The sequence below is a fragment of the Triticum urartu genome, chromosome 3 (genome assembly GCF_003073215.2).
Source record: "Triticum urartu cultivar G1812 chromosome 3, Tu2.1, whole genome shotgun sequence".
Lineage (NCBI taxonomy): Eukaryota > Viridiplantae > Streptophyta > Magnoliopsida > Poales > Poaceae > Triticum > Triticum urartu.
In genome coordinates, this window is record NC_053024.1 from 744,649,645 (window position 1) to 744,721,733 (window position 72,089).

General features: G+C 45.1%; 1 pseudogene; it reads right to left on the reverse strand.

The window, feature by feature from the left end:
• Positions 1-39,950: 39,950 nt before the first annotated feature.
• Positions 39,951-48,793, reverse strand: LOC125549601 (annotated as a pseudogene).
• Between the last annotated feature and the right edge of the window lie 23,296 nt (positions 48,794-72,089).

Below are 72,089 nucleotides of genomic sequence, written 5' to 3' on the forward strand. Positions count from 1 at the left end.
ATGGGCATAGTATTTCTTCATCCTCGCTGAATTTTGCGTGAATTAAGTTCATAAACTCTTTGACACCATTGACGTACTCTCAAGAGAACAGTGTGCCACGAATCCAAGATCTATCCATCTGCATTATAGAAAAAAGACCAACTTAATCAAAGGTAAATAATCAATGAGGAAACATGTTTACTAGCAGTTCCCAGGAAACATGCTCTGCAAAACATCGATTCACAGTAAGATACATGACCTACAAAAACAACTTGCACAGAGGAGGACAAGCAAGTTCACTTACTGTTACATAATGTACAAAATCACAACACAAACGTATAGCAAAATTTACATGTTTATGAGTCTAGTACCAGGTGCATCACTTGCATAAAGTTATATAAAAGCGCATACTCCAGTAGGCAGCAGCTCGGAAGAACATGGACTGATGCAAAAATGTCAAGCCATTATGGAGGGAGATGCAATTGGAGCAAAATAAGAATTCAGCTTCTGGATGAGCAGGGGGAGCTAGTTAGCAAAATTCTAGCGCTACCTGACGAAAAGAAAATTAAGTGCATCACGATGCTTTGGGTGTGGTGTGACACGAGAAATAAAAGGAACGCAGGCTAGCCGCTGAGAAATACCACAACTATAATCAAGCGAGTCAAGAGTGTAGTATAGGATATTATGTTGGTTTAGGAAAAGAAGGATACTACTACGCTGCTACAGGACAGATGGATTCCTCCAGGATATGATGTACTGAAGGTTAATATTGATTTGGCAATAAATGGGATCCTCTTCAAGGAGATTAAATATTTTGCTTGTTTAAAATTTAATTTCTTTCGCATTTCATATTGCCCGAGGGTATGTAATAAAGTCGCAGATGCTCTTGCGATGTATGGTGCAGTGTCAGGTTAATGGAATGAATATGGCTAAAAAAAGAACAAACTGTAGGTGTATTTCTGAAGCATACTCCAGTAGGTGTATTTCTGAAACTTCACAATCTCTCCATCTTACATGTACATACGACTAACTGACTGGTAGTATTATTATGAGCTACGACACAGTCGCTCCATCTTATATGTAGATTAGTTCAAACCGATAAACTTTAATACGAATTGGCTAGTCTGTACTAACACACAATATTGGTGATCTGTGAGAAACTGAGAACATGGTGACTGCAAAGTACTTTTCCTATTGTACAGTCTATCAACAGCACTGGAATCAGCAAGAGGAATTTGTTTTTGAACGACACCACTCGAATTTGCAGTACCCAAAAAGACATTCGGCTCAATAAATCAACTAGTACAATGGAATAACAATACCAAGGAGAAAACCATCTTATTTCTCTCTGTACGCTCAAGCGTTCGGAAACAGATCAAATTCAGATTTTAATCCGAGACGTACCTAACATGGCCGATGTTGAGGCAGGGCAACAAGGAGTGACTGTTGCAGAAACGGCGACCGGTGGCTGACTCCTACGCAGAGACAATTGGTGGGCGGCGATTGGCGATTGGCTCGTCAGCGTTGGCGGCGACTTGGATAGGATCTGGAAGATGGCGCCCACACTCCCAACTCGCCGGATCTAAGAACCCTCGCCCGGGCAGTCGCGGCGGCGCTGGCGGCACCGACAGCCGAGGGGGCAGTCGGCGGCGCCGCTGGCGGCACCAAGGGCCGAGGGGATTGAGCGGTGGTTTTCTTTTCCTTCTTCTGGTCTCAGGCTAATCGAGGAATATACACGAACTGTTTTTTTAATCCTCTTGTATTATCCAACTGACATGTGGGCGACACAAGGTGATGCACGCAACGTCAGCGTAAGTGGTAATCCATGACGGTCTGACTTATATATATATATATATATATAATAAAAAATAAGCCCGATCAGGCCCAATTGTTCAATCCCTGACGATTTGCATGACAGTTTTGGTCGGGCCGTCATTACTGGGATGCCCAACGCAGGCCCATCCACGGCTCATTGATCGGTGACAGTTTTCGTGACGGCAAAGTGAGGACTGTCACAGACTGTGATGGATTACAGGACCGTCACCTATAAACCGTCACAGATAAGCAGGTTTCTTGTAGTGATTGGGCATCGGATACATCTCCGTATAGATCTGCAAAACAAGGAACCAATCATAGATCAGTCGGAACCTCGATCAGTCGGAAAATATGTTCAAAAATTCGATTGTGACGACCAAACCTTGTCTGGCAGGTTGCTGTCGCTGAAAGGGTCAACTCTCCTGGCACCCCTGGGGTTGTACGTCTTCGTTTCTGGTAATGCTCATCAGCCAATCGGCCACGGTTTTGGCCTCCACCTCCTCCGGATGAACTCGTGCAGTGTCTCCAGCCCCGGAGTACATCCACATAGAATGATCGCGAGCTTGGAGGGGTTGGATCCGCCGACTGATGAACACCTCGAGTAGATCCATACCGGTGACACCCTGATTGATTAGTTGGACTACTCTCTCAACTAGCATGCATGTCTCTGCCTTCTCAGCAGCAGTCACTTGCAAGGAAGATGGAGTTTGGACACGGCCGAAAGAAAAAGGGGGATGTCCGGTCGACTGGCCTGGGGTCGCGATATCCTGGCAATAGAACCAGGTCGACTGCCAGCCCCTGACCGATTCAGGAAGAGTCATCGGAGGAAAAGAGCTCATCTTCCTCTTCTGGATGCCCAGGCCCCCACAGATCTGGATAATGTGGGTTTTCTCATCTTTCGAGTTCGCTTTCTTCACAGTTTGGGATCAGATGGTAAAGATGTGTTCAAAAAGGCCCCGGTGCGGTCGGCATCCCAAGAAATTCTCACACATAGAGACAAACGCAGCAAGGTACGTGATGGTATTGGGAGTAAAGTGATGGAGTTGAGCACTGAAAAAGTTTAAGAAGCCCCGAAAGAAAGGATGTGGTGGAAGCAAGAAACCGCGGTCGACATGAGTAGCGAGCAAGACGCACTGACCCGGTTGCGGCTGCGGCTCCGATTCTCCCTTTGGAAGGCGCGCGGACTTATGGACGATCAGCCCTAACTCGGCCAAATCATCCAAGTCCTCTTGCCGGAGCGAAGATCGGATCCAGTCCCCCTGGATCCAACCTGACGGCAGCCCCGAGGGCGATGAAGACCCCCGATTCATCTTCTTGTTCTTCGCCTCCCCCGTCGCCTTCTTCGCACGCTCTAATGCCGCCGTCTTGTCCTTTCCCATGGCGGCGGAACAGCGGTGGCGAGAGGGGTTGTGCTGGGCGAGGTGGAGATGCGAGAGGAAGAAGAAGGGGAATGAGCACGTACAGTGCGAATGCCTCGGCCTCACCGCTTTTAAAAGCCTACTTCCGAGTGGCTGATGCATGGGCCCGGTCGATCCTGTCAAATCTCCCCAACAGTTGCACACGTGATACGTGGCGAAAAATGTGGCGCAGAAATCGAGACGTTCGATTTATCTACTCCACTTACCGCGGGACGCTCCGCCTGGCGTGCTTCCACCCAAATTTCGAATCCCGTGAGATCCAGGATCCTCCGCAACCGATCACGCCAAAGATTCCAATCAGAGATATCACTCGACAGATGTCACTGAACAAACCTGTCAGTAATTTCGGAATCGATCAAGGCGATTGAAACGAAGTCGAAAGTTTCAGCAGCTGACCTCCACTCAGAGAAGAAGACAAGGCAGATCAAGGGCGAGTACCAGGTCATCTACCATCCTTCTTTTTCACTCAAACCTCGATCCATTCAGGGGATAATGATGTAGACATAGACCTAGGGTAGGGTAATAGGCCTGACCTATATGCCCTACCTAGAGTCTTGTCCTAAATACTAAGAAGTTCAAAAATCATAAGCAGAGGACCAGCAAAGGTGTCAAGCGAAGTCCACTCGACCTATCAATCACTCGACGACCTGTCTTACCCAGGTCACTCGACCACCAAACCACTCGACATACCAGAAGACCTAAAGCCGCTCTTCGCAGCAATGGTCAAGCATTCATTCACACACTTAATGACCATTTATAGCACTTTAATATAGGCGTTACCTGTAACGCCCCCTCTTAATGTATATTGAACTCTATGTAACGGAGGGGAGCTGGGGTCCTGGCGTACTCTATATAAGCCACCCCCCTCCTTTGGGACAAGGGTTCGCACCTCTGTAATTCATACACACATAATCCAGTCGACCGCCTCTGGGCTCCGAGACGTAGGGCTATTACTTCTTCCGAGAAGGGCCTGAACTCGTAAACCTCGTGTGTCTACGACTACTCCATAGCTAGAATCTTGCCTCTCCATTCCTACTCCCCTACACTACTGTCAGACTTAGAACCACGATAGGGGGCGCGACCACCCCTTGAGGCCCTTCTCTCCTTTCCCGTATGGCCCATAAAGGCCCACTATTTCCCCCGGCGAATTCCCGTAACTCTCCGGTACTCCGAAAAATACCCGAATCAGTAGGAACCTTTACGATGTCCGAATATAGCCTTCCAATATATCGATCTTTACGTCTCGACCATTTCGAGACTCCTTGTCATGTCCGTGATCTCATCCGGGACTCCGAACAACCTTCAGTACATCAAATCACATAACTCATAATACAAATCATCATCGAATGTTAAGCGTGCGGACCCTACGGGTTCGAGAACTATGTAGACATGACCGAGACACATCTCTGGTCAATAACCAATAGTGGAACCTGGATGCCCATATTGGATCCTACATATTCTACGAAGATCTTTATCGGTCAAACCGCATAACAACATAAGTTGTTCCCTTTGTCATCAGTATGTTACTTGTCCGAGATTCGATATTCAGTATCATCATACCTAGTTCAATCTCGTTACCGGCAAGTCTCTTTACTCATTCCGTAATGCATCATCCCGCAGCTAACTCATTAGTCACATTACTTGCAAGGCTTATAGTGATGAGTATTATCGAGACGGCCCAGAGATACCTCTCCGATACACAGAGTGACAAATCCTAATCTTGATCTATGCCAACTCAACAAACACCATCAGAGACACCTGTAGAGCATCTTTATAATCACCCAGTTACGTTGTGACATTTGATAGCACATAAGGTGTTCCTCCAGTATTCGGGAGTTGCATAATCTCATACTCAGAGGAACATGTATAAGTCATGAGGAAAGAAATAGTAATAAAACTAAACGATCATTATGCTGAGCTAACGGATGGGTCTTGTCCATCACATCATTCTCTAATGATGTGATTCCGTTCATCAAATGACAACACATGTCTATGGTCATGAAACATAACCATCTTTGATTAACGAGCTAGTCAAGGAGATGCATACTAGGGACACTCTGATTTGTCTATATATTCACACATGTAATAAGTTTCCGGTTAATACAATTCTAGCATGAATAATAAACAATTATTATGATATAAGGAAATATATATAACAACTTTATTATTGCCTCTAGGGCATATTTCCTTCAGTCTCCCACTTGCACTAGAGTCAATAATCTAGTTCACATCGCCATGTGATTTAACACCAATAGTTCACATCACCATGTGATTAGTTCACATCGCCATGTGACCAATACCCAAAGGGTTTTAATAGAGTCAATAATCTAGTTCACATCGCTATGTGATTAGCACCCAAAGAGTACTGAGGTGTGATCATGTTTTGCTTGTGAGAGAAGCTTAGTCAATGGGTCTATCACATTCAGAGCCGTATGACTTTTGCAAATTTTCTATGTCTACAATGCTCTTGCATGGAGCTACGCTAGCTAATTGCTCCCACTTTCAACATGTATCCAGATTGAGACTCAGACTCATCGGTGTAAAAGCTTGCATCGGCGTAACTCTTTACGATGAACTCTTTATCACCTCCATAACCGTGAAATATCTCCTTAGTCTTCTAAGGATAATTTTGACCGTTGTCAAGTGATCCACTCCTGGATCAATATCGTACCCCCTTGCCAAACTCATGGCAAGGTACACAATAGGTTTGGTACACAGCATAGCATACTTTATAAAACCTATGGCTGAGGCATAGGGAATGACTTTCATTCTCTTTCTATTTTCTGCCATGGTCGTGTTTTGAGTCTTACTCAACTTTACACCTTGCAATACAGGCAAGAACTCCTTCTTTGACTGTTCCGTTTTGAACTACTTCAAAAAATCTTGTCAAGGTATGTACTCATTGAAAAATCTTATCAAGCGTCTTGATCTATCTCCATAGATCTTGATGCCCAATATGTGAGCAGCTTCACCGAGGTATTTCTTTGAAAAACTCCTTTCAAACACTCCTTTATGATTTCCAAAAAATTCGACTTCATTTCTGATCAACAATATGTCTTTCACATATACTTATCAAAAAGGCTGTAGTGCTCCCACTCACTTTCTTGTAAATACAGGCTTCACCGCAAGTCTGTATAAAACTATATGCTTTGATCAACTTATCAAAGCGTATATTCCAACTCCGAGATGCTTGCACCAGTTCATAGATGGATCGCTGGAGCTTGCACATTTTGTTAGCACCTTTAGGATTGACAAAACTTTCTGGTTGTATCATATACAACTCTTCTTTAATAGATCCATTAAGGAATGCAGTTTTGATATCCATTTGTCAGATTTCATAAAATGTGGCAATTGCTAACATGATTCCGACAGACTTTAAGCATCGATACGAGTGAGAAAATCTCATCGTAGTCAACATCTTGAATTTGTCAAAAACCCTTTTCGGCAAGTCGAGCTTTGTAGATAGTAACACTACTATCAGCGTCCGTCTTCCTCTTGAAGATCCATTTATTCTCAATGGCTTGCCGATCATCAGGCAAGTCCACCAAAGTCCACACTTTGTTCTCATACATGGATTCTATCTCAGATTTCATGCCCTCAAGCCATCTGTCGGAATCTGGGCTCATCATCGCTTCATCATAGTTTGTAGGTTCATCATGCTCTAGCAACATGACTTCCAGAACAGGATTACCGTACCACTCTAGTGCGGATCATACTCTGGTTGACCTACGAAATTCGGTAAACTTTATCTGAAGTTTCATGATCATCATCATTAACTTCCTCACTAATTGGTGTAGACATCACTGGAACTGATTTTAGTGATGAGCTACTTTCCAATTCGAGAGAAGGTACAATTACCTCATCAAGTTCTACTTTCCTCCCACTCACTTCTTTCGAGAGAAACTCCTTCTCTAGAAAGGATCCATTCTAAGCAATGAATATCTTGCTTCCAGATCTGTGATAAAAGATGTTCCCAACAGTCTCCTTTGGGTATCCTATGAAGACGCATTTCTCCGACTTGGGTTCGAGCTTATTAGGTAGAAGCTTTTTCACATAAGCATCGCAGCCCCAAACTTTAAGAAACGGCAGCTTAGGTTTCTTGCCAAACCACAGTTCCTATGGTGTCGTCTCAACGGATTTAGATGGTGCCCTATTTAACATGAATGTAGTTGTCTCTAATGTATAACCCCAAAACGACAGTGATAAATTAGTAAGAGACATCATAGATCGCACCATATCTAATAAAGTACGGCTGTGATGTTCAGACACTCCATTACACTGTGGTGTTCCAGGTGGCGTGAGTTGCGAAACTATCTCACATCGTTTCAAATGAAGACCAAACTCGTAACTCAAATATTTGCCTCCGTGATCAGATTGTAGAAAATTTATTTTCTTGTTACGATGATTTTCCACTTCACTCTGGAATTCTTTGAACTTTTCAAATGTTTCAGACTTATGTTTCCTCAAGTAAATATACCCATATCTGCTCAAATCATATGTGAAGGTTAGAAAATAACGATATCAGCCACGAGCAACACTCATCAGATTGCATACATCAGTATGTATTATTTCCAATAAGTCAGTTGCTCGCTCCATTGTTCTGAAGAACGGAGTCTTAGTCTTTTTGCCCATGAGGCATGGTTCGCAAACATCAAGTGATTCCAAAAGCCCATCAGCATGGAGTTTCTTCATGCGCTTTACACCAATATGACCTATACGGCAGTGCCACAAATATGTTGCACTATCATTATCAACTTTGCATCTTTTGAAATCAATATTATGAATATGTGTATCACTATGATCAAGATTTAATAAACCATTCACCTTGGGTGTATGACCTCAGAAGGTTTCATTCATGTAAACAGAATAACAATTATTCTTTGACTTAAATGAATAACCGTATTGCAATAAACATGATCCAATCATATTTTGCTCAACGCAAACACCAAATAACATTTATTTTAGGTTCAACACTAATCTCGAAGGTAAAGGTAGTGTGCGATGGTGATCTTATGAACCTTGTAATCACTTTCAACACACATCGTCACCTTGCCCTCAACTAGTCTTTGTTCATTTTGTAACTCCTGTTTCGAATTACTAATCATAGCAACTGAACCAGTATCAAATACCCAGGGGCTACTATGAACACTAGTAAAGTACACATCAATAACATGTATATCATATATATACTTTTGTTTACTTTGCCATCCTTCTTATCCGCCAAGTATTTGGGGCAGTTCCGCTTCCAGTGACCATTTCCTTCGCAGTAGAAGCACTCAGTTTCAGGCTTTGGGTCTAGCTTTGGGCTTCTTCATGGGAGTGGCAACTTGCTTGTCATTCTTCTTGAAGTTCCCTTTCTTTCCCTTGCCCTTTTACTTGAAACTACTGGTCTTGTCAACCATAAACATTTCATGCTTTTCTTGATTTCTACATTCATCGATTTCAGCATCACGAAGAGCTCGGGAATTGTTTTCCTCATCCCTTGTGTAACATCCCAAATTTTCAATTTGGAATGTTACACATTAGATCATCATGCATATCATATTTTATTTTGCTTTTGGTTTTGATCCTAGAAAATCCTAAGCAACTCAAGGACCCACAGAGAGAGTTGGGGATTTCGTTATTTACATATTTGAGTTTCTCAAATTTTGTAAACAGGATCATTTGATTTTTATTTATTTTATCATAAATTATTTCTATTACAAAAAATATGAGAGAGGGAATAAAATGACTTTCCCAAAATATAGAAATATTGAGGATTTAATAAAAAAATCAAATAAGATTTATTTCAGAGTTTTTCAGTATTTTTAATTGAATTTAGGAAAAATACGCGTTTTTCAAAATTGCATTTAGGGCCCAAATAAATGTTCACTTTATCGGGCTTGATTTTAGAAACCTGGCAAAATTTATTTCGTGATTTTTGGAGTCCGTTTAGTATTTCTTTTTATTTTTCTTCCGAGTGTAATTATTAAAAAAAAGGAAACCGACTTTGGGCCGTACTCGGCCAGGACTCCGCCTGGCCGGGGCCTTTATATAGCGCGCCCGAGGCCCGTGCCGAGCCCCAGCCCAGCCGCCACCGCCGCCCTAACCCTAGCCGCCGCCAGCCGCCGCCGCCAGCCGCGCGCCGCCCGAGGTACGCCGCCGCCGCCTCGATTTCCGTGCTGTTTTTTTAAAAAAAATATTTTTTTCTGTTCGTCGTTTTTCTTTTTCGTCGGATTTTCCGCGGTTATTTTCTGATCGCGATTTCTGATCCGATTTTCGTTTTAGTATAACTTTTCGCTTGTTTATCGGAATCAGGCGATTCAAGCGCCTGGAGTTTCGTCTCGAAACCCTCTTTCCGAATAATCAACTTAAACCAGTTTTTGCTACTGTGAGATTTGACTTAGATCCAGATTACTAGAACGAAGTTGATTTCTTTCGCCGTTTGATTTCTTTTGCTTCGTTCGATTTGATTCTTTTTGCAAACCAGGGTTCTTAAGTTGAACTTTCTGGTTAGATCTTCTATTTGAGTTTTACCTATGCATTAGATGAGTACCTATTGTATTCTTGTTTGTTTGTCTGCGATAGAATACCCGGAGTGCGCCGCCTGTTACTTCGAATCTCTAGGTTTCGCGGATCATCAGCAAGGCAAGTAACACTTTGATCATACCTTTTCTACAACCCAGTTTTATTGCATTAGATCAATCCTCACACATTGCATGATTAGGATCTAATTAAATTGTGGGATGGGAAGTAGATGAGGTAGTACCTATCACCTGTATTATTATGAAACCTTTGGGAGTTACTTCTACGTTTGCTTATTATGCCATGCTATGCTAGCAGACGTGGATTGGGTGAGTGATATCCATGACAGATGTGAGTTTGTTAATTTTAATGTTTTACTTAAGGTGGCAAATTAAATACACATCTGGGTGGATTGAGGCACCTGGTTTCTATCAGGACTTGCCTGTTTTTCTTTTGGACCGCCACCCGGGCTCAAAGGGATCATAAGATTATTCATACTAGAAACTTCCATGTGCAGCCACAAGCCATTATGGGCTCTGGCATAGTTGATTAAGTCATGCGAACTCTTACAGGGTAGACTAGCAGATGTAGGGGAAAGTAGGTGTACCGGTCTATCCAACGTAAGGTGCTAGCGCTTCTGAAAGGCTATGTCTCGGTCATCCGTTTCTCAAACACCATGTAGTGCGAGAAAGCCAACGGAGGCGATCGAGTCTTGTGGGAAAATGTGCGCAAACCTCTGCAGAGTGTAATAAACTAATCATGGTTAGCCGTGTCCCCGGTTATGGACATCTTGAGTATCTAGTACCTGGATTATCATGTGAATCTCAACATGTTACTCTAAAGTTAATTTTGTTGGGTTTGTTTAATGATGATGCTTAATTGGGATTGAGAATGCTGTCAACCATTCTCAATGTTTAACAACCACCATGATAGTAATTAAATTCATTCCTTTGAAGTAGGGAAAAATTGGCTTTACGCAAAACTGTAACCATAGAGCTTTCCACCACCCAAATATGCATATAGTATAGCTGTTGCATTTCATTACTCTCTATGTGTTACCTTGCCAGCATATTCCATGTTCTGACCCGTTCTCGGGCTGCAATGTTAATGTTGCATACTTTTTAGACGACGATTAAGGAGTTTTAGGTCGTGGTTCTATACTTAGTGATGCCGTTGGAGTTGATGGACTCACTTATCTTCCAAGCCTTCCGCTGTTATCGTTATTAGATGGCCTTAAGCCATATTTGTTGTAATAAGTTCTCTTTTGAGACACTCGATGTAATAAGTGTGTGATTGCTACTCTGCTATAAATCCTCCGAGTACTGTGGTGTCAACATTACTGATCCAGGGATGACACCGGAGCACAGAGATCAGACTGTTTGAGGTCTGGTTGCTACAGAGATGGTATCAGAGCACACGCTGACTGTAGGACACGACCACTAAGCTAAAAGACCTAGAATCACTACTCACTCTCTTCTCTTCTGACCTCTCATCTTTTCTACTCTTTAGGATGGCGGATGCAAGGAACAAGTTCACACAACCAGATGAAGATACACCCTTTGGACGCCACTTGAAGGAAGTCACTAGATACCTGAACATAGGAGTACCAAGCTTCACGGGAACCTACAACGCCACTTTACCTGAAGAAGAGCGCTGGATGATTCAAGTTCAAGTTCTAGGAAGGACGTTCATGCCAGTCACTGAGCCCATAGAGTTTTCTTTTGATGCACCCACTTGGAGTCTAGGAAAGAGTATGGCAGCTCACATTGCCATGGGACGCATTGGAGAAGTCTACCGCAAGGATCTCAAGGATACTATCTACTAGATTTGCGGATGCCGAGATGAACACTGGGAGATGATCAGCACCAGGAAAGATAGATCAATTGCAGCTTTTATCCAGGAGTTAAACCAGCACATTCGACGACAGGAGAATCAGATGTGTGCCGACATGATAGATCTGAAGAAGGCTAAGACTAGAATCAAGGAACTCGAGGAAGAACTCAAGGCTACACGTGAAGGTTATGAGGAAGAAATAGAAGTATTGGTGGATAAGAATGACGACCTGATTAAGAAGATTGGAATATTTATGGGAGACCCGACACCAGTAGATGAAGATGAAGAACCCAAGGAGATTAGCCCGGAAGACTACATCATCATCGACGGCACCGGCTCGGAAGCAGATAGTAGCGATGATGACTATGTTGATGAAGCTGGAGCCGATATCATGGAGTCTACAACCGTAGAATATTTCTAGTAGACCACCTCATCAGTAGTAGTAGTCCACCATGTAAATTTAGTAGTCCGAGCACTTTTGCGATAGCTAGATCGATTGTATGCCTTTGTTTGATTGAATGAAGTGAATTGTTTGCTTTTGCCTCATGTGCATATGGGTAGTGTTTTCTCTTTAGACCCCCTCTATTCTTATATCTCATCTTTTCTAAACCCTCAGATGCCTCCGAGACGTGACCCCGGATTTGCCTTTCCGCCGGAGCTCACCCAGTTGATCCAGCAACAGAACACCTTGATGCAACTCCTAGTTCAGAATCAGAATCAGGGGAACAACAACAACAACCCACCACCACCACCACCACCACCTGTTGACCACTTAGCCCGTTTCCTTAGGCTGAATCCGCCGGTGTTTTCCAGTAGCACCGAGCCGATAGTAGCAGATGATTGGCTCCGCAAGATAGCTAGGGAGTTGACCACAGCAGGATGCACAGATGCGGAGAAGGTGAAGTTTGTCGCACATCAGTTAGAAGGACCCGCAGCATCATGGTGGGAGAATTTCACAGCCACCTTCCCAGTCGATACTGTCACATGGGACCAGTTTCAGCAGGATTTTCGTACTGCCCATGTTTCAGCAGGAGCAATGGCCATGAAGAAGCGTGAGTTTCGTAACTTGCGCCAAGGAGGACGGACAGTTGTCCAGTATGTGGAGGAGTTTAGTAAGCTAGCACGTTATGCCCCAGATGACGTTGCTATGGACGCAGCTAAGCAGGAGAAGTTCCGGGAAGGACTGAATGATGAATTGAGTATGCAGTTGATGGTAGCCACCTTCAACAACTACCAGGAGTTGGTAGACCGTGCTCTTATGATCGAAGGGAAGCAGCAGCAAATTGAGAACCGCAAGAGGAAGTATGGACAAGGAAAGTACAATTCAGGAGCTCAGTACAAGCCACGTTTTACCCCTAGACCGGGAGGACATTTTCAGCATACCCATGGAGTATGTAGCTCGCACAATCACAATGGCACCAAGAATGGTAATGGGAATGGAGGAACTAATGGAAAGAACCGCAACACCCCATCAACCCCAGCCAAGAGAGATCTGAGTCAAGTCACCTGTTTCAAGTGTTCCAAGACTGGACATTATGCCAATGAATGTCCTGAAGGCCAAAACGGCAATGGAAGCTCTGGAAAGAAGCCGAACCCTTTCAACAGGGGACAGGTGAACCATGTTAATGTGGAGGAGGTTTAAGCTCAGCCCGATGCAGTAATAGGTAAGTTTTTGGTTAAGTCATTTACTCCACTCGTTCTTTTTGATACTGGTGCATCGCATTCATACATATCAAGGGGATTTGTGGAAAAGTATAGCCTGCCCACTAGGGTTCTTAAAACACCTATGCTAGTAAGATCACCAGGAGCAGAGTACATGGACAGTCAAGGATGCTTTCAAGTGCCATTAAGTATAGGAAGGCATGTTTTCCCAACGGATTTAATTATTCTGGAATCCCAAGGTTTGGATGTAATTCTCGGTATGGATTGGCTGTCGATGTATGGAGGAAACATCGATTGCGCCAGTAAGACAATTTTGCTCACAACGCCAGAAGGAAGAAGGATCAAGTATGTATCCCGATATGCGCCAAACAGGACACAAGTAAATTCCTTATCAGGAGTTGTGCAAGAGGAAGTACCAGTGATAAAGGATTTTCCTAATGTATTTCCCGAAGAGTTGCCAGGCATGCCACCGGATAGAGACATTGAGTTTTGATTGAGCTTTTGCCAGGCACTGGGCCAATATCGAAGAGACCATATAGGATGCCCGCAAAGGATTTGGTGGAAATTAAGAAGCAGATTAAGGAGTTACTGGAAAAAGGCTACATTCGCCCAAGTTCTTCGCCTTGGGGATCACCAGTACTTCTAGTGGAGAAGAAGGATGGATCGTTAAGAATGGTTGTTGACTATCGAGGATTGAACGAAGTAACAATCAAAAACAAGTACCCTCTACCAATGATCAATGATCTGTTTGATCGATTGCAAGGGGCTAAAGTGTTTTCCAAGATCGATTTGCGATTAGGGTACCATCAGTTGAAGATTCGAGAACAGGATATTCCTAAGATAGCATTCACCACAAGATATGGATTGTATGAGTATACCGTTATGTCATTTGGACTGACTAACGCGCCTGCCTATTTTATGAACATGATGAACAAAGTGTTTATGGAGTTTTTGGATAAGTTCGTCGTAGTGTTCATCGATGATATCCTGGTTTATTCAAAGAATGAAGAGGAACATAAGGAGCATTTGCGTTTGGCACTTGGAAAGCTCAAAGAACATCAATTATATGCCAAGTTCAGCAAATGTGAGTTTTGGTTGAAGGAAGTAGGATTCCTCGGACACGTTATATCTGGAGAAGGTATAGCTGTTGATCCCACTAAAGTTGATACCGTGACCAAGTGGGAAGCACCAACAACAGTTGGAGAGATCCGGAGTTTTCTTGGACTCGCAGGATACTACCGGAGGTTTATTGAGAACTTTTCAAAGATTGCGAAGCCTATGACGGAGTTGTTGAAGAAGGATACTAAGTTCAAATGGACTGAGGAGTGTGAGGCTAGTTTCCAGGAGTTGAAGAAACTGTTGGGGAACGTTGCAGAAAACAACAATTTTCCTACGGTTTCACCAAGATCCATCTATGAGTTCAGCTAGCAACAAGTGATCGGATGCATCTACATACCTTTGTAGATCGCGAGCGGAAGCGTTCAAAGAACGGGGTTGATGTAGTTGAACACGACGTGATCCAAATCACCGATGACCAAGCGCCGAACGGACGGCACCTCCGCGTTCAACACACGCACGAAACGGATGACGTCTCCTCCTTTCTTGATCCAGCAAGGGGGAAGGAGAGGTTGATGAAGATCCAGCAGCACGACGGCGTGGTGGTGGATGCAGGGCGTCACTGTAGCAGGGCTTCGCCTATACTGCGAGAGAGAGACGTAACGGGGAGAGAGGGAGGCGCCAGGGGCTGGTGTATCAAGTCCCTCCTCTCCCCCACTATATATAGGAGGGCCAAGGGGGGTGGTGCGCCAGCCTAGGAGATCCAATCTCCTAGGTGCGGCAGCCAAGGGGAGGTTTCCCTCCCCCCCAAGGCACCTAGAGGTGCCTTCCACCATTGGGACTCTTCCCTTTTGTGGAAACCTAGGCGCATGGGCTTTTGGGGCTGGTGCCCTTGGCCCATGCAGGCCAAGGCGCACCCCCTACAGCCCATGTGGCCCCCCGGGACAGGTGGCCCCACCCGGTGGGCCCCCGGGACCCTTCCGGTGGTCCCGGTACAATACCGATAACCCCGAAACTTGTCCCGATGGCCGAAACAGCACTTCCTATATATAATTCTTTACCTCCAGACCATTCCGGAACTCCTCGTGACGTCCGGGATCTCATCCGGGACTCCGAACAACATTCGGGTTACTGCATACACATATCTTCACAACCCTAGCGTCACCGAACCTTAAGTGTGTAGACCCTACGGGTTCGGGAGACATGCAGACATGACCGGGACGACTCTCCGGTCAATAACCAACAGCGGGATCTGGATACCCATGTTGGCTCCCACATGCTCCACGATGATCTCATCGGATGAACCACGATGTCGAGGATTAAACAACCCCGCATACAATTCCCTTTGTCAATCGGTATGTTACTTGCCCGAGACTCGATCGTCGGTATCCCAATACCTTGTTCAGTCTCGTTACCGGCAAGTCTCTTTACTCATACCATAATGCATGATCCCGTGATCAACCACTTGGTCACCTTGAGCTCATAATGATGATGCATTACCGAGTGGGCCCAGTGATACCTCTCCGTTATATGGAGTGACAAATCCCAGTCTCGATCCGTGTCAAACCAACAGACACTTTCAGAAATACCTGTAGTGCACCTTTGTAGTCACCCAGTTACGTTGTGACGTTTGATACACCCAAAGCGCTCCTACGGTATCCGGGAGTTACACGATCTCATGGTCAAAGGAAAAGATACTTGACATTGGAAAAGCTCTAGCAAACGAACTACACGATCTTGTGCTATGCTTAGGATTAGGTCTTGTCCATCACATCATTCTCCTAATGATGTGATCCCGTTATCAATGACATCCAATGTCCATAGCCAGGAAACCATGACTATCTGTTGATCAACGAGCTAGTCAACTAGAGGCTTACTAGGGACATATTATGGTCTATGTATTCACACGTGTATTACGATTTCCGGATAATACAGTTATAGCATGAATAAAGACAATTATCATGATCAAAGAAATATAATAATAATACTTTTATTATTGCCTCTAGGGCATATTTCCAACAGAAACGCTTGGTTACCTCACCAGTGTTGATTTTGCCAGATCAGACCAAGGATTATGAGGTGTATTGCGACGCTTCTCGTCGAGGACTTGGAGCAGTGCTTATGCAGGAAGGGAGAGTTGTTTCGTATGCTTCACGACAACTGAAGCCTCACGAATTGAATTATGCCACGCATGATTTGGAGTTAGCAGCCGTAGTGCATGCATTGAAGACGTGGAGACATTTCCTCATTGGAAATCATTGTGAGGTGTACACGGATCACAAGAGTTTGAAGTACATTTTCACGCAGAAGGAGTTGAACCTCAGACAAAGGAGATGGTTGGAGCTCATCAAGGATTATGATATGAGATTGCATTACCATCCCGGAAAAGCTAATGTAGTAGCTGACGCATTAAGCCGTAAGAGCCATGTCAATACGTTAACGACGGGAGAAATACCCAAGGAGTTAGCAGAAAACCTTTGTGAGCTATGTTTGGAGATAGTTCCGAGAGGCTATGTGGCAGCATTGGAGATTCAGTCAACATTGATGGATAAAATCATAGAGGCTCAGAAATCTGACAAGGAGATTGCTTCTATAAAAGAGAAAATGAGCCAAGGAAAAGCTAAGGGATTTCGTGAGGATGAGCACGACACCCTATGGTTTGAAGACCGTGTTTATGTACCCAATGACCCAGAGATCAGAAAGTTGATTCTGCAAGAGGCACATGATTCACCGTATTCGACTCACCCAGGAAATACCAAGATGTATTTGGATTTGAAGGATATTTTCTGGTGGACCGGAATGAAGAAGGATATTGCGGAGTATGTAGCAGTTTGTGACGTATGTCAGAGAGTAAAGGCAGAGCATCAGAAGCCTGCAGGATTGTTGCAACCATTGCCGATACCCGAATGGAAGTGGGATAAGCTAGGCATGGATTTTATCACGGGATTACCAAGGACTCGTTCAGGCTATGACTCGATTTGGGTTGTAGTTGATCGATTGACAAAGGTAGCTCATTTCATCCCAGTAAAGACCACTTACACCAGTGCTAAGTTGGCGAAGATATACATGACCAGGATCGTATGTTTGCATGGAGTTCCGAGGAGTATCGTATCAGATAGAGGAACCCAGTTTACCTCAAAGTTCTGGAAGCAGTTGCATGAGACTTTGGGTACTAGGCTAGAATTTAGTACAGCTTTTCATCCGCAGACAGATGGACAGACCGAGAGAGTCAATCAGATTTTGGAGGATATGCTGAGAGCTTGTGCGCTAGATTATGGATCTAGTTGGGACGATAATTTGCCATATGCAGAGTTCTCATACAATAATAGCTACCAGACCAGTTTGAAGATGGCCCCTTTCGAAGCTTTGTACGGAAGGAGGTGCAGGACACCGTTGTCATGGGACGAAGTTGGAGACCGCCAGTTGTTTGGACCGGATCTGATTAAAGAGTCTGAACAGAAGGTGAAGTTGATTCGTGATAGGCTCAAGGTAGCCCAGTCCAGGCAGAAGAGCTACGTAGATTCTAAACGCAAGGAGACAGTTTGCGAAGTCGGAGACAGAGCTTATCTTCGAGTATCCCCACTTCGAGGGATTAAGCGCTTTGGAGTTAAGGGGAAGTTAGCGCCACGATTTGTAGGGCCATGTCGAGTTTTGGAGCGTATGGGAGAAGTGGCCTACAAGTTGGAATTGCCAGAAGGATTGACAGGAGTTCATGATGTGTTCCACGTTTCTCAGTTGAAGAAGTGTCACGCGGAGATGGCTGACGTATCGTTAAGAGATACAGTGCCTTTGGAAACTATTCAGTTGGATAGCGATTTGACCTACGAGGAGAAACTAGTGAAGATTCTCGAGTTTGCCAGCCGAGTCACTCGCAGTAAGGTTATCAAGTTTTGCAAAGTTCAGTGGAGTCACCACACGGAGGATGAAGCCACCTGGGAACGAGAGGAAGATTTGCTCAAGGACCACCCTCACCTATTTTCTAGCCAACCCGAATCTCGAGGGCGAGATTCATCTTAAGGGGGGTAGGTTTGTAACATCCCAAATTTTCAATTTGGAATGTTACACATTAGATCATCATGCATATCATATTTTATTTTGCTTTTGGTTTTGATCCTAGAAAATCCTAAGCAACTCAAGGACCCACGGAGAGAGTTGGGGATTTCGTTATTTACATATTTGAGTTTTCTCATATTGTGTAAACAGGATCATTTGATTTTTATTTATTTTATCATCAATTATTTCTATTACAAAAAATATGACAGAGGGAATATTGAGGATTTAATAAAAAATCAAATAAGATTTATTTCGGAGTTTTTCGGTATTTTTAATTGAATTTAGGAAAAATATGCGTTTTTCAAAATTGCATTTAGGGCCCAAATAAGTGTTCACTTTATCAGGCTTGATTTTAGAAACCCGGCAAAATTTATTTCGTGATTTTTGGAGTCCGTTTAGTATTTCTTTTTATTTTTCTTCCGAGCGTAATTATTTAAAAAAAAAAGGAAACCGACTTTGGGCCGTACTCGGCCAGGACTCCGCCTGGCCGGGGCCTTTATATAGGGCGCCCGAGGCCCGAGCCGAGCCCCAGCCCAGCCGCCACCGCCGCCCTAACCCTAGCCGCCGCCAGCCGCCGCCGCCAGCCGCGCGCCGCCCGAGGTTCGCCGCCGCCGCCTCGATTTCCGTGCTGTTTTTTTTTTAAATTTTGTTCGTCATTTTTATTTTTCGTCGGATTTTCCGCGGTTATTTTCTGATCGCGATTTCTGATCCGATTTTCGTTTTAGTATAACTTTTCGCTCGTTTATCGGAATCAGGCGATTCAAGCGCCTGGAGTTTCGTCTCGAAACCCTCTTTTCGAATAATCAACTTAAACCAGTTTTTGCTACTGTGAAATTTGACTTAGATCCAGATTACTAGAACGAAGTTGATTTCTTTCGCCGTTTGATTTCTTTTGCTTCGTTCGATTTGATTCTTTTTGCAAACCAGGGTTCTTAAGTTGAACTTTCTGGTTAGATCTTCTATTTGAGTTTTACCTATGCATTAGATGAGTACTTATTGTATGCTTGTTTGTTTGTCTGCGATAGAATACCCGGAGTGCGTCGCCTGTTACTTCGAATCTCTAGGTTTCGCGGATCATCAGCAAGGCAAGTAACACTTTGATCATACCTGTTCTACAACCCAGTTTTATTGCATTAGATCAATCCTCACACATTGCATGATTAGGATCTAATTAAATTGTGGGATGGGAAGTAGATGAGGTAGTACCTATCACCTGTATTATTATGAAACCTTTGGGAGTTACTTCTACGTTTGCTTATTATGCCATGCTATGCTAGTAGACGTGGATTGGGTGAGTGATATCCATGACAGATGTGAGTTTGTTAATTTTAATGGTTTACTTAAGGTGGCAACTTAAATACACATCTGGGTGGATTGAGGCACCTGGTTTCTATCAGGACTTGCCTGTTTTTCTTTTGGACCGCCACCCAGGCTCAAAGGGATCATAAGATTACTCATACTAGAAACTTCCGTGTGTAGCCACAAGCCATTATGGGCTCTGGCATAGTTGATTAAGTCGTGCGAACTCTTACAGGGTAGACTAGCAGATGTAGGGGAAAGTAGGTGTACCGGTCTATCCAACGTAAGGTGCTAGCGCTTCTGAAAGGCTATGTCTCGGTCATCTGTTTCTCAAACACCATGTAGTGCGAGAAATCCAACGGAGGTGATCGAGTCTTGTGGGGAAAAGTGTGCAAACCTCTGCAGAGTGTAATAAACTAATCATGGTTAGCCGTGTCCCCGGTTATGGACATCTTGAGTATCTAGTACCTGGATTATCATGTGAATCTCAACATGTTACTCTAAAGTTAATTTTGTTGGGTTTGTTTAATGATGATGCTTAATTGGGATTGAGAATGCTGTCAACCATTCTCAATGTTTAACAACCACCATGATAGTAATTAAATTCATTCCTTTGAAGTAGGGAAAAATTGGCTTTACGCAAAACTGTAACCATAGAGCTTTCCACCACCCAAATATGCATATAGTATAGCTGTTGCATTTCATTACTCTCTATGTGTTACCTTGCTAGCATATTCCATGTGCTGACCCGTTCTCGGGCTGCAACGTTAATGTTGCAGACTTTTCAGACGACGATTAAGGAGTTTTAGGTCGTGGTTCTATACTTAGTGATGCCGTTGGAGTTGATGGACTCACTTATCTTCCAAGCCTTCCGCTGTTATCGTTATTAGATGGCCTTAAGCCATATTTATTGTAATAAGTTCTCTTTTGAGACACTCGATGTAATAAGTGTGTGATTGCTACTCTGCTATAAATCCTCCGAGTACTGTGTGGTGTCAGCATTACTGATCCAGGGATGACACCGGAGCACAGAGATCAGACTGTTTGAGGTCTGGTCGCTACACCTTGAATATTATAGTTCATCACGAAGTTCTAGTAACTTGGTGATAGTGACTAGAGAACTGTGTCAATCACTATTTCATCTGGAAGATTAACTCCCACTTGATTCAAGCGATTGTAGTACTCAGACAATATGAGCACATGCTCACTGGTTGAGCTATTCTCCTCCATCTTGTAGGCAAAGTACTTGTCAGAGGTCTCATACCTCTCGACTCGGGCATGAGTCTAAAATACCAATTTCAGCTCTTGGAACATCTTATATGCTCCGTGGCATTCAAAACGTTTTTGAAGTCCCGGTTCTAAGCCATAAAGCATGGCGCACTAAACTATCATGTAGTTTTCATACCGAGCATGCCAAACGTTGATAACGTCTGTTATCTGCTCCTGCAATAGGTCTGTCACCTAGCGGAGCATCAAGGGCATAATCCTCAGATCACGGACCTAGTCCGCATCATTGCTACTGTTATCTTTCAACATAGTTTTTCTCTAGGAACATATCAAAAATAAACGAGGAGCTACATCGCGAGCTATTGATCTACAACATAGTTATGCAAATACTATTAGGACTGAGTTCATGATAAATTAAAGTTCAATTAATCATATTACTTAAGAACTCCCACTTAGATAGACATCCCTCGAGTCATCTAAATGATCACGTGATCCGTATCAACTAAACCATGTCCGATCATCATGTGAGATGGAGTAGGTTTCAATGGTGAACATCACTATGTTGATCATATCTACTACATGATTCACGCTCGACCTTTCGGTCTCATTGTTCCGAGGCCATATCTGCATATGCTAGGCTCGTCAAGTTTAACCCGAGTATTCTGCGTGTGCAAAACTGGCTTGCACCCGTTGTATGTGAACGTAGAGCTTATCACACCGATCATCACATGGTGTCTCGGCACGACGAACTGTCGCAACGGTGCATACTCAGGGAGAACACTTGTACCTTGAAATTTAGTGAGAGATCATCTTATGATGCTACCGCCGTACTAAGAAAAATAAGATGCATAAAGGATAAACATCACATGCAATCAATATAAGTGATACGATATGGTCATCATCATCTTGTGCCTCTGATCTCCATGTCCAAAGCACCGTCATGATCACCATCGTCACCGGCTTGACAGCTTGATCTCCATCGAAGCATCTTTGTCGTCTCGCCAACTATTGCTTCTACGACTATCGCTACCGCTTAGTGATAAAGTAAAGCAATTACATGGCAATTGCATTTCATACAATAAAGCGACAACCATATGGGTCCTGCCAGTTGCCGATAACTATTACAAAACATGATCATCTCATACAACAATTTATATATCATCACGTCTTGACCATATCACATCACAGAAAGCCCTGCAAAAACAAGTTAGACGTCCTATACATTGTTGTTGCAAATTTTACGTGGCTGATACGGGCTTAGCAAGGACCATTCTTACCTACGCATCAAAACCACAACGATTTTTCGTCCAGTGTGCTGTTTTAACCTTCAACAAGGACCGGGCATAGTCACACTCGATTCAACTAAACCTGGAGAAACAGACACCCACTAGGCACCTGTGCGCGAAGCACGGCGGTAGAACCAGTATCATGAACGCGGTCATGTAATATCGGTTTGGACCGCTTCATCCAACAATACCGCCGAATCAAAGTATGACATCCTGGTAAGCAGTATGACTATTATCGCCCACAACTCTTTGTGTTGTACTCGTGCATGTAACATCTACGCATAGACCTGGCTCGGACGCCATTGTTGGGGAACATAGTATTTCAAAAAAAATTGTACGATCATGCAAGATCTATCTAGGAGAAGCATAGCAACAAGCGGGGAGAGTGTGTCCACGTACCCTCGTAGAACAAAAGCGGAAGCGTTTAGTAACGCAGTTGATATAGTCGAACGTCTTCGCGACCCAACCGATCCAAGTACAGAATGCACGGCACCTCCGCGATCTGCACACCTTCAGCTCAGTAACGTCCCTTGAACTCTTGATCCAGTTGAGGCCGAGGGAGAGTATTGTTAGCATGATGGCGTGGTGATGGTGATGATGAAGTTACCGACGCAGGGCTTCGCCTAAGCACTACGACAATATGACCGAGGTGGAAAACTGTGGAGGGGGGCACCGCACACGGATAAAGATCAACTTGTGTGTCTCTTTGGTGCCCCTGGCCATGTATATAAAGGAGGGGAGGGAAGAGGTGGCCGGCTCTAGGGGGCGCGCCAGGTGTGGGGAATCCTACTAGGACTCCCCAGTCCAAGTAGGATTCCCCTCCTCTTTCCTATTCCTAGTAGGAGAAGGAGGGAAGGAGGAGGAGGGGAGAAGGAAGGAGGGGGGCACCGCCCGCTCCTAGTCCAATTCGGACCAGCCCATGGGGGGAGTGCGGCCACCCCTTGAGGCCCTTCTCTCCTTTCCCGTATGGCCCATTAAGGCCCACTACTTCCCCCGGCGAATTCCCGTAACTCTCCGGTACTCCGAAAAATACCCGAATCACTCGGAACCTTTACGATGTCCGAATATAGCCTTCCAATATGTCGATCTTTACCTCTCGACCATTTCGAGACTCCTCGTCATGTCCATGATCTTATCCGGGACTCCGAACAACCTTCGGTACATCAAATCACATAACTCATAATACAAATCGTCATCGAACGTTAAGCGTGCGGGCCCTACGGGTTCGAGAACTATGTAGATATGATCGAGACACATCTCCGGTCAATAACCAATAGCGGAACCTGGATGCCCATATTAGATCCTACATATTTTACAAAGATCTTTATCGGTCAAACCGCATAACAACATACGTTGTTCCCTTTGTCATCGGTATGTTACTTCCCCGAGATTCGATCTTCGGTATCATCATACCTAGTTCAATCTTGTTACCGGCAAGTCTCTTTACTCGTTCCGTAATGCATCATCCTGCAACTAACTCATCAGTCACATTGCTTGCAAGGCTTATAGTGATGAGTACTACCGAGAGGGCCTAGAGATATCTCTCCGAGACATGGAGTGACAAATCCTAATCTTGATCTATGCCAACTCAACAAACGCCATCAGAGACACCTGTAGAGCATCTTTATAATCACCCAGTTACGTTGTGACGTTTGATAGCACACAAGGTGTTCCTCCGGTATTCGGGAGTTGCATAATCTCATAGTCAGAGGAACATGTATAAATCATGAAGAAAGCAATAGCAATAAAACTAAACGATCATTATGCTAAGCTAACGGATGGGTCTTGTCCATCACATCATTCTCTAATGATGTGATCACATTCATCAAATGACAACACATGTCTATGATCAGGAAACATAACCATCTTTGATTAACGAGCTAGTCAAGTAGAGGCATACTAGGGACACTCCGATTTGTCTATATATTCACACATGTACTAAGTTTCCGGTTAATACAATTCTAGCATGAATAATAAACATTTATCATGATATAAGGAAATATAAATAACAACTATATTATTGCCTCTAGGGCATATTTCCTTCAGCATCTTGGCCACAAGCATAGCAAGCATCATCAGAACGGGATATTTCAAAAGAATCAATAGGATCATAACAATCATCATAGCAATCATCCTGCGGTAAGCACGAAGGGAAATTAAACAATGTATGAGTTGAAGAGTTACTCTCATTAGAAGGTGGGCACGGGTAGCTAATCCGCTCTTCCTCCTTTTGTTCTTCGCTCTCCTCATCATCTTTTTCATCCAATGAGCCCATAGTTTCATCAATTCCTTCTTCCATAGACTCCTGCAAAATATTAGTCTCTTCTCGGACAGCGGAGACTTTCTCAATAAATTCATCAGTATCATAATTGTATTTATAATTCTCATAGCAACATTTAAGGATAGCTAAATTTTCAGGTCTATAAACTAAATCATTAAAATCTTTAAACTCTTTAAACAAAGATTCAATTTCACAAGCACCCTTAAAAGTAACAAATTCTTCTATTCATCCCACATCATAGTAATCATATATACCATTAGCATAAGAAGCTAAGGTTTCATTATCATTAAATTTACATGAAAAGGGAAGGTCTGGAGCCTTCATCATAGAGCAACAAGTATAATCATATCTCAAGCATAGTTCCTGAGCATACCACTTCAATATATGAATTTGATCCCATAATAGTTTCCCTTTTTGAGTCAAGCGATAATCCCTAAAGTATTCATGTTGATCCAACGTGTCTCCCGCCATTACATAATTGAATGGTTTTTTCAGGATTATTAAAGTAGTACATAATATCTTGCACATAATGAGCATCGAGGGATTTAGGAGGTTCCCCATCTCGATGAATAGCAAGTAAACCTAATTTTTTGGTATTTCGTGTTCCATATCCATAACTAAAGATGGAGAACAACTTAGAACAACAAATAAAATTACTTAGTGATAAAGCAAACAAGCACACATGAAAATATTCACCCCACACTATAACTCCCCGGCAACGGCGCCAGAAAAAGGTCTTGATAACCCACAAGTATAGGGGATCAATTGTAGCCTCTTTCGATAAGTAAGAGTGTCGAACCCAACGAGGAGCTAAAGGTAGAACAAATATTCCCTCAAGTTCTATCGACCGCCGATACAACTCTACGCACACTTACGTTCGCGTTACCTCGTACGAGTATGAAACAAGAACTACTTTGTAGGTGTTGTAGGATAGGTTTGCAAGAATATAAAGAGCACGTAAATAAAATCTAGGGGCTGTTTAGATAAAGACACAATAAAGTTAGTATAGTCATACGTCTCCAACGTATCTATAATTTTTGATTGCTCCATGCTATATTATCTACTGTTTTGGACATTATTGGGCTTTATTATCCACTTTTATATTTTTTTGGGACTAACCTATTAACTGGAGGCCTAGCCCAGAATTGCTATTTTTTGCCTATTTCAGAGTTTCGTAGAAAAGGAATATCAAACAGAGTCCAAACGGAATGAAACCTTCAGGAACGTGATTTTTAGGAAGATTATGATCCATGAGACTTGGACCCTACGTCAAGAAACAAAGGAGGAGGCCACGAGGTAGGGGGCGCGCCCTCCACCCTCGTGGGCCCCCTGTTGCTCCACCGACGTACTCCTTCCTCCTATATATACCTACGTACCCCCAAACGATCAGATACAGAGCCAAAAACCTAATTCCACCACCGCAACCTTCTGTACCCACGAGATCCCATCTTGGGGCCTGTTCCGGAGCTCCGCATGAGGGGGCATCCATCACGGAGGGCTTCTACATCAACACCATAGCCTCTCCGATGAAGTGTGAGTAGTTTACCTCAGACCTTCGGGTCCATAGTTAGTAGCTAGATGAATTCTTCTCTCTTTTTGGATCTCAATACAATGTTCTCCCCCTCTCTCGTGGAGATCTATTCGATGTAATCATCTTTTGCGGTGTGTTTGTTGAGACCGATGAATTGTGGGTTTATGATCAAGATTATCTATGAACAATATTTGAATATGCTCTGAATTCTTTTATGTATGATTGGTTATCTTTGCAAGTCTCTGCGAATTATCAGTTTGGTTTGGCCTACTAGATTGATCTTTCTTGCAATGGGAGAAGTGCTTAGCTTTGGGTTCAATCTTGCAGTGTCCTTTTCCCAGTGACAGTAGGGGCAGCAAGGCACGTATTGTATTGTTGCCATCGAGGATAACAAGATGGGGTTTTTATCCTATTGCATGAATTTATCCCTCTACATCATGTCATCTTGCTTAAGGCGTCACTCTGTTTTCATGAACTTAATACCCTAGATGCATGCTGGATAGTGGTCGATGAGTTTAGTAATAGTAGTAGATGCCTATATACATGATCATACCTAGATATTCTCATAACTATGCTCAATTCTGTCAATTGCTCAACAGTAATTCATTCACCCAACGTAAAATACTTATGCTCTTGAGAGAAGCCACTAGTGAAACCTATGGCCCCCGGGTCTATCTTCATCATATTAGTCTTCCAATACTTTGCTATTTCCTTTGCTTTTTTACTTTGCTTTTATTTTACTTTGCATCTTTATCACAAAAATACCAAAAATATTATCCTATCATATCTATCAGATCTCACTCTCGTAAGTGACCGTGAAGGGATTGACAACCCCTTATCACGTTGGTTGTGACGAGTTATTTGTTTTGTGTAGGTACGAGGGACTCACGCGTAGCCTCCTACTGGATTGATACCTTGGTTCTCAAAAACTGAGGGAAATACTTACGCTACTGTGCTGCATCACCCTTTCCTCTTCAAGGAAATCCAATGCAGTGCTCAAGAGGTAGTAGAGAAGATTTCTAGCGTCGTTGCCGGGGAGTCTACGCAAAAGTCAACATACCAAGTACCCAGCACAAATCCCTTATCTCCAGCATTACATTATTTTCCATTTGCCTCTCATTTTCCTCTCCCCCACTTCACCCTTGCCGTTTTATTCGCCCTCTCTTTTTCCGTTTGCCTTTTTTCTCTTGCCTTTTGTTTGCTCGTGTGTTGGATTTCTTGTTTGTCACGATGGCTCTACCTAGATTTGGTGATATTCACCTTAAAAGCTTAGAAGAGATCGAAAGCAACATCAGGAGTTTTATGGTTTTGCAATCTGAGCATAATAATTTCTTTAGAAATGAGCTTAAGGAACAAAAAAGCTTTATGAGTTATATGAATAAAGAACTTGATGATATGTCTAAAGAATTTGATGGTTTGAGATCCCAAATTGCTCGTCTTGAGAAGTTGATAGCTGAAATATCGGATAAGAAGGCTACCTTAGTTAATAAGATGGACGCTAAACCGGATTTCTATGAAAATAAAGATGAAGATCTAAAAGTTATTGATGTGTCCCCTATTAAATATTTGTTTTGCAATATGAATCTTGATAATGACGGGACTGAATATGATCCACCTTTACCTAGAAGGCGTTCCAAAAATTCGGAGTTTTTAGATCTTGATGCTAAAATTGATGAAAGTGGGATTGAAGAAATCAAAACCCTAGATGTTAATAAACCCACTATTTTGGATTTCAATGAATTTAATTATGAAAATTGCTCTTTGATTGATTGTATTTCCTTGTTGCAATCCATGCTAAATTCTCCTCATGCTTATAGTCAAAATAAAGCCTTTACCAAACATATCATTGATGCTTTGATGCAATCTTATGAAGAAAATCTTGAGTTGGAAGTTTCTATCCCTAGAAAACTTTATGATGAGAGGGAACCAACTATTAAAATTAAGATTAAGGATCATGAGTTCTATGCTTTGTGTGATTTGGGCGCTAGTGTTTCCACTATTCCCAAAACTTTCTGCGATTTGCTAGGTTTCCATGATTTTGATGATTGCTCTTTAAACTTGCACCTTGTGGATTCCACTATTAAGAAACCTATGGGAAGAATTAATGATGTTCTTATTGTTGCAAATAGGAATTATGTGCCCTTAGATTTTATCGTTCTTGATATAGATTGCAATCCTTCATGTCCTATTATTCTTCGTAGACCTTTCCTTAGAACGATTGGTGCAATTATTGATATGAAGGAAGGGAATATTAGATTCCAATTTCCATTAAAGAAAGGCATGGAACACTTCCCTAGGAAGAAAATAAAATTATCATATGAATCTATCATGAGAGCTACTTATCGATTGCCTACCAAAGATGGCAATACCTAGATCTATCCTTGCTTTTATGCCAAGCTAGGGGCGTTAAACGATAGCGCTTGTTGGGAGGTAACCCAATTTTTTTTTAGTTTTTTTGCTTTTGCTTCTGTTTAGGAATAAATCTTTGTTCTAGCCTCTGGTTAGATGTGTTTTTATGTTTAATTAGTGCTTGTGCCAAGCTAAACCTATAGGATCTTCTTGGATGATAGTTATTTGATCTTGCTGTAATTTCCAGAAACTTTATGTTCACGAAAACAATTGTTAAAAATCACCAGAACGTGATAAAATACTGATTCCAATTGCTGCTGATCAATAAACAAATTGCCTACGTCTTACTATTTTGGCTGATGTTTTGGAGTTCCAGAAGTTGCGTTAGTTACAGATTACTACAGACTTTTCTGTTTTTGACAGATTCTATTTTTCGTGTGTTGTTTGCTTATTTTGATGAATCTATGGCTAGTAAAATAGTTTATAAACCGTAGAGAAGTTGGAATACAGTAGGTTTAACACCAATATAAATAAATAATGAGTTCATTACAGTATCTTGAAGTGGTCTTTTGTTTTCTTTCGCTAACGGAGTTCACGAGATTTCTGTTGAGTTTTGTGTTGTGAAGTTTTCAAGTTCTGGGTGAAAAGATTTTGATGGATTATGGAACAAGGAGTGGCAAGAGCCTAAGCTTGGGTATGACCATGGCACCCCCAAAATAATCTAAGGAAACCATGAATCCAAAGCTTGGGGATGCCCCGGAAGGCATCCACTCTTTCGTCTACTTCCATCAGTAACTTTACTTGGAACTATATTTTTATTCACCACATGATATGTGTTTTTCTTGGAGCATCTTGTACGATTTGAGTCTTTGTCTTTTAGTTTACCACAATCATCCTTGCTGTACACACCTTTTGAGAGAGCCATACATGATTTGGAATTTGTTACAATACTCTATGTGCTTCGCTTATATTTTTTGAGTTATATAGTTTTGCTCTAGTGCTTCACTTGTATCTTTTAGAGCACAGTGGTGGATTTGTTTTATAGAAACTATTGATCTCTCATGCTTCACCTAGATTATTTTGATAGTCTTAAATAGCATGTTAATTTTCTTAAACAATCCTAATATGCTTGGTATTCAAGATTTGTAAAACTTTCTTATGAGTGTGTTGAATACTATGAGAAGTTTGATGCTTGATAATTGTTTTGAGATATAAAGATGGTGATATTAGAGTCATGCTAGTTGAGTAGTTGTGAATTTGAGAAATAATTGTGTTAAAGTTTGTGATTCCCCTAGCATGCATGTATGGAGAACCGTTATGTGATGAAGTTGGAGCACAATTTATTTATTGATTGTCTTCCTTATGAGTGGCGGTCGGGGATGAGCGATGGTCTTTTCCTACCAATCTATCCCCCTAGGAGCATGCACGTAATACTTTGCTTTGATAACTTGTAGATTTTTGCAATAAGTATATGAGTTCTTTATGACTAATGTTGAGTCCATGGATTATACGCACTTTCTTCCTTCCACCATTGTCAGCCTCTCTAATACCGCGCACTTTTCGCCGGTATCATACACCCGCCATATACCTTCCTCAAAACAGCCACCATACCTACCTATCATGGCATTTCCATAGCCATTCCGAGATATATTGCCATGCAACTTTCCACCGTTCCATTTATTATGACACGCTCCATCATTGTCATATTGCCTAGCATGATCATGTAGTTGACATTGTATTTGTGGCAAAGCCACCATTCATAATTCTTTCATACATGTCACTCTTGATTCATTGCATATCCCGGTACACCGCCGGAGGCATTCATATAGAGTCATATTCTGTTCTAAGTATCGAGTTGTAATTGTTGAGTTGTAAGAAAATAAAAGTGTGATGATCTTCATTTTTAGAGCATTGTCCCAAGTGAGGAAAAGGATGATGGAGACTATGATTCCCCCACAAGTAGGGATGAGACTCCGGATGAAAAAAAAGAAGAGAAAAGAGGCCATAAAAAAGAGAAAAGGCCCAAATAAAAAATGAGAGAAAAAGAGAGAAGGGACAATGTTACTATCCTTTTACCACACTTGTGCTTTAAAGTAGCACCATGATCTTCATGATAGAGAGTATCTCATTTTGTCACTTTCATATACTAGTGGGAATTTCTCATTCTAGAACTTGTCTTGTATATTCCAATGATGGGCTTCCTCAAAATGCCCTAGGTCTTCGTGAGCAAGCGAGTTGGATGCACAACCACTTAGTTTCTTTTGTTGAGCTTTCATATACTTATAGCTCTAGTGCATCCCTTGCATGGCAATCCCTACTCACTCACACTGATATCTATTGATGGGCATCTCCATAGCCCATTGATACGCCTAGTTGATGTGATACCATGTTCTCCCTTTTTGTCTTCTCCACAACCACCATTCTATTCCACATATAGTGCTATATCCGTGGCTCACGCTCATGTATTGCGTGAAGATTGAAAAAGTTTGAGAATGTCAAAAGTATGAAACAATTGCTTGGCTTGTCATCGGGGTTGTGCATGATTTAAATATTTTTTGTGGTGTATATGATTTTTAGGGATAACTTTCTTTGGCCATGTTATTTTGAGAAGACATGATTGCTTTGTTAGTATGCTTGAAGTATTATTATTTTTATGTCAATATTAAACTTTTGTCTTGAATCTTTCGGATCTGAATATTCATACCACAATTAAGAAGAATTACATTGAAATTATGCCAAGTAGCACTCCGCATCAAAAATTCTGTTTTTATCATTTACCTACTCGAGGACGAGCAGGAATTAAGCTTGGGGATGCCTGATACATCTCCAACCTATCTATAATTTTTGATTGCTCCATGCTACATTATCTACTATTTTGTACATTATTAGGCTTTATTATCCACTTTTATATTATTTTTGGGACTAACCTATTAACCGGAGGTCCAGCCCAGAATTGCTATTTTTTGCCTATTTTAGAGTTTCGCAGAAAAGGAATATCATACGGAGTCCAAACGGAATGAAACCTTTGGGAACGGGATTTTTAGGAAGGTTATGATCCAGGAGACTTGGACCCTACGTCAAGAAACAAAGGAGGAGGCCAAGAGGTAGGGGGGGCGCGCCCACCCCCCCAGGGCACGCCCTCCACCCTCGTGGGCCCCCTGTTGCTCCACCGACGTACTCCTTCCTCTTATATATACCTACGTACCCCAAACGATCAGATACGGAGCCAAAAACCTAATTCCACCGCCGCAACCTTCTGTACCCACGAGATCCCATCTTGGGGCCTGTTCCGGAGCTCCGCCGGAGGGGGCATCCATCACGGAGGGCTTCTACATGAACACCATAGCCTCTCCGATGAAGTGTGAGTATTTTACCTCAGTTCTTCTCTCTTTTTGGATCTCATTTACAATGTTCTCCCCCTCTCTCGTGGAGATCTATTCGATGTAATCTTCTTTTGCGGTGTGTTTGTTGAGACCGATGGATTGTGGGTTTATGATCAAGATTATCTATGAACAATATTTGAATCTTCTCTGAATTCTTTTATGTATGATTGGTTATCTTTGCAAGTCTCTTTGAATTATCAGTTTGGTTTGGCCTACTAGATTGATCTTTCTTGCAATGGGAGAAGTGCTTAGCTTTGGGTTCAATCTTGCGGTGTCCTTTCCCAGTGACAGTAGGGGCAGCAAGGCACGTATTGTATTGTGGCCATCGAGGATAACAAGATGGGGTTTTTATCATATTGCATGAATTTATCCCTCTACATCATGTCATCTTGCTTAAGGCATTACTCTGTTTTCATGAACTTAATAATCTAGATGCATGCTGGATAGCGGTCGATGAGTGGAGTAATAGTAGTAGATGCAGGTAGGAGTCGGTCTACTTGTCTCGGACGTGATGCCTATATACATGATCATACCTAGATATTCTCATAACTATGCTCAATTCTGTCAATTTCTCAACAGTAATTCGTTCACCCACCGTAAAATACTTATGCTCTTGAGAGAAGCCACTTGTGAAACCTATGGCCCCCGGGTCTATGTTCATCATATTAATCTTCCAACACTTTGCTATTTCCTTTGCTTTTTTACTTTGCTTTTATTTTACTTTGCATCTTTATCACAAAAATAACAAAAATATTATCCTATCATATCTATCAGATCTCACTCTTGTAAGTGACCGTGAAGGGATTGACAACCCCTTATCGCTTTGGTTGCGAGGAGTTATTTGTTTTGTGTAGGTACGAGGGACTCGGACGTAGCCTCCTACTGGATTGATACCTTGGTTCTCAAAAACTGAGGGAAATACTTATGCTACTATCCTGCATCACCCTTTCCTCTTCAAGGAAATCCAACACAGTGCTCAAGAGGTAGCATATAGCGAGTGTGGAAAAGTGGTGGTAGGAGTGACGAAATTGTCCCTAAGGAATTGACTACTTTACAAGACTGATAGCAAGTTTTTGGTGGGGTACGTAGTAATTACAAAATTTTCCTACGCACATGCAAGATCATGGTGATGCATAGCAACAAGAGGGGAGAGTGTAGTCTATGTACCCTCATTGACCGATAGCAGAAGCGTTATGAAACGTGGTTGATGTAGTCGTACGTCTTCACGGCCCGACCGATCACGCACCGAAACTACGGCACCTCCGAGTTTTAGCACACGTTCAGCTCGATGACGATCCCCGGACTCCGATCCAGCAAAGTGTCGGGGAAGATTTCCGTTAGCATGACGGCGTGGTGACGATCTTGACGTTCTACCGTCGCAGGGCTTCGCCTAAGCACCATACAATATTATCGAGGAGTATGGTGGAAGGGGGCACCGCACACGGCTAAGAAAACGATCATGAGGATCAACTTGTGTGTCTAGGGGTGCCCCCTGCCCCCGTATATAAAGGAGCAAGGGGAGGAGGCCGGCCGGCCCTAGGGCGCGCCAAGGAGGAGTCCTCCTCCTAGTAGGAGTAGGACTCCCCTCTTTCCTACTCCTACTAGGAGGGGGAAAGGAAGGGGGAGAGGGAGAAGGAAAGGGGGGCGCCGCCCCCCCTCTCCTAGTCCAATTCGGACCAGAGGGGGAGGGGGCGCGCGGCCCACCCTGGCCGCCCCTCTCTCTCTCCACTAGGGCCCATAAGGCCCATTACTTCTCCCGGGGGGTTACGGTAACCCTCCGGCACTCCGGTTTTCTCCGAAATCACCCGGAACACTTCCGGTGTCCGAATATAGCCGTCCAATATATCAATCTTTATGTATCGACCATTTCGAGACTCCTCATCATGTCCGTGATAAAATCTGGGACTCCGAACTAACTTCGTTACATCAAAACTCATAAACTCAGAATATAAGTGTCATCGAAACCTTAAGCGTGCGGACCCTACGGGTTCGAGAACAATGTAGACATGACCGAGACACGTCTCCGGTCAATAACCAATAGCGGAACCTGGATGCTCATATTGGCTCCCACATATTCTACGAAGATCTTTATCGGTCAGACCGCATAACAACATACGTTGTTCCCTTTGTCATCGGTATGTTACTTGCCCGAGATTCGATCGTCGGTATCTCAATACCTAGTTCAATCTCGTTACCGGCAAGTCTCTTTACTCGTTTCGCAATACATCATCTCGCAACTAACTCATTAGTTGCAATGCTTGCAAGGCTTATGTGATGTGCATTACCGAGAGGGCCCAGAGATACCTCTCCGACAATCAGAGTGACAAATCCTAATCTCGAAATACGCAAACCCAACATTTACCTTTGGAGACACCTGTAGAGATCCTTTATAATCACACAGTTACGTTGTGACGTTTGGTAGCACACAAAGTGTTCCTCCGGCAAATGGGAGTTGCATAATCTCATAGTCATAGGAACATGTATAAGTCATGAAGAAAGCAATAGCAACATACTAAACGATCAGGTGCTAAGCTAATGGAATGGGTCATGTCAGTCACATCATTCTCCTAATAATGTGATCCCGTTAATCAAATGACAACACATGTCTATGGTTAGGAAACATAACCATCTTGGATTAATGAGCTAGTCAAGTAGAGGCATACTAGTGACGTTTAGTTTGTCTATGTATTCACACAAGTATTATGTTTCCGGATAATACAATTCTAGCATGAATAATAAACATTTATCATGATATAAGGAAATAAAATAATAACATTATTATTGCCTCTAGGGCATATTTCCTTCAGTCTCCCACTTGCACTAGAGTCAATAATCTAGATTACACAGTAATGATTCTAACACCCATGGATCTTTGGTGATGATCATGTTTTTCTCGTGGAAGAGGCTTAGTCAACGGGTCTGCAACATTCAGATCCGTATGTATCTTGCAAATCTCTATGTCTCCCACCTGGACTAGATCCCTGATGCAATTGAAGCGTCTCTTGATGTGCTTGGTTCTCTTGTGAAATCTGGATTCCTTTGCCAAGGCAATTGCACCAGTATTGTCACAAAAGATTTTCATTGGACCCGATGCACTAGGTATGACACCTAGATCGGATATGAACTCCTTCATCCAGACTCCTTCGTTTGCTGCTTCCGAAGCAGCTATGTACTCCGCTTCACATGTAGATCCCGCCACAACGCTTTGTTTAGAACTGCACCAACTGACAGCTCCACCGTTTAATGTAAACACGTATCTGATTTGCGATTTAGAATCATCCGGATCAGTGTCAAAGCTTGCATCAATGTAACCATTCACGATGAGCTCTTTGTCACCTCCATATATGAGAAACATATCCTTAGTACTTTTCAGGTATTTCAGGATGTTCTTGACCGCTGTCCAGTGATCCACTCCTAGATTACTTTGGTACCTCCCTGCTAGACTTATAGCAAGACACACATCAGGTCTGGTACACAGCATTTCATACATGATAGAGCCTATGGCTGAAGCATAGGGAACATCTTTCATTTTCTCTCTATCTTATGCATTGGTCGGGCATTGAGTCTTACTCAATTTCACACCTTGTAATACAGGCAAGAATCCTTTCTTTGCTTGATCCATTTTGAACTTCTTCAAAACTTTGTCAAGGTATGTGCTTCGTGAAATTCCAATTAAGTGTCTTGATCTATCTCTATAGATCTTAATGCCCAATATGTAAGCAGCTTCACCGAGGTCTTTCATTGAAAAACTCTTATTCAAGTATCCCTTTATGCTATCCAGAAATTCTATATCATTTCCGATTATTAATATGCCATCTACATATAATATCAGAAATGCTACAGAGCTCCCACTCACTTTCTTGTAAATACAGGCTTCTCCAAAAGTCTGTACAAAACCAAATGCTTTGATCACACTATCAAAGCGTTTATTCCAACTCTGAGAGGCTTGCAACAGTCCATAAATGGATCGCTGGAGCTTGCACACTTTGTTAGCTCCTTTTGGATCGACAAAACCTTTCGGTTGCATCATATACAACTCTTCTTCCAGAAATCCATTCAGGAATGCAGTTTTGACATCCATCCGCCAAATTTCATAATCATAAAATGCGGCAATTGCTAACATGATTCGGACAGACTTAAGCATCGCTACGGGTGAGAAGGTCTCATCATAGTCAATCCCTTGAACTTGTGGAAAACCTTTTGCGACAAGTCGAGCTTTGTAGATAGTAACATTACCGTCAGCGCCAGTCTTCTTCTTGAAGATCCATTTATTCTCAATTGCTTGCCGATCTTTGGTCAAGTCAACCAAAGTCCACACTTTGTTCTCATACATGGATCCCATCTCAGATTTCATGGCCTCAAGCCATTTTGTGGAATCTTGGCTCACCATCGCTTCTCCATAGTTCGTAGGTTTATCATGATCTAGTAGCATGACTTCCAGAACAGGATTACCGTACCACTCTGGTGCGGATCTTACTCTGGTTGATCTATGAGGTTCAGTAGTATCTTGTTTTGAAGTTTCATGATCATCATCATTAGCTTCCTCACTAATTGGTGTAGGTGTCACAGAAACCAGTTTTTGTGATGTACTACTTTCCAATAAGGGAGCAGGTATAGTTACCTCATCAAGTCCTACTTTCCTCCCACTCATTTCTTTCGAGAGAAACTCCTTCTCTAGAGAGTTTCCGAATTTAGCAACAGAAGTCTTGCCTTCGGATCTGTGATAGAAGGTGTATCCAATAGTTTCCTTTGGATATCCTATGAAGACACATTTCTCCGATTTGGGTTCGAGCTTATCAGGTTGAAGCTTTTTCACATAAGCATTGCAGCCCCAAACTTTCAGAAACGACAACTTTGGTTTCTTGCCAAACCGCAGTTCATAAGGCGTCGTCTCAATGGATTTTGATGGTGCCCTATTTAACGTGAATGCGACCGTCTCTAGAGCATAACCCCAAAACAATAGCGGTAAATCAGTAAGAGACATCATAGATCGCACCATATCAACTAAAGTACGATTACGATGTTCGGACACACCATTACGCTGTGGTGTTCCGGGTGGCGTGAGTTGCGAAACTATTCCGCATTGTTTCAAATGTACACCAAACTCGTAACTCAAATATTCTCCTCCACGATCAGATCATAGGAATTTTATTTTCTTGTTACGATGATTTTCAACTTCACTCTGAAATTCTTTGAACTTTTCAAATGTTTAAACTTATGTTTCATTAAGTAGATATACCCATATCTTCTTAAGTCATCTGTGAAGGTGAGAAAATAACGATATCCGCCACGAGCCTCAACATTCATCGGACCACATACATCTGTATGTATGATTTCCAACAAATCTGTTGCTCTCTCCATAGTACCGGAGAACAGTGTTTTTGTCATCTTACCCATAAGGCACGGTTCGCAAGTATCAAGTGATTCATAATCAAGTGGTTCCAAAATTCCATCAGTATGGAGTTTCTTCATGCGCTTTATACCGATATGACCTAAACGGCAGTCCCACAAATAAGTTGCACTATCATTATCAACTCTGCATCTTTTGGCTTCAACATTATGAATATGTGTGTCACTACTATCGAGATTTAATAAGAATAGACCATTCTTCATGGGTGCATGACCATAAAAGATTTTACTCATATAAATAGAACAACCATTATTCTCTGATTTAAATGAATAACCGTCTCGCATCAAACAAGATCCAGATATAATGTTCATGCTCAACACTAGCACCAAATAACAATTATTTAGGTCTAATACTAATCCCGAAGGTAGATGTAGAGGTAGCGTGCCGACCGTGATCACATCGACTTTGGAACCATTTCCCACGCGCATCGTCACCTCATCCTTAGCCAATCTTCGCTTAATCCATAGTCCCTGTTTCGAGTTGCAAATGTTAGCAACATAACCAGTATCAAATACCCAGGTGCTACAGCGAGCATTAGTAAGGTACACATCAATAACATGTATATCGCATATACCTTTGTTCACCTTGCCATCCTTCTTAACCGCCAAATACTTGGGGCAGTTCCGCTTCCAGTGACCAGTCTACTTGCAGTAGAAGCACTCAGTTTTAGGCTTAGGTCCAGATTTAGGTTTCTTCTCTTGAGCAGCAACTTGCTGTTCTTTTTGAAGTTTCCCTTGTTCTTCCCTTTGCCCTTTTTCTTGAAACTAGTGGTCTTGTTGACCATCAACACTTGATGCTCCTTCTTGATTTCTACCTCCGCAGCTTTCAGCATTGCGAAGAGCTCGGGAATAGTCTTATTCATCCCTTGAATATTATAGTTCATCACGAAGCTCTTGTAGCTAGGTGGCAGTGATTGGAGAATTCTGTCAATGACGCAATCATCTGGAAGATTAACTCCCAATTGAATCAAGTGATTATTATACCCAGACATTTTGAGTATATGCTCACTGACAGAACTATTCTCCTCCATCTTGCAGCTATAGAACTTATTGGAGACTTCATATCTCTCAGTCCGGGCATTTGCTTGAAATATTAACTTTAACTCCTGAAACATCTCATATGCTCCATGACGTTCAAAACATCGTTGAAGTCCTGATTCTAAGCCGTAAAGCATGGCACACTGAACTATCGACACTAGTGCAGAACCGGGCAATAGCACCGGTTCGTAAGGCCCTTTAGTGCCGGTTAGGTAACCGACACTAAAGTTTGGGCACTAAAGCCCCCCCCCTTTAGTACCGGTTCAGCACGAACCGGTGCTAAAGGGCATCTACGTGGCACGAGCCAGCTCCGAGGGCCGGGAGCCCTTTAGTACCGGTTGGTAACACCAACCGGTACTAAAATGTTTGGGGGGGGTTTGGTTTTATGATTTCTTTTTCATTTAATTTTGTGTTTTCCATTTTAATTCTTTTTTGTTTGCTGGTATTTTACGGTACTGCACATTGTACACGTTAGGCATATATATATATATATATAAATAGAATTTCTAGTAGAACCAATCATGTATATATCATTAATGTCTCACAAACCACCATATTAATTTACACATACACACATGTATAGCTATATACAATTTCTCCTACATATGCATGTTGCCTTCGAAGCCAGTGGCATTAGCCTAATTGGTGCCTTCGGAGCACGATGACAATTGGAAGTGGTTCATGACCTGGTCGATGGGGGCGGTAGCGGGTAATAGTATTCTCCCTTCGGATTTATGACATGGTCGAGCAAAAATCCCGCTATTTCCTCTTGAAGTGCTTCTACGCGCTCCGTTTCTAGGAGCTTGTCCCGCACCTCTTTGAACTGTTAAGAAGGAGATCAATATGCATGTGTATTAGTTGTGTGACTAGATATTGATAGTGGTGTAAAAATTGTGAATAGTGTTCTGACAAGCGTACCCATTCCTGTCTTTGAGATCTGCTCCTTTCGGACGCCATCATGCGAATGTTCTCGCAAACGCAGAATGCACACAAATCAGTCCCCTGCGCCTGCTTCAGGGCCTTTATTACGAGAATGGAATTTAATTTGTTCAGATAATAATTAATCAAGCATGATAATTAAAGAGATGGCAGCCAGCTAGCTAGCTAGTACTACTTAATTACTTACCTTGGGTCAAAACCATTTCATCTGTCGTTTCCATTCGCCTTCCGTGACGCTGATGAACCTTGCCCAAGCCCTGCCCGCCGACAAAGAAAATGAATAAAGGGTTTATTAAATAGTTCATATCATGAAATGACGAACTAAATAGGCCGAGATATATAGTTAATAATGATTGAAATTACCTGTTGACTATCCCAAACAAGATGTTATAGTCACTATTTGCTTTGAGTAGCGAGTCCAGTATTTCAACTGTTCCAGCGTCAACTTTAATGATACACAAGATCCAGTGAAATCTGCATGCACACATGTTTGCATGTCTTAATTAAGCGGGCATATGTAAGCAAAAACATGTAGCTAGCTAGTAGGCAAAAATAGAGAATTTGTAGTACAAGAAAGTGTGACTCACTGGAAGTTGTAAGGAAGTAGTATATCTTCATTGTATTTGAGGTGCTTCAAGAACTCTAGCATGCTGTCCTCTACCTGCTTTTCATGATGCTTGTTTATTTTCCATGTGTATTCATTAATGGTGTTTGGGTCAATGAACCCAATGCCATAGCGTCCACCTTTTCTCATTTCATACATCTTCATCCTGCATAATACCACAGAAAAGAATATAGTGAGGATAATTACAGGTAATGATTGATCAAAAGGATCACTATAGCTAGCTTGAGACTTAAATTACAGAAAGAAATCACTTACAGACAATAGCAACTGAGGATAGATTTGTCGAGTGCATCTTGATTGTATAACTGAAACAGTTCAGAATACTCAACGGTCACAGGTTTCTCATGGTAGTAATGATCCTTCTTGACTTGCACCATGAGGGACTCTCGATCGGATCTCTTGGTAATGTTCATGTACCATTCATGTAATTCATACATTCTCGTTGGGAGCTTCTTGACCTCTTCTGGCTTGACCAAAGGTTGGCCCCGGGCATATTTCCGTTTTATTTCCTCCTCTTTAAGCACAGGCATGTCCTCGATCTCGAGGAGTTGTCCAACAGTGATTTTGAGAGTTTCAGCCTGCATTATATGCTCCTGGGTTATTACCACATCGCGCACCTCGGGAACGTAAACTGTTTGGCCACAATAATATTGGGCGCGCGTACTGTCACCTGTTGTTGGCGGCACAACAAGCGGGGGGGTCGATTGCGCTGCCTGTTCTCCCAGCTGGGCAACGGTTTTCCCGTATTTTTTGACAGCTGCTTGTTGTTTGCTCGAGCTCGAGCTTGCCTCCTTCTGTAGACGTTGTCGATGTAACTTCCTGATGTGGCGCTCATAGTCTGTGTCAACAGGCTTAGGAGCTGGTGGTTGAGCCATACGAATGATGTGGTCAACTACTTCCACAGGCACTTTCTCCCTTGGCGGCGGTGGCGGTTTCGGTCCAAAATGGGCGTCGACTTCTGCCCGCACTATGGCATTGGTTTGCTCCTCGGTCCTGTCGTAAGCCCTCACAGGAAGAGGAGTAGTGAGGTTTGGACCATATTTATATCGCTTGCCTCCGCCTGTACTTCCTGTACTATGACCTCGACTCGTACCGCTACGCACCATAGCTGCGGGGTGTCTCTTCTGCGATTGCTGAGGCGGCGGAGACGGCTGACGGGGCTGAGTTGGACGAGGAGGAGTGGCCTGAAGCTGTGCCGGACTTGGAGGAGGAGTGGCCTGAGGTTGTGCCGGACATGGAGGAGGAGTGGACGTCTGACGCTGTGTCGGACTTGGAGGAGGAGTAGCCTGACACTTTGCCGGACTTGGAGGAGGAGGAGTGGCCTCATGCGTTGGTGGACTTGGAGCGGGAGTCTGCTGACTCGGTGGCGGACTTCGACGAGGAGTCAGGTGACGCGGTGTCGGTGGCCTTCGAAAGATGATGCAATCCTTTCTCCATAGGATGACATCATGTATGGCCTCTCCCAATGTGTGCTCGTTGTCACCTCCAGGAATGTCAAGCTGTAGCTGCGAATATGGGTCCACCACCTCATCAACCAAGACACGAGCATAGCCCGCTGGAATCTGGTTGCAATGGAAGGTTGCCTCGGGGGAATTTGAAAAAGCAACGGCGTCCGCCACCTTCATGGATATGTTCTTCATTTTGAAGTGTAGCTCGCAGTTAGTGTTCTCCGTGATGTCATCCACGGGGTATCTATGCAGCACTGCGTCGCCCGGGGCGGAACCCACGCTTCTTCTCGGCATGGATGGGGCGGTGCTATCCAATGCTGGATCATCCGCTAGCTCCTGCAGCTGCTGAGACCCCCTTTGCTGGCTAAGTGAGTCGATCTGCTCCTGCTGCCGCTGGAATTTAACTGCCAATTCCGCTTGACTTGCTTCTAGGCCTTGAAGGCGTTCATAGTCCCGCTTCCTCTGCTCCTCCTGCATCTTCCTCTTCTTCTCCTCCGCAATCTTCTTTCTCGCACGGGTTCTGTAGTCGGTGTTCCAGTCCGAAAAACCCTCATACCATGAAATAGCGCCCTTGCCTCGTGTTCTTCCCGGGTGTTCAGGATTTCCCAGGGCACGCGTAAGCTCGTCTTTCTCTCTATTGGGCTGGAACACCCCCGATCGAGCCTCTTCTATTGCAACAAGTATCGCATCGTCGGCTCCGTTCAGACATGCCTTCGTCGAAACATTGCCTGTCTTCGGGTCCAACTCCCCCCCATGCGCATAGAACCAAGTCCTGCACCTAGGGGGCCAGCTCTTAGTAACCGGAGTGACACTTGCATCCTCCATCTCTTTCTCAGACTTATCCCACTTAGGCATTGCCACCGCGTAGCCACCTGGCCCCAGCTTATGGAACTTTTCCTTTTTTCGGCATTCTTCTTGTTTATTCTCGACCGTTCCTTAGCTAATTCTGAATCCTTGAATTTCAAGAAATCGTCCCAATGAGCACTTTGATTCTCTAGTATCCCCTCGAATACTGGAGTCTTCCTTCCTCCCTTGACGTACTTCTCCCACGTCGTTCTCTTGTAGTTCTTGAATGCAACCGCCATCTTCCTAAAAGCAGCGTCCTTGACTTTCTGCACATCTGCTTCTGTGAAATGATCTGGTAGGGTGAAATGTTCCATGAGAGTATCCCAAAGCAGTTTTCTTTATTCTCGTCGACAAAAGTAACATTTGGACGTGGCTTTGCTGGCTTTCTCCATTCTTGAAGGGAGATCGGGAGTTGGTCCTTCACAAGAACTCCGCACTGACGAACGAACTTGTCCGCAATCTTCTTAGGCGCTAATGGTTCGCCATTAGGTTTGAATGCCTCGATATTGTACTTTACGCCCTCCTTCAACTTTTTGTTCGGGCCTCGTTTCGTCCTTTTTCCTGAAGATTTGCTCGATCCGGATGGCTGAAAGAAGAAAGATCGATTCGTTAATATATCTTCAACTCATTTAAAACATGCGATGATCACCAGATTCCTGCTTATATAAATATATATACCTCGCCGGTGTTTGTTGTTTCAGGATCAACATGTTCTTCGTCGTAGTTCATGACTTCAACAGTTCGGTCGTCGCGATCGAATATCATATCACCCTCTCCGGTGTTGTTTAGAAATTCGGAGCCGTCAAAATCTTCTTCATTCTGATCATCATCTGGCCCGCGTATGATATCGAACATGGTCTGTTCTCTCTCTCTGTCGGTATTGTCCGCCATAGCTTTTATTTAACTATGCCAAAAGAAATATAAAACAATTTAGTATGATCTCGAATAATAGATATAATCTCGAATACATCGTCTCGAATAATAGATATAATCTCGAATACATCGTCTTGAATAATAGATTTAATCTCGAATACATCGTCTCGAATAATATATAATATTGAATAGTACATCACTGGCTCATAGCTGAAGTGCGGCGCGGGCGGTGGACACCCAAAGAGAAGGAACCCTCACAGGATCATAGCTGAAGTGAGATCCCTGAAGAAACTGCTAGGTATTGGAGAACCTGCAGCCCTCTAACGCAACCATGTAGCGATGTACGTGCTCGTCCTCCTCCCTGACACGACGACGTACCACCTCCGGCGGGGCCGGCTCCCTCCGCACCGAAACTGGCCCACGCGAACGCCACCAAACGAGATCAGGGTCGACGACGGGACCCGGGGCCGGGTTCCTCATCAAGCGGCGCGCCCCTCCAGGCAGCACCTCCCAGTGCCAGCCCGGCGGAGCCCAGTCCCGGACATGGGTCAGCTGGACGTCGTCGCGGACGTGTCGACGGCGAGGATGCGGGCCGGGCATCGTCGACAACAAATACTAGCTCTATGCCCGCAAAAAGTAACATTTTTTTAATGATTGGATTTTGATAACTAAAATTTCTAACATTTCTAACAATGCTATATATAACTAACAGTTCTATAACATTTCTAATATTTCTATAACTAAAAAAAGAAAAATTTCTAACTTTTTTATAACTATTTCTATAACTAAAAAACAGAAAAATTTCTAACAATTCTAACTTTTTTATAACTATTTCTATAACTAAAAAACAAAAAAAAAATTTCTAACAATTCTAACTTTTTTATAACTATTTCTATAACTAAAAAACAGAAAAATTCTAACAATTCTAACTTTTTTATAACTATTTCTATAACTAAACAAAAAAAAAAATTCTAACAATTCTAACATTTCTAACTATTCTAACAATTCTAACATTTCTAACTATTTCTAAAAAACAGAAAAATGTCTAACAATTTCTAAAAAACAGAAAAATCTATAACTAAAAATGTATGTGTGTGTGTGCGCGCTCACCGGCCGGCGAGGCGAGAGGCGACGGGGGGCGCGCGGCGACGGGGACGGCGACGGGCGCGGCGACGACGGGGCGGCGACGACGGGGACGGGGACGACGGGCCGGGGCGCGACGACGACGGGGACGGGGACGTACGGGCCGGGGCGGCGACGACGACGGGGACGGTGACGACGCGGCCGGTACGGGCCGGGACGGGGCGGCGGTGACGACGGGGATGACGGGGACGGGACGACGGGGCGGCGACGACGGGGACAGGGCGGCGACGGGGGCGGCGACGAGGGATATGGAGACGGCGGGGGCGGCGGGCGACGGTGCAGAGGAGAAGAAGCAGAGGGAGAGATGAGAAACTGACGAAATTTTGAAGTGTTTTCTTATATAGAACCAACCTTTAGTACCGGTTGGAGCCACCAACCGGTACTAAAGGTCTGTTTTGGCTAGCCCAAGCGGCGGGAAGCGACCCCCTTTAGTACCGATTGGTGGCTCCAACCGGTACTAAAGGCCCCCCCTTTAGTACTGGTTGGTGCCACGACCCGGTACTAAAGGGTGTGCGCTGCCAGGCGAGGGCACAAAAGTTTAGTCCCACCTCGCTAGCCGAGGGGCACTCGCATCTGCTTATAAGCCCCGTCGTCGCTGCTGTCTCGAGCTCCTCTCTTAAGCAGGCCTTCTGGGCCTACCTCTTCTGCGATGCCCTGTTGGGCCTACTGGGCTAGCGGGCCTGCATCCTGGCCCAACTTGAATTTTGGTTTCTAGTCGTATGCAGGCCGCTGTGGCCCAGTAGGTGGGCTTTTTTCTTATTTTTTTTGCTTTATTTATTTTTGTGAATAACTTAACTTTGAAAATAGATTTTTCAGTGATTCTTTTTTCTTATGTTTAATATTAGTGAGTTTTATCATTATATTCAATTTGGTAATGCTTAGGTTATTTAAAAAATGAAATGCCTTTGTAACTGAAGCAGTTTCCCTCTCGCCCAGAACGCGCGCTCGACCACTTCTCGAAACTATTGTCCAGTTTTCGCCCTACCACGAAATTGCATTCCAGTTTTTGAGTGTAACCCTCTCGACCCGGCCCTCCTCTTCCTGCTATCCTCCCTCGCGATCCGAATATCGACATCCATGGTGAAACTACTGAACTAGCAACAACACACAACTATTTCATAATCCGTTCACTAGAGTTACATTTGAAATGCTCTCTAGATTCATGGGCATTTTAGTCTAGAGATTTATAATAATACTATAATTTCTAGAAAAGAGATTCTCTGTGTCACTAAAAAATTAGTACTACGCGTTATCAAAATGTCTCAAGAAAAACATGCATAAACTAAATCCACTTAACATATATAAGATAATGAACCCTCACTCGAGGATGTAACACATGAGATGAAAGAGATATGTTTAATGCCGATCTACAATTCTCAGAGATATTTTGAATGTGTTAAGAGCAATTTATCATTCGCGTGAGTCCACCTTATAGCGAGACGTAGCCATTAGAAAGATTCATCATGATTAACGATGCTCCGGGTCAATATTCTGACTGTGTAATTTGAGAGCATTTCATCAATGAACTTTAAGCTATAATACATGAATATGATGCTGAATCTTGGCATTTGCCACACACCCACCTGTGTTTGTCTTTTCCAGATAATAGAAAATTTCGACTTGTGTCATAAAACATATACGATGCTATCGTACCTTCTTCATTATATATGTCTTGTCAGACTGTTCTATGTCCTTCAACAAGTAGAAATCCAAATGATTAAGGCTTACAATCAAAAAGCTAGAAGAAAGTCGAAGAATTGTTCGTTTACTGCTATACGTCAATATATGTATGAGATCCACTGATTGTCATAATCCGTACCTGCGGGTCTTCCCGTTACCCCGCCTCGTGTCATATTGACCCATTTGCACCGAAACAAAGGGACCTTCAAACCACGTCGATAGTCAAGTTCCCATATGTCCTGTATATAACCATAATATGTTTCCTTTCCCGTCTTGGTTTCTGCATCAAAGCGGACACCACTGTTTTGGTTGGTGCTCTTCTTATCTTGGGCGATCGTGTAAAATGTATTACCATTTATCTCGTACCCTTTGAAAGTCATTATATTCGAAGATGGTAACTGGGACAGCAAGTACAGGTCATCTTCAATAGAGGTGTCATGCATGGTACGTGCTTGCAACCAGCTGGCGAAACTCCTGGTTTGTTCACGTGTAATCCAGTCATCAGACCGCTCCGGGTGTTTGGAGCGTAGCAAAATTCTTGTGTTCATCCATATACGGAGCCACCAAGGCGGAATTCTGTAGAACTGTGTAGTGTGCTTCAGTGAGAGAATGTCCGTCCATACATATTATTTGTTCCCCTCCTAGCGTGCCTTTTCCATCCAGTCTGCCCTTATGCCGCGATTCAGGAACACCAATCGGCTTAAGGTCAGGAATAAAGTCAATACAAAACTCAATGACCTCCTCATTTTGACGGCCCTTGGAGATGCTTCCTTCTGGCCTAGCATGGTTATGAACATATTTCTTTAAGACTCCGATGAACCTCTCAAAGGGGAACATATTGTTTAGAAATACAGGACCCAAAACGTTAATCTCTTCGCATAGGTGAACTAGGACGTGCGTCATGATGTTGAAGAAGGATGGTGGGAACACCAACTCGAAACTGACAAGACATTGCACCAAATCATTCTGTAACCTTGGTATGATTTCTAGATCGATGACCTTTTGAGAGATTGCATTGAGAAATGCACATAGCTTCACAATGGCTAATCGAACGTTTTCCGGTAGAAGCCCCCTCAATGCAACCGGAAGCAGTTGTGTCATAATCACGTGGCAGTCATGAGACTTTAGGTTCTGGAACTTTTTCTCTGCCATGTTTATTATTCCCTTTATATTCGACGAGAAGCCAGACGGTACCTTAATACTGAGCAGGCATTCAAAGAAGATTTCCTTCTCTTCTTTGGTAAGAGCGTAGCTTGCATGACCTTGATGTATGCCGTCTTTTCCGTGCATACGTTGCTGGTCCTCCCGTGCCTCAGGTGTATCTTTTGTCTTCCCATACACGCTCAAGAAGCCAAGCAGGGTCACACAAAGATTCTTCGTCACGTGCATCACGTCGATTGCGGAGCGGACCTCGAGGTCTTTCCAATAGGGCAGGTCCCAAAATATAGATTTCTTCTTCCACATGGGTGCGCGTCCGTCAGCGTCATTCGGAACAGGTTGTCCACCAGGACCCTTTCCAAAGACCACCTTCAAATCCTTGACCATATCATGTACATCAGCACCAGTACGGTGGCGAGGCTTCGTCCGGTGATCCGCCTCACCTTTGAAATGCTTGCCTTTCTTTCTTACGGGATGCCTGCTCGGAAGAAATCGACGATGTCCCAGGTACACATTCTTATTAGCCAAATATATACTGTCGGTATCGTCCAAACAGTGCGTGCATGCGCGGTATCCCTTGTTTGTCTGTCCTGAAAGGTTACTGAGAGCAGGCCAATCATGGATGGTCACGAACAGCAACGCCTTTAGGTCAAATTCTTCCCCCATGTGTTCATCCCACACACGTACACCTGTTCCATTCCACAGTTGTAAGAGTTCTTCAACTAATGGCCTTAGGTACACATCAATGTCGTTGCTGGGTTGCTTAGGGCCTTGGATGAGCACTGGCATCATAATGAACTTCCGCTTCATGCACAACCAAGGAGGAAGGTTATACAAACATAGAGTCACAGGCCAGGTGCTATGGTTGCTGCTCTGCTCCCCAAAAGGATTAATGCCATCTGCGCTTAGACCAAACCATACGCTCCTTGCGTCATCTGCAAACTCCTTCCCGTACTTTCTTTCAATTTTTCTCCACTGCGACCCGTCAGCGGGTACTCTCAACTTTCCGTCTTTCTTACGGTCTTCTCTGTGCCATCACATCGCCTTGGCATGCTCTTTGTTTTGGAACAAACGTTTCAACCGTGGTATTATAGGAGCATACCACATCACCTTGGCAGGAATCTTCTTCCTGGGGCGCCGGCCCTCGACATCACCAGGGTCATCGCGGCTGATCTTATAGCGCAATGCACCACATACCGGGCAAGCGTTCAAATCCTCGTACTCACCGCGGTAGAGGATGCAATCATTAGGGCATGCATGTATCTTCTGCACCTCTAACCCTAGAGGGCAGAAAACCTTCTTTGCTTCGTACGTACTCTCGGGCAATTCGTTGTCCTTTGGAAGCATATCCTTTATCATTACCAGCAAATTTCCAAATCCCTTGTCAGATACACCATTCTCTGCCTTCCATTGCAGCAATTCCAGTGTGGTGCCCAGCTTTTTCTTGTCACCTACGCAATTCGGGTACAACAATTTTTTGTGATCCTCTAACATGCGCTGCAACTTCTTCTTCTCCAAATCACTTGCGCAGTTTCTCTTTGCATCGGCAATGGCCCGACCTAGATCATCAACGGGCTCATCTGATGCCTCTTCTTCAGCTTCTTCCCGCATTGCCGGTTCAGCTTCTTCCCGCATTACCGGCTCAGCTTCTTCCCCCATTGTTGTATCATCGTATTCAGGGAACCCATGGCCAGGATAGCTGTCGTCGTCCTCTTCTACTTCATTGTCTTCCATCATAACCCCTCTTTCTTTGTGCTTGGTCCAAAAATTATAGTGGGGCATGAAACCGGACTTAAACAGGTGGACGTGAATGGTTCTTGGCCATTCTTACAGCGAGCACATGGACAAGGCATAAAACCATCTGCCCGCTTGTTTGCCTCAGCCGCAAGCAGAAAAGTATGCACGCCCTCAACGAACTGGGGAGAGCATCGATCATCGTACATCCATTGCCGGCCCATCTTCATTACACAACACCGAATAGACCAAATTAATACAAGTTCATACATAAAGTTCATACAACACTTAAATGCAACAAACAAATAACTCTCTAGCTAAAGCATTTAAATGCAACAACAAATACGATCAAGATCGCAACTAAGGTAACAATGGATCCAACAGCATAATGATACCAAGCCTCACTATCGATGGCATATTTTCTAATCTTTCTAATCTTCAAGCGCATTTTCTCCATCTTGATCTTGTGATCATCGACGACATCGGCAACATGCAACTCCAATTCCATCTTCTCCCCCTCAATTCTTTTCAATTTTTCTTTCAAGTACTCGTTTTCTCTTTCAACTAAATTTAACCTCTCGATAATAGGGTCGGTTGGAATTTCCGGTTCACATACCTCCTAGAAAAAATTGCATATAAATCAAATACTAGCACATATATGTATATATATATCCTCCCAAATTACTAAACTCACAAATTAATCACTATATAAAGCATTGCAAGAGCTAATCTAGCAATGAGAGATGAAAGGACAAAGTTGCTTACCTTTGTGATCATTTGAATGGATGGGGGCCTTCAAATCTTGACAAATTTTGGGAAAAATGTGTGATGAGCTCGAGAGGAAGAGGGGAAGAACAGAGAGAGGAGAGGGGAAAGGGGAAGAACAGAACAAGCTCGGGTGGATGAAGGGTTTATGTAGGACGACCTTTAGTACAGGTTCGTGCCAAGAACCGGTACTAAAGGGGCTGGAGGGGCCCCAGTCTGACAACATCCTGCCACCACTCTCATTAGTACCGGTTCGTGGCACGAACCGGTGCTAAAGGTTCGCCACGAACCGGTACTAATGAAAGCGGCCCGGCTAGCCGTTGGAACCGGCACTAATGTGCTTCATGTTTGACCCTTTTTCTACTAGTGCGTGTAGTCATCAGCTTTGCTCTGCCAGACATTCATAACATCTGGTGTTGCTCCAGCAGCAGGCCTGGCACCCAGCGGTGCTTCCAGGACGTAATTCTTCTGTGCAGCAATGAGGATAATCCTCAAGTTACGGACCCAGTCCGTGTAATTGCTACCATCATCTTTCAACTTTGCTTTCTCAAGGAACGCATTAAAAATCAACGGAACAACAGCACGGGCCATCTACCTACAATCAAACATAAACAAGCAAGAGACTATCAGGTACTAAGTTCATGATAAATTTAAGTGTCAGGACCCTGATTCCAAGTCACATCGATCTAGTCGATAACACCACATATCACATTGCGGCCTCACGCACGGTATCCCACAGGTGTCGCCTCACCATGGCTCGGGACCGTTTGCGCCTTTTGGCTCACGTATATGATAGTGTCACTAGCATCCATATGACAGAGAACCCGGGCCGACATGGCTAGTCGTGAACCCAAAGCGGCACAGACCTATGGAGACAAGCATACATGAATCTCACCGAACATGTCGGTAATCAGCGAGTGATTCCGGGCTGTAGCACTGGGCTAGAAGGACTCCGGGGAACCCGGGCTTTAGCAGGCTAGGCAGGACTCTGGATGTCACCGCATGACATTTCCCGAAGGGACAGACATAGGAACGAAGAGAAACACATGCTGGCCAGTCAAGTGTCCAGAGCAGTAGTGCTGGGCTAGCAGGACTCCGGTGAACCAGGCTGTAGCGAACTACTATCGCTCAGGAAGCACTAGACTACATTTCCCCATATGAGAGGCTGCCAAGGATAAACAACTAGATTGTCGGATCCCGATCATACCGAGCATTTCAATCATACACACAATATGCCCGATATGAGTGCATACAACATGGCATCACAACAAAACTCTACAACTCAAGTACTTTATTTAAAGGCTCCAGAGAGCCATACATAACATGTTCATACAGGTAGGGGTCACATGACCTGACACTCAAAGTCATACAATCATACAAGCACATGCGGAAGCAACTAGTCTGAGTACAGACACTAGAAAGAAAGAAGGCTTCTCGAAGCCTGTCTATCTACATAGGGTCCTCCATGGCCAGGATCACCACCTGGGTGGCTAGTCACTCGTTGACATCAAGGTCTACGTAGAACCCATCGGAGGGGCGGTGTTGTCGTCTGAAAATAGTAATTAAGCAAACATGAGTACAAAGGTACTCAGCAAGTTTTACATCAGAACCTACTATACATGCTCATTCTCAAGAAGATGGTGGGGTTATTGCAGCAAGCCAGCTTTGACTCTTGGCTAAGCTATCCTATGGAACTCCACTAGTAAAATAGTTTTCGCACACGAGTCCACTACTCACCAACATAATACTCCATCGGGGATCCTCCCTCGTCATCCTATGAGAGGGCCATCCTCGGTACTCACACTTATCTTGAGTCTTTTAGTAGTATCCATTAGCTTGTCTATGAACTGTATAGGCAACCAAGTAGTCCTTTACCGCGGACGCGGCTATTCAAATAGTTTTATACCCTGCAGTGGTGTACTTCTTCATACACGCTTTCACCACTTACCGCCGTTTACACGACATGTACTCGGCAACCTTCAAGCGGAAGCCCAATGAGGGTGTCGGCCACGGCCTACCTAAACACTCAAGCCTCTAGTCCGGGTTTATCGCCTATTCAGGTTCCATCCGCAGGGAGTCCGGCCGAGGTTTCCACATACGGCCCCGAACGATGTGAACAGGGTTCCCGAGACACCAAACGGGTGACTCGGTACACCGCGCCACGGTGTATCTACCGCAACATAGCCCACCCCTAGGGTCAGCGCTACGCACGGCCACCAACACATAACCTACAAACACCAGAAACTAATTGCAACTCCTGGACAGAGTACTAGGGTGAATAAGAAGCCGAGAGGGTCCATTGGTTTCGGGCCCAATGTATGGTAGTAACTGAATCTTAAATTACACATACAGATCTCAGTTCTTATGGATGGCCTCAATGAAACAACCCACCATGTACTCCTACATGGCCTCTCATCGATACCTTTACCAATCATGTTCAACACATCCCTCACATTACCGACATAATCATTTCACTCTAGCCCATCACCCAGATGAACCAGACCTGACATAACTCTAAGCATAGCAGGCATAGCAAGGTAGAAAACACAAACATGGCTCAATCAACTCCTACACATGCTAGTGGGTTTCATCTAGTTACTGTGGCAATGACAGGTCATGTAGAGGATAAGGGTTCAACTACCGTAGCACACAGCAGTTTGAATCGCGTTGTCTTAATGCAGTAAACAAGAGCAGAAGCGAGAACATGGGTTTGTATCTGAATGATCAATGGGTTGCTTGCCTGTTGTAGTGGTAGTAGGGTACTGCCCTTCAGACGGATACTCGGGGTTATCCTCGGAGGCAGAACCTACCACGAAAGCACACACCGAAACATAATCAACACATGACAATATGCAACAATATGATGCATGCTATGACATGGAAAAATGAAAGTGTCTTGGCCTAATGGAAGCTAAAACAGAAAGGAATGAGCTCATTTGAATCAGAAGCGAGAACATGGGTTTGTATCTGAATGATCAATGGGTTGCTTGCCTGTTGTAGTGGTAGTAGGGTACTGCCCTTCAGACAGATACTCGGGGTTATCCTCGGAGGCAGAACCTACCACGAAAGCACACACCGAAACATAATCAACACATGACAATATGCAACAATATGATGCATGCTATGACATGGAAAAATGAAAGTGTCTTGGCCTAATGGAAGCTAAAACAGAAAGGAATGAGCTCATTTGAATCAGAAGCGAGAACATGGGTTTGTATCTGAATGATCAATGGGTTGCTTGCCTGTTGTAGTGGTAGTAGGGTACTGCCCTTCAGACAGATACTCGGGGTTATCCTCGGAGGCAGAACCTACCACGAAAGCACACACCGAAACATAATCAACACATGACAATATGCAACAATATGATGCATGCTATGACATGGAAAAATGAAAGTTTCTTGGCCTAATGGAAGCTAAAACAGAAAGGAATGAGCTCATTTGAATCAAAGATTCAAATGTTAGCTCATTTAACATGGCCTTATTAGTGCATTATCTTATTCTGCTTAAACAGCAAGGTTAACTTGTTTCGTCATGCATGAAACCATTAAAGATGGATAGATTGAATTTTTCTGATCATTTTTCATATATAAATTGTTTAATTTGGAGCTACGGTTGATTTTCTATGATTTTTAGAAGTTTTGGCTATTTTCTGGAATTTCCTATATAAGAATAATTCCAGTAATTGAATTAATACGTCAGCATGACATAGGTATGATATCAGCGGGTCAACTGGGTCGGCCAGGTCAAACCTGACTGGTGGGCCCTGTCTGTCAGTGTCTTAGCTAATTAACAAAATTATGTTAGTGCTAATTAACTGCCAGTGGGGCCTGGACCCACATGTCATTGACTAAACTAATTAAAATTAGTTAAAACTAATCCTAAACTAATTAGCTGGCCGGCCCCACCTGTCATAGACTCAGGGGGGAAGTCAACCTGGGCCCACACGGGGTCAAACAGGGTCAACTTGCCGGCGTTTAGCCGCCGGTGAGGCCAGACGTGGCGGAGCAGCGCGGGATTTGCACTCCGGCGACCAAAAGGACGGCGGAGACCATCTACGTGATGCGGGGAGGGAGCCGCGTCGAGTGGTGGCAGTGGGTGGAGCTGGGGTGGCCGGAAACGTCATCGTCGACGGGTTTGGCAGCGGCCGGAGCTCAGGTAAGGTTCAACTAGTCGCTAGGTGGCACGGGGAGGCGTGTGGTTTGGTGCGTTGAGCTCCTGGGGGTGCGGTAGGGCTAGTGGACAGGGTGGCGCGGCCATTGGGTGGCCGGAGCCTCGTCGGCGACGAGCTCCGTGGCGGTGCGTGCGGGTGAGATACGTGCGGTTGCTACGGGGCTCGAGAGAGGCAACGGTGAGGGTGGGGAGGTGGCTGAGCTCACGGGGGTCACGTCGAGGCAGTCGGCGAGGTCGGGGATGAGCTGATGCGACGGGGACGGTGAAGGGGATCTCCGGTGGCCGGATTTGATGACGAGCTCGGTGCAGCGTCTCCGGGGCGAGCGAGCGCTCGGGGCTCGGCCTACTCGATGTAATCGACGACGGTGGAGCTCGTGGACACGATGGCGCGGCGCGAGGACGACGGAGGGCGCGGCTACGACGACGGTGCGGCGACAGGGGCGTCGGCCATGGTGGGGAACGGCGAGGGAGAGAGACAGGGGGGAATGGCGTGTCCAGGGGCTTCGGTGTGCGACATGGAGGCGTCCAGGCGTCCAAGGGCGCGGGCGGCAAGCAGGTGGCGCTGTGGCGAGCTCAGGCGCGCCGGCGTCACCTCCCTGCCTGCCTGGCGGGGAAGAAGCAGCTGGCTGGCGCGGGCCAGCACAGTGCTAGGCCGCCAGGTGGGCCGGCTGGTGGGCTAGGTGGGCTGCTCCAGGTAAGTTCCTCTCTCTCTCTCTCTCTTTCTTTTCCTGTTTTTTATTTATTCTATTATTTCTGTAACTTCAGGGCTTTATTAAAAATGCTAGGGCATTTCCATAAATCATAAAATTAATCATGGCTACTGCTTAGAATATAACCAGCAGCAAACATTTTAGTTTATGATTATTTGAGCATTTAAAATATTTTATAGCATTTAAATGCCCAAATGCAAATACTATAAGGATTAATCCAATGACCTTAAGATGTCCTAGAAAAATGTGCACCATTTTTGTCAGGGGTTTTAACCCAAAACAAAAAGGGTGGGCTTTTTAGAAGGGCATTTCAGGTTCATTGAAAAAGTTTTTAGTAAACCCTAGTTGTTCCAGGGGGGTGCTGGGGGTTCTGTCATCCCCATTTCAAATTTAAGAGGAATTTAAACATGATGCACACTCCAATGCTTGAACTAGCTAGGGTGTGACACTAAGTTCAATTAATCATATTACTAAAGAACTCCCACTTAGATAGACATCCCTCTAATCCTCTGAGTGATCACGTGATCCAAATCAACTAAACCATGTCCGATCATCACGTGAGATGGAGTAGTTTCATTGGTGAACATCACTATGTTGATCATATCTACTATATGATTCACGCTTGACCTTTCGGTCTCTGTGTTCCGAGGCCATATCTGTATATGCTTGGCTCGTCAAGTATAACCTGAGTATTCCGCGTGTGCAACTGTTTTGCACCCGTTGTATTTGAACGTAGAGCCTATCACACCCGATCATCACGTGGTGTCTCAGCACAAAGAACTTTCGCAACGGTGTATACTCAGGGAGAACACTTCTTGATAATTAGTGAGAGATCATCTTAAAATGTTACCGTCAATCAAAGCAAGATAAGATGCATAAAAGATAAACATCACATGCAATCAATATAAGTGATATGATATGACCATCATCATCTTGTGCTTGTGATCTCCATCTTCAAAGCACCGTCATGATCACCATCGTCACCGGCGCGACACCTTGATCACCATCGTAGCATCGTTGTCGTCTCGCCAATCTTATGCTTCCACGACTATCGCTACCGCTTAGTGATAAAGTAAAGCATTACAGCGCAATTGCATTGCATACAATAAAGCGACAACCATATGGCTCCTGCCAGCTGCCGATAACTCGGTTACAAAACATGATCATCTCATACAATAAAATTTAGCATCATGTCTTGACCATATCACATCACAACATGCCCTGCAAAAACAAGTTAGACGTCCTCTACTTTGTTGTTGCAAGTTTATGTGGCTGCTACGGGCTTAAGAAAGAACCAATCTTACCTACGCATCAAAACCACAACGATAGTTTGTCAAGTTCGTGTTGTTTTAACCTTCGCAAGGACCGGGCATAGCCACACTTGGTTCAACTAAAGTTGGAGAAACTGACACCCGCCAGCAACCTGTGTGCAAAGCAGGTCGGTAGAACCAGTCTCGCGTAAACATACGCGTAATGTCGGTCCGGGCCGCTTCATCCAACAATACCGCCAAACCAAAGTATGACATGTTGGTAAGCAGTATGACTTATATCGTCCACAACTCACTTGTGTTCTACTCGTGCATATAACATCAACACATAAAACCTAGGCTCGGATGCCACTGTTGGGGAACGTAGTAATTTCAAAATTTTCCTACGCACACGCAAGATCATGGTGATGCATAGCAACGAGAGGGGACAGTGGAGTCTACGTACCCTCGTAGACCGACAGCGGAAGCGTTATGACAACGCGGTTGATGTAGTCGTACGTCTTCACGGCCCGACCGATCAAGCACCGAAACTACGTCACCTCCGAGTTTTAGCACACGTTCAGCTCGATGACGATCCCCGAACTCCGATCCAGCAAAGTGCCGGGGAAGAGTTCCGTCAGCACGACGGCGTGGTGACGATCTTGATGTTCTATCGTCGCAGGGCTTCGCCTAAGCACCGCTACAATATTATCGAGGAGTATGGTGGAAGGGCGCACTGCACACGGCTAAGAAAACGATCATGAAGATCAACTTGTGTGTCTATAGGTGCCCCCTACCCCCATATATAAAGGAGCAAGGGGAGGAGGCCGGCCGGCCCTAGGGCGTGCCAAGGAGGAGGAGTCCTCCTCCTAGTAGGAGTAGGACTCCCCTCTTTCCTACTCCTAGGAGGGGGAAACGAAGGGGGAGAGGGAGAAGGAAAGGGGGGCGCCGCCCCCCCTCTCCTAGTCCAATTCGGACCAGAGGGGGAGGGGGCACGCGGCCCACCCTGGCCGCCCCTCTCTCTCTCCACTAGGGCCCGTAAGGCCCATTACTTCTCCCGGGGGGGTTCCGGTATCCCTCCGGCACTCCGGTTTTCTCCAAAATCACCCGGAACACTTCTGGTGTCCGAATATAGCCGTCCAATATATCAATCTTTATGTCTCGACCATTTCGAGACTCCTCGTCATGTCCATGATCAAATCCGGGACTCCGAACTAACTTCGGTACATCAAAACTCATAAACTCATAATATAACTGTCATCGAAACCTTAAGCGTGCGGACCCTACGGGTTCGAGAACGATGTAGACATGACCGAGACACGTCTCCGGTCAATAACCAATAGCGGAAACTGGATGCTCATATTGGCTCCCACATATTCTACGAAGATCTTTATCGGTCAGACCGCATAACAACATACGTTGTTCCCTTTGTCATCGGTATGTTACTTGCCCGAGATTCGATCGTTGGTATCTCAATACCTAGTTCAATCTCGTTACCGGCAAGTCTCTTTACTCGTTTCGTAATACATCATCTCGCAACTAACTCATTAGTTGCAATGCTTGCAAGGCTTATGTGATGTGCATTACCGAGAGGGCCCAGAGATACCTCTCCGACAATCAGAGTGACAAATCCTAATCTCGAAATACGCCAACCCAATATTTACCTTTGGAGACACCTGTAGAGCTCCTTTATAATCACCCAGTTACGTTGTGACGTTTGGTAGCACATAAAGTGTTCCTCCGGCAAACGGGAGTTGCATAATCTCATAGTCATAGGAACATGTATAAGTCATGAAGAAAGCAATAGCAACATACTAAACGATCAGGTGCTAAGCTAATGGAATGGGTCATGTCAATCACATCATTCTCCTAATAATGTGATTCCGTTAATCAAATGACAACACATGTCTATGGTTAGGAAACATAACCATCTTTGATTAACGAGCTAGTCAAGTAGAGGCATACTAGTGATGTTTAGTTTGTCTATGTATTCACACAAGTATTATGTTTCCGGATAATACAATTCTAGCATGAATAATAAACATTTATCATGATATAAGGAAATAAAATAATAACATTATTATTGCCTCTAGGGCATATTTCCTTCAGTTTTATGTGGGAGAGGCCACTGCTAGCATGTCATCCCTGACTTGGAATTCTATGCACTTATGATTGGAACTATTAGCAAGCATCCGCAACTACTAACGTTCATTAAGGTAAAACCCAACCATAGCATTAAGATATATTGGTCCCCCTTCAATCCCATATGCATCAATTTCTATGCTAGGTTGAAGCTTCTGTCACTCTTGCCCTCCAATACATAGTCCTATCAACATACAACTAACCCTATGGTGTGATCCATGCGCACGCTCATATGATGGGCACCAAAGGACAGCAACATAACCACAAGCAAATTAAACCAATCATAGCAATTCACCAATTACCGATAGGACAACGAAAATCTACTCAGACATCATAGGATGGCAACATATCATTGGATAATAATATGAAGCATAAAGCACGATGTTCAAGTAGAGGGTACAGCGGGTTGCGGGAGAATGGACCGCTGTAGATAGACGGGGGAAGGTGATGAAGATGTTGGTGAAGATGACGGAGGTGTTGGTGTAGATCGCCATCACCTGATGATGGCCCCGGCGGTGTTCCAGCGCCACCGGGAGAGAGGGGGAGAGGCCCCCCCTCCTTCTTCTTCTTCCTTGACCTTCCGCCTAGATGGGAGAAGGGTTTCCCCTCTTGTCCATGGCCTCCATGGCGGCGGAGGGGCAAGAGCCCCTCCGAGATTGGATCTGTATCTCTGTCTCTCTCTATTTCTGTGTTACAGATTCTGGCCTTTCACCGTTTCTTATATTTCCAGAGGTTCGTAACTCCGATTGGGCTGAAATTTGGACTCGATTTTTAACTGGATATTGGCGTTCTTGCAGCGAAAGAAGGGCACCAACCGCCTTACGGGGTGGCCACAAGAGTCAGGGGCGCGCCCCCTGCTGCCTTGTGGCCCCCTCGGGCATCGTCTCACGTTGATTTCTTTCTTTCCCAAAAAATCATATATTCCAAAAATCTCGTCTTTTTTATCCCGTTTGGACTTTGTTAGATATGGATATTCTGGCGAAACAAAAAACATGCAACAAACTGGAACTGGCAACTCGGCATTGGATCAATATTAGTCCCAAAAAATAGTATAAAAAGTTGCCGGAAGTATATTAAAGTTGTATAATATTGGCATGAAACAATAAAAAATTATAGATACGATGTAGACGTATCACCGCCTCCTCCCTCCTACCCAAAAACCCTAACCCTAGACGCTACCCGCCCCCGCACACCGCCGCCATGTCGTGGCCCTCCTTTCCCGGCTCCTCCACGACTCACTCGTCGAACCCCTTCACTAGCCCCGAGCCTGCCGCTACCATCCGTGACCTCAATATTGAGGCCCGGGTCCCTATCCGTCTCGACAGCTCCAGGACGTCGTACTATGCGTGGAAGACCTACTTCAACCTCGTCTTCCGCGAGTACTATCTCATCGAGCACAACGACGGTTTCGTGGACAGCGCGTACTTGCGCGGCGACCCGGAGTGGTCCGCCATTGAGGCCACTATCATCTGTTGGTTCTACCAGACGGTCTCGAAGTACATCTTCCACACGGTTGTCACCGAGGACGACGACGCCTGCACCGTGTGTGCCAAGATCAATGCGCTCTTCACCGACAACAAACTTCAGCGCCTTGTTTTCTTGCAGCAGGAGTTCTTCGACTGTCAACAGGACAACTCCACCATCGACGAGTACTGCATGAGGCTCAAGATGCTCGCCGACGAGCTTCGTGACATCGGTGCTAAGGTCTCCGAAGACCTCATGCTGAGCACCCTTACCGCCGGTCTTAATGAGGACTTCGGCAACGTGGCGTCCAAGCTCACCCTGCCGCCACAACCCACTTTCCAGCGCATTGTCGCATACCTCAAACTTGAGGAACGCCGGATGCCGAAGCTGAAGCAGCGGGCCCAGCACACCACACCACCCTTGCTGCCGGTACCACCCGCGGCGGCCCTGCTCTTCCGGCCACCCCCCGTCAGCCCGCGCCACCTGCGCCCGCCGGCTACTACCCGCTGCCGCCCGCGCCTCCCCAGCAGCCGCAAGGTGAAGGGGGCCGGCGCAATAGGCGGTGTGGTGGAGGCCGCCGCCAGCAGCAGCCGCAGGCTCCAAGCACAGGGGGCGCCCCGCTTCCAGCAGCCGCCTCTACCGTGGGCCGTTGAGCAAAACCCGTGGACGGGCATCGTCCACGCCTATGCCGGTCCCGTGGGCTCCTGCACCGGGTCTCCTTGGAGCCCGTCCAGTGGGCCACCAGGCGTCCGTCGGCGCCCCCTACCAGCCCTACGGTGCCCCGCTCGCGCCTACACCCCTTAGTGGCTACAGTGCACCCGCCCAGGCACCGCCCTATGGAGGCTAGCTGCCACCGCCGGCACCTGCACCGTGGGACCCAGCCCTCCTGGCCGCCCTACACTCGACGCCGTCGCCGAGCAACTATGTTGGTGGAGGCGACTGATACATGGACTCGGGTGCTACTACGCACATGACAGCTCATCACGGTAACCTATCCTCCACTCCAGTTCACACTCCCACTCGTATCACCGTTGGTAACGGTTCCTCTTTACCCATCACCCATGTCGGTAGCACTAGTTTTCCTTCCAGTTCCACACCTATCACTATGTCTAACGTTCTTGTTTCACCTGACTTAGTCACTAGCTTAGTCTCTGTCCGTCGCCTTACTCGTGAGAATCCTCTTACTGTTGAATTTGACGATGTTGGTTTTTCTGTGAAGGACGCATGTACCCGAATGGTGCTTCACCGATGTGATAGCCTTGACGAGATTTATCCCGTGCACACCGGCACCTCCACTTCCACACCCATCGCTCTCTCCGCCGGCGTCGACCTTTGGCATGCTCGCTTGGGCCAGCCCAACCCCGCTGTTTTGCGTCAGATTCTTAGGAGTTATTCTTTCTCATGTAATAAGCTCGACAAGCATACTTGTGAGGCTTGTCGTTTGGGCAAGCACGTGCGTCTTCCCTTTACTGCGTCTACTTCAGTTTCCACTTTTCCGTTTCAGTTGATTCATAGTGATGTTTGGACGTCTCCCATTGCGAGTAACACAGGCTATCTATACTATTTGGTGATTTTAGATGATTATTCTCATTATGTATGGACTTTTCCTCTTCGTCGTAAATCCGACGCTTTAGCCACACTCACCACCTTTTATTCCTACATCACCACTCAGTTCGGTCGCCCCATACTTGCACTCCAAACTGATAACGGAAAAGTGTTTGACAACGTCGCTCTTCGCTCACTTCTCGCCTCTCATGGAACCACCTTCCTTCTGACTTGCGCCTACACTTCACAGCAGAACGGCCGCGCCAAGCGTATTCTACCCACTCTTAATGACTGCATTCGCACGTTCCTCTTTCACACTAACATGCCCGCTCGGTTCTGGCCCGATGCCCCGGCCACCGCCTCTCTCTTAGTCAACATCTATCTGTGTCGTCCTCGGTGGAACTACGCCCCTCACCACCTTCTTTTCGGTACACTGCCGTCCTATGATGGTCTTTACATATTTGGGTGTCTCTGTTATCCTAGCACCGCGTCCACCATGCCACACAAGCTTGCACCCCGCTCCGTCCCATTGTCTTCCTTGGCTTCCCTCCCAACACCAAAGGTTACCGGTCCTATGATCTTGTCACTCGTCGTGTGTACTCCTCGAGACACGTGTACTTCGTTGAGACGGTGTTCCCTTTTTTCAGGTTCCTCCGGCCGCGGCTCCTTCGGCCGCGGCCTCCGCTCCCTCTACCTGGTGCGATGCGCGGCAGCACCCCCCGGTGCCTTCTGCCACCTCCCCCCGGGTTCTCGATTCCCTCACCCGAGGTTGAGTCTGACCGGGGCCTCGGGTCCCCGGCTCTCTCCCACGAGGTCGAGCCAGCGGGCACCCCGCCCGCAACCCCGACCAGCGCCGCCACTCCTGCGACGGGCTCGACCTCGACCTCGCCTGTCGCCTCCTCTGCTGCTGGCTCGGCTGGCGCCCTCGCGGCTCCTGACGCCGCGGCCCCCGCCCCTGACGCCGCGGGCGTCCCCGTTGTGGCCGCGGCCCCCGTTGTGGCTGCGGCCCCCGCTGTGGCCGCGGCCCCCAACGCCGCTGTGCCCCACTGCCGCGGCGCCCGCCGCCATCGCCGGCCCGGTCACCCGTGCCCATGCAGGAGTGCATCAGCCGAGCACGCGCTACTCCTCCGACGAGTATGCGTGCGCTGCCTCAACATCGAAGCCATCACCAATCCCAACCTCCACTCGTGCCGCCCTTCGGGATCCCCATTGGTTGGCTGCGATGCAGGAGGAGTTCAGCGCCCTATAGCGCAACCACACGTGGCAGCTTGTTCCGCGACCCCTCCGTGCCAACATCATCTCTGGCAAGTGGGTGTTTTGCCACAAGACTCGCCCGGACTGTTCTCTCGAGCGCTACAAGGCTCAATGGGTGGTTCGTGGTTTTCGGCAGCGCGCGGGCGTGGACTCCACCGACACATTCGCCTCGGTTGTGAAACTGGGCACGATCCGCGCCGTCCTTCAGCTGGCGGTCTCGCGCGCCTGGCCTGTGCATCAGTTGGACGTTTCCAACGCCTTCTTGCATGGTCATCTCGTCGTGCAGGTGTTCTGTGAGTAGCCTACTGGTTTCGTCCACGCCGAGCACCCCGACTTTCTATGCTTGCTCTCCCGCTCTCTTTACAGGTTGAAGGAGGCGCCTCGGGCTTGGTACCAACGTATCGCAGCCTTCCTATAGTCTCTGGGCTTTTGATCCACTCGCTCCGATGCCTCACTCTTTGTGTATCATCTGGGAGCTGACACTGCATATCTGCTACTCTACATCGACGATATCATCCTCACGCCGTCCGCCCCTGATCTTCTTCAGCGGCTGACTGCTTGTCTTCGTGATGAGTTCGCCCTCAAGGACTTAGGGCCCCTGCACTACTTTCTCGGCATCGAGGTGATCCGCCGGGCTGAAGGTGTCTTTCTGCATCAGCAGAAGTACTCCCATGAGCACCTTGAGCGTGTCGGTATGCTTAACTGCAAGTCGGCGACCATCCCGGTCGACACGAAGGCGAAGGTCTCTGCTCTGGAGGGGTCTCACGCGTCTGATGGAGCATTTTATCGCTCAATCGTAGGTGCTTTACAGTACTCGACGCTGACTCACCCCGACCTGCAGTACGGTGTTCAGCCGGTGTGCCTCCATATGCATGCCCCGCGTGACTCTCACTGGACTCTGGTGAAGCGTATTCTCCGTTACATACGCGGCACCATGTCCTTGGGACTCACCCTGACGGCCTCTGCCTCCACCGACCTCGTGGCCTACTCCGATGCCGACTGGGCTGGCTGCCCCGACACGCGACGCTCTACGTCAGGCTACTGCGTCTACCTTGGGCCCTCGTTGATCTCTTGGTCATCGAAGCGGCAGCCCACGGTGTCCCGCTGCAGCGCCGAGGCAGAGTATCGCGTCGTGGCAAATGCCGTGGCCGAGTGCACCTGGATACGTCGGCTGCTTCAGGGTTGCTTTGTGATGTTCACAAGGCCACTCTTGTCTACTGCGATAATGTCAGCGCTGTCTACCTCTTCGCCAACCCGGTGCACCATCGACGGACGAAGCATATTGAGCTCGATATTCACTTAGTACGCGAGCAGGTTGCCCTTGGCCGTGTTCGGGTTCTCCACGTGCCAACGACGCAACAGTTTGCTGATGTGAGGACTAAGGGATTGCCTACTCCCGTCTTCGAGGAGTTTCGGTCCAGTCTCTGTGTCTCCAGCGACGCTTCAACTGCGGGGGGTGTTGAATATATATTTTGTACTAGGAAAAAGGCCTGTGTGTTGCAACATGGATGCACCTCTTTTAGGATTCAACCTTCTCTAAATTACAAATTCAAAAGGCCACAAATCTTTGGAATCAATAAATGTTAGCAACTATATCACACACAAATAAAACAAAAATTATATCATATCCTCACCTTGAGAACAAAAAGATGGACAACGCTACTGCTCTCTTCCTACAATAAACCAATGAACCCTTCTCCCTAACAATCTAGATGCGTCCATCTATGATAGTAATTAACGTTACTCAAGAAAAATATTAAATTGGTTAAGAATAGTAATCAATACATGGATTGATGAGCTTTCACTCAATAGTAGAGATTAGATAAGTGGCACTTATGTAAGGCAGAGAAACTTACACTCTTAACACTTCGTATGGTTTTGACCACCCCTAAATAATGTATGAAGCATCTCCTAATTGCTTGCATCAATGACTAATGATTATTCAATATCTTCTTCCAGTAGTAGAGAAGCACTACCAATAGTCTCAATATGTTTTTTTTGGATATTTTCAGACATAACATTCAGTTATGAGAGGCAGACGTGGCTGAGGCAACGCCGCCTATTACCTTCGAGTAGTAGAGAAGCACTATCAATAGTCTCAATAAGCTTTTCGAATATTTCAAAATATTCAGTTTGAAGAGGCGGATATGGCTGAGGCGACCATGCAGTAGCATCCATCTCGGTGTGCATTACCACTTTACCTGTCAAATTGAGTAGCAATCTTACTATTAGCTGCAACCGGTACTGTGTACATATATCAGTGGCGTCATATCCAGTAAAATTGGTTTTCCATGAAGATCAGAAAATTTCTGTCGTGGACTATCAGAGATCAGACGAACAGCATGGATCAGAGATGAGTCTATAGCAAGTCATTTGAACACCAATTAGTAGATATCCCCCTCTCTTTTATTCACCATCTAGGTGAATAAGTCCTCGAATCTTCTTATCTTCCTGCGTTTATGAGCTGATAGGATTCGTCTTCGATCGTCTGGAAAACTGCGAACACCATCTAGACTTCCACCAGAGATTAGCCACTGCCTTCCAGAGATTAGCCACTGCCTTCCGTCGACGGGTATGGGTCGTTCAGGTCAGCAGAGATTGGACTCTGACCGCTTCGATGGGCCCTTCGTTGGACTTTCAGCGGTAAGATGAACGTAGAATCATACATGCAGCATTCCCCCCACACAAAATAAAATCTTTCTTCGGAATAATTGGCAGTTTGTATCACTTATATCTCTGAATATCTATCTCAATTTGTAGGTTTGGTTGAAGCTACAAAATAAAACGTTCAGGCGAGCTACGAGCCTACGACTTTGGTGCGCGCTGGGCTTCTGGCCGAGATGCTGGTGGCCCCACCAAATTATTCATCAGAAGATCTCGCACACTGAGACAGACGGCGGGGAGATGCGAGGGTTGGAGGAGACGATGAGCAGGAGGAGATCTACACGTTGTCCATCCCAACCTCACGAACGGAACCTTGTACAACCCCTCCAGCGATTCTTATACGAAAAGAAAACTGAATTGAACGGGCGCTCGAGCAGCTCTCCTTCTCTAGGGCGTGCTTGGCCCAAGAAAACATGTGAATCGTTATGTTTAGCCAAAGAAAATCCATGATGTATGAAGAACTATGAAAGCCTCAGTACTTTATTATTAAGTAGAGATTGCACGTGTATTGAAGTTGTGGCCCACCTTCTAGTCTTGTATAATTAAGATAGAGGACTTTCAAAAGTTAATCCCCATTACTACCAATTCTCTTCGCATGCACATTATCCACGTCATCATCATGCCACATCAGCATGCAGTTTCCAAGCTGTACAATCTATCGGTCTAGACATTCATTACTGGTGGCCATCGGATTGACGGTGACCTCTCTGTGTTCTTTTTTACCTCGATGCAATTAACCGGCATGCTCAGGTTCTTCTTTCGGCTTCCCGAGCATCACAATAATTAATTTGGAAGCCCGAACTTGGCCTGCGCCCGTCTCCCCTTCCCCTCCTTGGACGCCGCATATGCTTCGCATTCTTCCCTCATCAACCGTGTACCGTCCCTTCCACTTCACCTCCCCTCCTATTTCTGCAATCCCCGCATCCTACCGCACCAAGGCACTGCACCTCCTGTTCCACGATTTCTGTAACTCAGAGGATGCTTGGATCCAAGAGACTATTTTTAGTCTAGTCTTTTTTAAAGGCTAAAGTTCCAAACACCCCTGACTAAAGAGAGGCTAGAACTAGTTTTGAGGCTAAAAAAATTTAGTCATAGGAAACCTACTAAAATATGTATTAGCTGTTGGCCCAGACCCGACGCTGAGTACTTTCCGACGACGGTGATACGACCGACAACGAACGACGATGATGAACCAACGCTGGCTACTGAACCGCACCCCTTGCCGATGCAATCTCGACGAAGTACTGTTACGCCGATCTGCAACGCACCACAAGAAGGTGACCTGATCGATCCACCTCAGTGCAAAGCTAGCCTGCTGCCGATCGATTCTCCGTTGAATCCGCACGTACACTACAGCCTCCGGCTGCAAACACAATGCACGCACACGAACACAAGGCTCTCTTTGATGGCCACAGGTACGTATCGTACCTGGTGTTTATTGTATTGATTCAACTCACGGTGGTGTTACAAGCCCAGGGGCACGTACATATATATAGTACGAAAGCTAAGCTATCTAGAGTAATACTACTCCTAGACTAATTCTGATTCAAATACTAATCGGATACATGCTCGTATACGACCCAAACACCGCCAGCTGGGAGGGTATGTCGGGTTTACTTCCAACATTAGCCCTCTCTTTCCTCATTTAATTTCTCTCCTTTAATACATGTGAGTTCTGGATTGAAGGGTTTGGAGGATAATAAATGCTCAATAACTTGATTTTAGTCTCTTTAGTATTTGGATCCAAGCATGGGTGAGGCTAACAAGTTTTAGCCTCACTACTTTTAATCATGGGACTAAAACGTATCCAAGCACCCTCTCAACGCCGCTATCTCCTGATCTGATGGGCATCATCCTTTCCGTCAAAGGAGTGATCAAGCGGCAATCTCCACGCAGCCGAATCAGCGACCTCAGGCGCGACGCTCTAACCTCTGACCTCAGACGCGATGCTCTGAACCTTCCTCGCTCTGGCGTCATCGGACACACCAGATGCGGCCATGGCCACTGCGGCCCCACTTCTAGCGGGACGCTCTACTACATGCCTCCTCATGACGGCGGCCCCGGATGGCGCCAGCCATCCCTGCGCAGCCCACTGAGCCAGTGCACACGAGTTGCTCTGCTCTGGGATCTACTAGCGCTGGTTGATTAATCTTCTTTCATTTTTGTTGGATTTCTGTGGTTAGCACAGGTCTGATGAAGATCAATATCAATGGTGAGCTTGGGCCTCTGCTCTGTTCTGGTGTGCTTGCTTCGTGATTGGCTTGATTTGGTGTTGTGATGTGGTATTCGTATGTTTCTAGGCACTTGATGATAGGTCCGAGGTGGTTGCTAGCTTCAATTGGGCGAAGCAAGGATTCTTCTGCACTTTTTTTTTGAGGGGGGATTCTTCTGCATTTGAAGGTCATGTACCCCTGTTGTTCTTCAGTAGATTTTTTCCTGTGCATCCTTACATGCTACAGGCAGACACACTGTTCCTATACATTTCTACTTTCTGCATATTTGTGTGCTTGATTAATATCTAAACTAAATTTTGTTCGACAGTCATTGCCCAGTCCCAGATGCTCATGTTTCCGTGTGTTGTTTCTTTGAGAGGATATTTTTCTTCAAATATGTAAGGGTCTGAAAGTGAATTAGTGCTTCTTGATGTGCAACCTAACCTACTTCCCAAATTTTGTTGGATATTCCAAACTCCCCACGTGACACGTATAATGTTTAGAGTTGAGTCCTAGACTTTCTACATGAGTTAGTACTACAAGGAGTCCTAGTTGGAGTCAGGTTGCAGGTTAGTTGGAATGTGTCCGTGTAAGTCAAGGTCATGTAATCTGCATCTTATAAATAGAAAAGCAAAAACAACCGATGAAGCCCACGGGCTGAGGCAAAACAAATACTCTCTCGTGTGCGTACGTGTGTTTCGGCCGTCTCGGCGAGTTGTGTTCCATCGAGGTTGATTATGGCGACTTGTACGTGCATGTGCTAGTGGACGTGGGAATCGATCCAGCTGGGTGCTTTCTTGCTTGCTTCTAGCTTTGTACGTGGTTCAGTCCTGAGACTAGTTGCACCGGCGTACTGTAGGTGATCTGATCTACGGCAAGCGGCGAATTCCCAACAAATTCATATGTAACCATCTGGCAGGTTTGGTATGTACGAGCCCCATGCCTTGCCAAAGTTATGATTTTATTTGCATTACACATGGACTTTGCATTTAATTGTACTATTCGCTCATTCTAGATGGACCAAACGTCGACCAAGGTGACTACAGAGAGTTAAACCCTTTTTTCCTTGCTGTTCCGAAGAGTTGAAGCAGCAGCAGTTCACTAAATCGTGAAAGTGGTGTTCATCTACTGATGGAGGGGCTGTAGGCCGGCCCGGCTAAGCGCGGCATGCCAAACCATACTGACAGCCGCACAGCCGAAGAATGAATGGTCAGCGTCTTCGTCATGCCCGCTACAAAATGCACAACTATGATTGTGACGTAGCCTCTCTTTGCAAGATGATCAGTCGTCCGAATTCGCCTGCGAACTAACAGCCATAGGAAGATTTTATATTTGAGAGGAGCCCAGGTCTTCCAAATGCCCTCCTCACATTGAAAGAAAATGGCAGGAGTGAACAGTGATTGAAGAACTAACTTTTTATAATAGTGACCCATCTGCTTTTTGTACCTCTTGATACCACTTGGCACTAGATACTGCTATGACTATTTGAATGCCCTCTTAGTAGTAACTTTGTTTGGCTCAATTGTTGTTGATGGTCAGAAAATCCTCGTTTTTTTCAGTTTCTAGTCTACTGTAGTTTTATTCTCAAGATTTAATTGGCGCTACTTTATAACAGGAACATTGTATACCCTGACATCAACTCTTTGTTCAGTGTAGATTAGTATATATTTCCGACGATGTTATGCAATAAACTACTGTCCAATCTCCAGTGTTCAAGACCCTATGAGACCTAACAGTGATTTTCAACTTCCTGTGACACCTAACAATGAGAAGCAACGGAGTATTATGTCTAAACAGGCAATGGTGGATCAGATTCAATTGGTTTTTAAATTCTACCCACTTGCTTCATGTGACTCAGTTATTTGTCCTTAATTACAATGATGAGTCATCTTGAAGTAAAATTGATGAGCTAAAATCATGGTCTATAAAGGATGACTGAGTGCCATCTATTCCATTATCCAAACAAAAAACTGACGATGAACAACTTTTTTCACATCATTTTTGCTTTTCTGGCACCCATGATTGCATCTTCTTGATGAATACTACAACTCTATTTCTACCGTGTTTAGTCGAGTCCATTTGTAGTCAGATACTTAAATTTGTTCATGTTTCCATGGTACAACTCTAAGCTCTACATAAAAGAGTCCTCAAATAAATTAATTGCGGATCCATGGGTTCATGTTTCCATGGTACAACAAATACAGTTTTCACATAAATTTGTTAGCAAGTCCCGCCGCAACGCGCAGGGAATTATCTAGTTATATATACGTGCACGAGCACCCTATCATTACATAATCATTGTATGGCAAAACCTCCTCTCTACACTTCTAGCTATGCATCCCTCCTTCCTTTTGTGTCTACCAACATGTTATATGCAGACTGTACGGAGAAGCTCCCATTCTTTTCAGAAAACCAAGCCCAAGTATCAAGAATATCCATTGTGCACGATGGAATGCTTAATATTGTTGGGCCATAAATTGGGAGACAAAACTCCTGTAGCCGGACAACATCCCATGTGGCTGAGGCATGATCAATCAAATCAGACAAAAAACAGGCGGGTAATTTCTGTGATTGCTGTACGGCCGCACCATCTCTCCTCTAGGTAAGCAATTATCAGTCCATATTTTTGTATCCTCACCATTTCCAATCCGGCGTATTAATCCTCTTCTCGGGTTGGATGCATGATCTCTGATGCCCGTCTCTTGCTTAAGTGGGCTGATTCGTTAGCCCAACGTGCACTCTTTGCCTGTCTCAGAAGTTTTTTTTTTATGTTGGGTATACGTACTGTTTTTTTGCATGATAAACCGTTAGAGCGGAGGTCGTCCACCGTGCGGCACAATTGCAGGTCCGACACATTGCCATCATCGCGGTAGCCGGTAGCAGCCGCAGCCATCTCGTGCGGCAGGAGTGCACCCGCGGTGATCTTGGCCTTACCGGCCTCCACATCCTCGAGCTAAGGTACTTGTCAAAGCACTCGTCATCGTGCTTCTTGAAGAGGAACTTGTAGCGCGGCATGGGCAGATTCACAGGACACGGCATCGGACCATCATGATTCCCTCAAAATAATATTGTGGTTTAGTCATACGTACATGCGAAACCTCTTTATTTTGCAAATTGCATGTTGTTAAGGTTATAAATTTCTTGCAAACCAATCTGTGGTTGAATGATTAGGTTGACAATCCACCATGGTTTAAGTCCTTGTACTCGCATTTATCCTAAATTTATTTCGGGACTTTTGGCGACGCGCGTACAGTGGAAGGTGACGTTCCCGTCGACTACGAGGCGCCGACGATGACTTCATACATTCCCAAGATGATATGTTGGTCCAGTCTCTCGAAGGTGCTCATAGGGGTAGGGCGTGTGTGCGCGTTCATAGGGTAAGTCTATATGCGTATATGTGAGCGCTTGTGTCTGTACTGTGTTTGAAATTTTTTTACAAGTTTCATTTTTTTTGAATTGTTTGTATTGCTTACCACATGTGTGGTAAGTTTCTTGTTTTTTTAGCCAGGTATCCTATTTTAGGATAATAACTCCCTGCACACATGCATTTTTTTTTTTGGAAAGAAAGCTGCCGTTTGGGATAGATAGAGCCTGGCCCAGTGGGAGCCCGGTCCAAGAGGTGGACTCCTATGATTCTGAATCTCCGGGATAAGAATAAAAGCAGCTGGGTCCTGAGGCAAGCTAGTCTAGTGCTTGGTTCGTGTGTTGATCGATGGAGACCAAGGCCACCGCGCTGGGGACGGAGTCCACCGGGATCACGACCACCGCCGATAAGAAGGGGGGTCGCTGCAGCGGCAGCGGTGGTGGCAGGCGCCGACTTCCCGACGACCTCGTGATGCAACTCCTTGTCCTCGACCAAATTTTTGGCAGCGAGGATTACCAGCACTTTCATGCCCTCCTCCATCACCAATGGTGCGCCAGGGGCTACGTGGAGCTGGTCGACAAGTGCTCCGCCACGGCCAGTAACGACCATGGCGATGGCTTGGATGAATAGGCGGCTGGGTACCATGGTCCATGGAGTTTTTTCTTCTGCTAAAGAGAGAGATTCCTCAACCAATTTATGGCTATTCTTCCTGGGAGTTAGGTGTACATTGCCTGGTATGAACTCTTGTATGCAGGCGACAGCAGTGCTTGGTCGCATTTTGTTTCTTCGTGTTCATCTATTACTTAGACGTGTTAATTAATTTGTCATGTGATGTGTTCGTCACATTTAGTTTGCCTAGCAGTACCTAGTAGTATAGTTTAATTTGGTCCCTCAAGTCTCAAATCATTGTTCGTATCAACGTCAACTTCATCCGAGTTTGGCTAAACTACATCACGGCCACTCCACAACTTTTTCGTTTCCTCTTTGTCCCCTGCAGACTGTATGCAAATAAACGGGAGGTGCGATGGTCCGAAGGGACCACGATGCCCAGCAGCACAGGGCGGAGACAGGGAGGGGTGAGCAGGGGCTAGAAGGGACCCCTGCCAATCGCTCGCCCCCTCAACAAATTTTAGCAGGCATACGATATGTACACGCTAATGGCCGGCTGGCCGCAACTAATTACTCATTAGCCCATATGTTAAGGATGATGGTAAATCTCAAAGCCCACTTCAGCTATGATTTTGCCGCTGCCGCCGGCCGGATATAGTAGAAACTTCCGTTCAGATTTGATTGTTGCCGTCATCCTAGGGCATAGCAGCTGCTGCTGCAAGCGGCCTAGCGCTTGAGCACTTGGTGGAGTATCGCAGCATCCGTCTTCACAACCGTTGAGCACTTGTCGTGCGCTGTCATCCACAACGCATTGGTCCAGTCTTTGAACCTGGCGGCGTAGCTCAGGCGAGTCATCTCTAGACTTAAGGTATATCATTACCAACTTTTAAAGATTGTTGGTTAGTTTTTTTGTTAGATCTATTTTGAATTCCATACTAGTTAGATTGATGCAGATCAGTACACTGATGTACAATTACACAAGGCAAAATCCAAATGATTGGTTTGGAACTCTAGTATATGTTGTTTTAAACTTTGTTATTTTTCAAGATGAAGATGGACAATAAAGTATCTCCTTATTTTTTGATGAAATTCTGAGGAGATGGAACTAGCTCGGTCCTCATTTAACTTGGTATACAAACTCCCCACTAAAATATTGTGTCGCCGGAGGTAGAAATTTAACGGTAAGCTCAAAGTGAAATTTAACGGTAAGCACGGGATGATGCATTGTAGAGGACGCTGGCGATGGACGTTTGCCCGCTGTAGCTTCTAGGAAGGTGGGAAAAGGCCATGGTCCACATGGAACAAAGAATAGTGATATACAGATGAGGATAGCTCGCTGGGTTTATGTAGCAGTAAAGCTCATCTATCATGCA